Below are 72,089 nucleotides of genomic sequence, written 5' to 3'. Positions count from 1 at the left end.
GTAAGCTCTATTTTCTGAGTGAGTTGTGAAGAGTTGCCGATCCTAGGGTAATGGAACTCTCAGAAACAACAAGCAGACTTCCCTTGTGATCATGTTGATATAAACATGCTTGACGTGTGTTCTGAAGCCTTACGTCCGTGCATGCAGGACCTAGTCATGGCTTTTCCAGCAAAGAAAAAAGGCCCTTTGCCAATTGATATATGTATGTATCTTCAGGGTGATTTTTCAAAAGATGCAGGACACATCTGATAGATCACATCACACCCAGGGAAAAAATCATTTATGTGAGGTGTAGAAAAAGAACAAGCTTTGATCTGCAAAACTAGTCACAGCCTGAGGTTTTTAACAATTCTTGCATCCTTTGTAATGTTTTAGAAGCAAGAAACATAACAAGCTATTATCTATTATCATGCACAGACATATATTTTTTTACTTTTGTTACTGTGCATTTAATAACATTAGTGTAATTGAGAGCATACTATATTTATCCCTGATTAAAATGTATGTTGTGCAAATGCAGTTCATTTCTTGTAGTGTTTTTCTGATTCAATATGCACTGATGTCAGTGAGGAGAAATCATCCATAAGAGTATTTTGTTTTGTATAGCATAAAACATGAAGAGCAAAACATTGTCTGCACAAACAAAACAGCAGGAGAGGGCTTAGCTAACAGGCTAACACTGGCAAAAAAGTGTCTCTTTAAATGAATTGACATAAATATGCAAGTCCTGGATGTCTGACTAGATTACGCCTAACCTCCGGCTGTTGCACAGACCTTGTTTTCCTGTTTTCAAAGCCTTATAGAGTCAATCAGTGAGTGAGTCGAGTCAGTCAGTGAGTCAGTCAGTGAGTGAGTCAGTCAGTCAGTCAGTCAGTCAGTCAGTCAGTCAGTCAGTCAGTCAGTCAGTCTATATCTATCTATCTATCTATCTATCTATCTATCTATCTATCTATCTATCTATCTATCTATCTATCTATCTATCTATCTATCTATCTATCTATCTATCTATCTATCTATCTATCTATCTATCTATCTATCTATCACAGTGGGTGACACAACTGTGCCAGAGCATACCAGTTAATTTGCCCATTTTGAAGATTGTGTGAGTAGTTCTTAGCAATAATGACTGCTGCAAGAAATAATATTTTTTCAACGCTTCCAAGTTTCCACCGAATGATCATTAGATCACTGCCGTAACTAGACACTATTTAGAGGGCTTCAGCCCTCGTAAAATTAATCTCAGCTCCCCTAACAATCTGTATTTTATACCGCTGCAGCCACAATGCTGCACTTGTTTGAATCATGATGCACTTTGGTGGCTTTTGTTTTCTTTAAAAACTGATAAAAGCACGAGCCTATAGCATTGGAGTGTGGGCTGTGAAGGAGCATATCATTGGTTTAACCCTCTAAATCAATATGCCCCATTTCCTCATTCAGTTCTTGAACAAACGAGGATCAGCGTCTTATTATGACCGATTGACAGAGAGGAGGCATGTCGCTTGTTTAGTTTGGTAATCTCGTTTAACAAGGAGAGAAAGGGGTTGAACCAGGGGCGGCGTTTGCGTATGGCAGAGTATGGCCATTGCCATACCCTAGCAGTCAGAGTTTAGATAAAACATCAGCTGATGATGATGCTCGTTAAAGATTTTAGGAGGGCTTTTTAACCCCCTAAATTTCCACCCTTCCACCCCCGCGTTTCGTGATCGCTCAGTCAGTCACTATTAAAAGTCATATGAAACCGGCTCCTCCCAGTATTATCTCCGCAGCGTCAGCGTCAGAACAAAAGCAGATGACAACCAACGTGCGTGCATTTATTGATAAATCGTTGATGTTATATATCTGTGTAGTTCTTTGTTTGTCATAAATGCAGTTTACATTATATGATGCTGGAGCAATTCAACACGGTTTCCCACTGTAAAATCTGGGCTTATTGATAAATAAATTCCTTTCATCCAAACGACATGAGACTTTGTGACTTTTCCTACTATTGCTATACTTCATACCTTACTCCTACTTCAGTGCAATAAAGTTGCTTAAAAAAATGGATTCATTTATTCATTTGATAATAAATCCGAAGGCAAAACACGTGATAAGTGACCACTCACGATGAGCTGCTCTTATGATTAGCCTGACTTCTCTGATTGGATCAGAAAAAAACAACGTATTTTTATTATTATTTTAACAACGTCTAAAACACAATAGCATATTTTAAATCAACACATAAATGTATGATATATGTTTAGATTATTGCAAAAGTATTATTATTATTTTTTAAATTGTGGAGTGAGTGTCGCAGCTGCAGCTATTGCATCACTTAATCGCGCGTCTTTTTGATTAGCCTGTCAGTCATACGGAGTAAACATGAAAAGAAACAGGCCGATTCAATCCTCCTTGGATGTTTTTTTATTGAAGAAATTAAACAAAAAAAACGAGGACTGTAGTGCTGTCAGTGTCAGCGAAACGTCATCTGGGCCTTCAGTTTCTGATGCAAATCCTATATCAGAGATGCCACCAGCCAGCATTAGCTGCAACACTGTGGAAGATATTAGCAAAACTAAAAATGAAGCACAGAGGCAACCGCAGCTTTTAAACTTTCCAATCCGAAATGGGAGACGATTTTCGTCACATCTTTACAAAATTCATGAATGGATAGAATATTCCATTTCAGACAATGCTGTTTTTTGCTATGCCTGTCGACATTTTGCCGGTTTGTCACTTGGGCCAGGAGAAAGAAGTGGAGCTCGGCCATTCATAGAGAGAGGTTTTACCTGCTGGAAGAACATGCATTCACAGTTAAGGGAACACACCGAGCGGCCTCGACACAGAGATGCAGTGAAGGCATGGGCAGATTACAAGGATGTATGTGCAGGTAAAAAGCCATCAATAGCAACAGCCATTACAAACAACAGATCTGCCGAGGTGAATGAAAATCGAGCTCAAGTGAAAACTTTGCTACGTGCAACAGGTTACCTGGGACGTCAAGGTCTGCCCTTCCGTGGGCATGATGAGACGAAAGAGTCAAACAACCGAGGAAACTTTTGTGAACTAATTGATGTTTTTGGAGAAATTGACAGTGCAATGAGAGCAAGAATGGAGCGAACATACGGACATTATACATCAAAGGAGAGTCAGAATGATCTCATCACAGTGTTTGGGAACAAAATTGTTAAGACAATTGTCAAAGAAGTCAAAGAGGCCAAGTTTTTTGCACTGTTAGTGGATGAAACCAAAGATCTTTCAAAAAAGGAGCAGCTTGCAGTTCTTTTGCGGTACGTACACTCTGGTGTAATAAAAGAGCGTGCTCTAGGAGCTTTTCATATGCAAGACCTTTCTGCAGATTCACTTTATACGTTTATTGTTGACAAGCTAACTGAGTTTGGTATAGACATGCAATTTTGCATTGGACAATGTTACGATGGTGCCAGTGTTATGCGGGGATCAGTCAATGGAGTTCAGGCTAAGATTAAGGAGAAAGTGCCTCATGCAGCTTATACTCATTGCTATGCCCACAGATTGAATTTAGTTCTTGTGAACACTATTAGGAATATTCCGAACTGTCAGACTTTTTTGATGTGCTGCAAACATTATACACTTTCATCGCAAATAGTAACACAAGGCATGTAATGTTCATTGAAGCGCAAAAGCACCTTGGACAAAAAGTGCTACAGCTGGAACGGACATGCATAACTCGGTGGCTGTATTGGTACAGAGCGGTACAAAAACTAGTAATGCGCTATGAGGCAGTTATGGCTGTTTTGGATGCAACTGCTGCAGCCCACAAGGATGGGTCAGTCGAGGCTGCTGGACTTAAGGCAAAATTGGAGTCATACATTTTTATTGTCAATCTTCACATTGTTGAAAAGGTATTGGCTATCACATTTGGTCTGTCTGAACAGCTGCAGCAGTCATGCCTTGTTGTCCTTAAAGCAGTGGCTCTGATCAGAAGCACCAAAGAGCACCTTCACACCATCAGATCCGACAATGAATGGGAGGCTGTGGTTGAAAAAGCAAAAAGCTTTGCTGTCACACTAGGCATCGCACCTGAGTATGCAGCCACAGTATTCAAGTCCCGACCTGCAAGACTACAGAAAGTGTCATCACTTTTGAGTGGGCATCTCATTGAATCAACCACTGGATCCAGAGAGACCATGGGAGCAGACAGTGTGAAAAGAGTGTACTTCTCTATTATTGATTGTTTTGTTGCCGAATTCTGTCGCCGGTTCAGCGACAATGATGCCCTTTTACACTCGCTAGAGGGCTTCGACAAAAGCTCACCAAATTTGTATATGAATTCAGTGAAAATTGCTGCATTTGCTGATTGCTACGCTGCACATGTTGATGAGGTCATCCTTGAGTCCCAGGCCAGCTCTGCGAGGATTTTTTTAAAATGTGATGAGAAACCAACCAATGCCAACACTATCTTGTCAGATTTAATTCAGTTGCAGTCTCTACCTGTGGCCTACAGTGAGTTAATAAAACTATTTCAAATCGTGCTGACCCTACCGATCACAACAGCTTCGAACGAACGTTTTTTTTCTGTCCTTAAACAAGTAAAAACTTATCTGAGGACAACAATGGGTGATGAGAGACTAAGCCACTTAATGCTCATCTCTGTGGAGAAAGAGTTGGTGAAATGTTTTGATCTTGATGAGCTTGTCACCGACTTCGCACTGCTCCGACCTCGCCGCTACCCACTTATGCAATAAAAACTGCACTGCAACAAAAAGGTAAGACATGTGTTTTTATATTTAATGCTGTTCACTGTGAGTTTTAATTAATAGTGTATTAGAGTTTGTAACGAGTGGAAATAAGGTGTGGCCCCTTTAAGAGCTGCGCGCACCCTGTTGAACTTTCTGCACTCTGTATGGTATTGTATGTACCGTGCGCTTCGAATCCCCCATGTATGCGGGTAATCTCTGTTTGGTGCTCATTTTATTTTATCTGGTTTTGTTTGTTTGATAACGCTGTGGAAAGACAGTTGCCCCGAGTTCGACTGCGGAATAAAACGCGAGTTGTTGTGATGCCAATCGCCTCCGTGATTCTGTCTGGCCTAATAACTTCAGCTGTGAGCTATCCCTATTTTCTTTCCCTCCTCAGTCCTGACACAACGCGTTACAAGTTAATAGTGCATATTGTTTGGTATAATGTGAGGTATATCGTTCGGTAATGTCGTTGTTCTATGTATGCCAGAGGGAATGCCATACTCTAGGTTTTTGTGAAACGCCGCCACTGGGTTGAACTAATTAAGAGTAAAAGTGACTAATGACATTGCAATGACATCAGGATGTATAAAACCAGCAATTACTTTTAGGTTATGTTGTCTTTTTGTATACTTTGATGGTCATGCACAGCAGTTGAAATGAAATGATTTGCTGTCATTTGCAGGGAAAATGTTTATGATATTTAAACACTGCTAAAGTCTCTTAGTAGACACACTGATTTTAATAAACTATAATTAGACTTGTTTCGTATACTGTATATAAGTTTGAAAGGTGCTGCATAAATGCCAGAGACGGACAGCTCTAGATAAGTTTAGTAAACTGAACGATAATAAAAATTATTAAAAGTTTACATGTAATTTCAAATGACTCAACGTGAATTGTTTCCACCTAAAATGTGGCCGAATAAGTTGAAATGATGTTTGCCTCCTTCCACATTAATAAACAATAATTATCTGAGGTTAAGCTTTCAAGCCAAGCTTTCAGTATCACATCAGTAGGCTTACATCGTCAAGCCTTGTTGTGGTTAATGCGACAGAAGAAAGTGAAATTTAGCCAAATATCTATAAAACCTAAACTAGGATCAGAGGTGAAAGGCTGAAAGAAATGCTGTATATTTGCAAGAAGTGGAGGATGGAGTTGCTCTTCACATATGGTGATTGGATCTGTTAGCTGGAATGTGACCTCCATTCTTTTATTAATTGATCAGTCTGTACATGTAGATGCACTGCATGAATGATTTGATATATTATTTTATATCAACAAGTGTTTGCTTGGAGTTCTGTCAGATTTAAAAGCATTGTTAATTATTAGACTAAAATATATCACAAAGAGCTCATCTGTTTATAGGAGCATAATCATCAGTTTTTAAAGGGTTAGTCCCATAATTTACTCACCCTCAAGCCATCCTAGGTGTATATGACTTTCTTCTTTCAGCCAAACACAATCAGAGTTATATTAAAAAATATCTTGGCTCTTCCAAGCTTTATAATGGGAGTGAATGGTACCTTAAATTTTGAAGCCCAAAAAAAGCACATCCATTCATCCAAAAAAGTAATCCATATGGCTCCAGGGGGTTGATAAAGGATGCATTTTTTTAAGAAAAATATCCATATTTATAACTTTATAAACTATAATCACTGAATAATCAAAAGATAGTAATTTTAAACATGTTAAAGTAGCTACAGTTATGGTAAAGTTAATGCCCCCTCCCCCCAGAAATTTAAAATGCCCCTCTAAAGAATTCATCCCGGCACCGACACTGACTTTTTAACTATTTAATATAGAAAATGCCATACTTTTAATGTACAGTATTGTATGTATGTATATATACGTATAATTTACTGATATATATATATATATATATATATATATATATATATATATATATATATATATACAGTATACAGTATATTTCCAAATTACCTTTTATAGTGTAGGCTACAATATATGACAGCTGAACTTTCTGGTAAATAAAATAAAAATTAGTAATAAATAAAAATTAATATACCTGTCACCTGTGGGACAGGTATAGGATGGCAACAACAACTGCCCGAGTTACACCAGGAATGCACAATCCCTCCATAAGTGCACAAACTGTACGCAATAGGCTGAGAGAGGCTGGACTGAGGGCTTGTAAGCCTGTTGAAAGGCAGGTCCTTACCAGACATCACTGGCAACAATGTCGCCTATGGGCACAAACCCACCTTTGCTGGACCAGACAGGACTGGCAAAAAGTGTTCTTTACTGACAAGTCACGGTTTTGTCTCACCAAGGGTGATGGTCGGACTCATGTTTATCATCGAAGGAATGAGCGTTACACTGAGGCCTGTACTCTGGAGCGGGATCGATTTGTAGGTGGAGGGTTCATCATGGTCTGATGTCACAACATCATCAGACTGAGCTTGTTGTCATTGCAGGCAATCTCAACACTGTGAGTTACAGGGAAGACATCCTCCTCCCTCATGTGGTACTCTTCCTGCAGGCTCATCCTGACATGATCCTCCAACATGACAATGCCACCAGCCATACTGCTCATTCTGTGCATGATTTCCTGCAAGACAGGAATGTCAGTATTTTGCCATGGCCAGCGAAGAGCCTGGAACTCATTCCCATCGAGCATGCCTGGGACCTGTTGGATGGGAGGGAGAGGGCTAGGGCCATTGCCCCAGAAATGTCCAGCGGGGCCGGATATAGGCATGGGCAAGGAGGGGCAATGCCCCTCCAAATGCCGTGACTGCCCCCCCAAACGTGATGGCATGCAAAGATCCCAAATTTAAAAAATATTTCAAGAAAAATGGTCAGAGTAAGCGCTCTCTGCTCTCTATCCCTCATTCAAAGTAGCTACTGATTGGTAGATGCATAGGGAGGGCGTGGCCGCTTCACCGGCTTGTGGTGAACCTGCTGAGCTTCACGTCTCAGTCAGTCACTGCAGAGCGGAGCAGGTAGACACACTGTCGTCAGCTGAGCTCAGCCCCTGTTTTGAGTTTCCTTCGCCGTCAGTCACTGAAATTATTTGGTTACTCTTTCTGTAAGCGTGTTCTCATTCCCTCCATATCTCTCTATCGCTTTCTCTTGTAATTTGCACCGAGTGACGAGTCGAGTATGCACCAATTTCTGGTTGCTAAAGCTAGCACTGGCAGCAGCAACGAGGCTGCTAGGGCATTAGCTGCAGCAGAGACCGAATCCCCCGTCGTTCCCAGCCCATCCGTGGCTGTTGCGGATGAATACAACATAGGCTTAAACACTGAAGCACCGTCACAACCCATAGCTCTGGTTTTCCCCAAACGTAATTTTGGCAAGAGCTCCCGCTCATTCTGCCCAGGTTGGTATCGTGGGAGACCATGGCTCGAATATTCAGCAAAGCTTGATGCGTGCTTTTGTTTCCCGTGTCAGAAATTTGGGGGGAACAATGATAGGGATTTGGTTTTCACAAAACAAGGATTTACTAATTGGAAAACTGCATTGGAAAAGGACAAGGGATTCTCAAAGCACGCATCAAGTCAATGCCACATAAAAAATGCAAAAGCCTGGTCTGAAATGTCCCAAAGAGAGGCCACAGGGGAGACCATTTGTAATTTAATAGGGCCCACACAAATGGAAAAAAATAGGTATTATATTAAAACAATTGGAGAAGTAGTTCAGTTCCTAGCAGTAAATGAACTTCCACTTCGTGGCAGTGTGGAAAGTTCAAATGATGATGATTTCTCTGCAGGACTGTTCTTAAAAATGGTTGACTACACACTGGCAAAGGACCCCAAATTTAATGAAATTAACAAACACATCCCACCAAATGCAAAATACACCTCTCACAACATACAAAATGAAATTATTGAAACACTGGCCAAAATGGTATTAAATCAGATAAAAGGTAATTATGACAAAGCAGATTATGCTGGGTTTTGCATCAAAAGTGACGGAACGAGGGACAGATGTAATGTGGAGAATCTGTCAATCATGGTTAGATTTGTCTGTAAAGGCATTCCAGAGGAACACCTGATTGGCCTGCTTGACCTCAGTCAGTTAAATGCTGAATTTATTACCACACAAATTCTTGAGCATCTTTCTGACTCAGGCTATAGTGCAGCTGAAATTATCAGTCAGTGCTATGATGGAGCTTCTGTCATGGGTCATGAGTGGGGTCAGGGGTGGGGTTCAGGCCTTATTGCAAAAGAAGGTAGGGAAGGATATTCCTTATATCCACTGCTATAACCACCAGCTGCACTTGGCCGTGGTCCATGCAATGCAAGGAGAGCCGTGTGCAAAAATCTTTTTGATCTATCAGGATCACTGCACTCTTTTTTCACCGTCATTATGTGTCACAGAACTATAATGTTCCCTCCCTTAAACGACTGTTGGAGATCAGGTGGACAAGCCACCATGATGTGACCAAGTGTCTTGTGGAGAATCAGGATGCTATTCTGAGTATCCTGTCAGAGGTTACAGAGGACAGAGCCACTGCTGTTGATATCTGTACAGAGGCATCAGGGCTGTTGATGATGTTAAGGAGGCATCATTTCTTTGAAATAGGAAAATTCCTCCTCAAAGTTCTGGGTTCCTTGAAGTCTGCAAATGCTATGCTGCAGGCTCATTCTGTTGACCTGTGCTGTGCTTCAGAAGTAGTCAGTGCATCTCTGCAGGCTCTGAAGCAGATGAGAGATGAGGAGAGTGAGACGTTAACCAGCATGCCTGCACCAGCTGCTAAAAGAAAAAGAACAATGAGCTCACTGCTCGTAGGTAGCGTTGTTACGTCCACTGTAGGCCATGCAGAAGACTCCATGACTCCTAGCCAGGCTCTGAAGAGAGCTCTTCTCAACATTTTGGACATCGCCATTGTAGAGATGGAGACAAGATTCTCCAAAAGCAATCTGGATCTCATGAAAGCAGTTAATTGCCTTCAACCACAATCTTCCTCTTTTCTGGATGTTGCCATGTTAAAAAAAAAAAAAAAAGATAAATGCAGCCTCAACAGGGCACAAGCCAGTGTCCTATTTGTGCCAGTCCCAAGCCCGGGTAAATGCAGAGGGTAGTGTCAGGAAGGGCATCCAACATAAAACCTATAAGACAAATCAAATGGATCAAAGGAGCTGATAGATTAGAGCTGGGCGATATAGGATTTTTTCATTTCACAATATATTTTTTCATTTCTGGCCATATCGATATATATCACAATATAAATCAAATCACTATATTTGTCAAATTTAAATGTTCCGTTAAATGACTTGCCCCCCCTGATATTCTACCTGCACCCCCTAGTGGGGCTGGCTGAATCCGGCCCTGATGTCCAGGAACTTGCAAGTGCCTTGGTGGAAGAGTGGGGTAACATCTCACAGCAAGAACTGGCAAATCTGGTGCAGTCCATGAGGAGGAGATGCACTGCAATACTTAATGAAGCTGGTGGCCACACCAGATACAGTGTTACTTTTGACCCCCTTTTGTTCAGGGACACATTTTTCCATTTCTGTTTGTCACACTGGCACACTATCAAAGCTGTGTGCAAATGTGTTTTCAGAAATGTTTTCAGTTCATTAGTAGTCTTTCACACCAACACAAACACAGGTAAACACATAGGTACACATACATTCTACACATTCTGTTTATGTCTCAGTTGTTGAATCTTTATATGTTCATACAAATATTTACACATTTTAAATTTGCTGAAAATAAAAGCAGTTGTAAATGAGAGGACGCTTCTTTTTTTGCTGAGTTTATATGTTATATACTTAAGATCATCCTTCGCTAAACATTCTGTCCCCCTCACTTTTGAAACGATTGCTTCACCCCTGTTTGATATTATATAGATATTTACAATATAATTGTAATTTACAACATTACAGTTATTTGGAGGGACTCCATTAAAATAAGTCATATATAGATATTGTCTGTAATAAGTGAGAAGTATTGCAGATGGCTGGAAAGTTGCTCCTTTGCTCCTTATAATCCTGTACTTTGGATTGTTTTTGTTTTTTTCATGGCAGGAAGAGTGTTTTCTACATGACTCCTTGCACAGCTGTGCACAATGCCTCCAAGGCTTTTACAGTGTATGACTCCTATTAATGTCAGAAGTCAAAAACTAAATGTGGGCTACAGTCAGTCAAGTAGGTAACTGGGTCACATACATAAACTGAGTGTTAAAACCTAGTGATCTTCCTACTTCTGATTCAAATGCGCAGTTGTGGGCTACACATCTTTTAACTTTAATCTTTAAGTTACCTCATTTTGACCAAAATTTGATAACCTTGTTATGACTTTTACTTCCCCTAGATGTTCAAGTTTGATCATCTTCTCTGTGCTCTACCAAGGCCCACGAGGATCCCTGGCAGGGCCGATCCGAGGACCTCACTAAACCATCCAGTCGGTAGTAGCAATGGGCGGTGTGTACAAAGGGCAGGGTGTCACTGTGAGTCACAAAGTTAATTAATACAAAATGAATGCATCATCTCCAGCATGTATATTTTCCATAAGAGATTCTTTATTGATTTATACACTAAACACAAGGTTCAAAGGGTGTCTTTATGATTTGTACTCTAAAATTTGTCTTGATTAATGACTCAATATAAGTAAGCATCTTGTCCCCTAAGGATGTGCTTATTTACACTGAAGCTTGGAGTGCATTTTATGCAACTCTTTTAACTAATGCCATTTCATTGTGGCTACAGTATGTTTTGGAGAGTGGATACCTCAAGACAGTTGGACTGACTTATCTGAATGGGACTCAAGTTGGAGCCTTGCATCATTGTAGCACATAAAATATTGTTTCTGGCTCCTGAATATGGTTGATTTCAAGATTATCATCTGTTTCAGGAAAAGAGAAGGGAAGAAGAGTTTGACTTGTGTGTATGTGCATGCGTGCATGCGTATATGTGCATGTGTGTGTGCATGCGTGTATGTGTGTGTGTGTGTGTGTGTTTGTGTGTGTGTGGGTGTGTGTGTGTGTGTGTGTGTGTGGGCATGTTTATGTGGTTTACGAGGACAATTTTTAATGTTAAAAACGGGTAATTGCAAGGATATTATGCTATAAATGTGGTTTATGAGGACATTTCTAGTGTCCCCATAATTTAAATAGCTAAAAACCATATTAAACAATGTTTTATTGAAAATGTAAAAATTCAGAAAGTTTTCTGTGAGGGTTAGGTTTAGGGGATAGAACATGTAGTTTGTACAGTATAAAAACAATTATGTCTATGGAAAGTCCTCATAATGATAGGCAGACCAACATAAAACATAAAATATTGTTTCCGGCTCCTGAATATGGTTGATTTCAAGATTATCATCTGTTTCAGGAAAAGAGAAGGGAAGAATTGTTTGACCTATTTGTATGTGCATGTGTGCATGCGTATGTGTGTGTGCGTGCGTGTGTGCGTGTGTGTATGTGCGGTTTTGGGTGGTTTACGGGGACAATTTTTAGGTAACAAACTGGTCATTACAAGGGTATTATGCTGTAAATGTGGTTTATGAGGACATTTCTAGTGTCCCCATAATTCAAATCGCTTAAAAAAAAAAAAAACTGTTTGTAAAATGTAAAAATGCAGAAAGTGTGAGGGTTAGGGTTAGGGGTTGTGTTAGGGGATAGACTCTATAGTTCGTACAGTATAAATATAATTGATATGGAGAGTCCTCATAATGATAGCCGCACCAACGTGTGTGTGTGTGTGTGCGTGTTTTTGTGATTTACAAGGACAATTTTGTAAGTTACAAATTAGTAATTACAAGGGTATTATGCTATAAATGTGATTTATGAGGACATTTCTAGTGTCCCCATAATTCAAATTGCTTAAAAATCATACTAAACAATGTTTTATTGAAAAAGTAAAAATGCAGAAGGTTTTCTGTGAGGGTTAGGTTTAGGGGTTGTGTTAGGTTTAGAGGATAGAATCTATAGTTTGTACAGTATAAAAGTCATTATGTCTATGGAAAGTCCTCATAATGATAGGTAGACCAACGTGTGTGTGTGTGTGTGTGTGTGTGTGTTTGAGTAAGTGAGTGAAAGGAGCATACAAATGTACTAAAATATTTGTCAAATGTTGGAGAACAATAGTATTTTCAATAGATAGAAATAATATTTGGGATGACATATTTTTTCCACACCAAAGTAGATTTTTTCCATCAGACTGATGTTTTCAGAAAGAAAGGAATAGGTTATCTTTGTACAAAAAGAGCGCTGTGATGACCTCTTTATTCTGTTGATGGAATATTGTACACTTCCTTATCACCACATTATAGGCCCAATCTTTAAATTGATAGTGTACAGATTTAACATTTGTGTTAACAGATGTTGCCGGCTTCACATTTCACATACAGTAAATATTTAGGTTTTGATTTTTCTTTTCATAAACAAATTGCTGATGCAATCTGAATCATTACCACAACATTTTCCATTTTGCAAATGATGGCTGCAGCCATAGGCAAGTCATTAGTTTGATTAGCTTGAGCTGACAAAGACTTGTCACTTGGCTAAAGAGATCCAATGAATTTCTAACAACTCAACTCAACTTTCTTATCTCAAATAACATGGAAACCCAACATGTGTGTGCGTGCATGTGTAGAATGTATGTGTACCTATGTGTTTACCTGTGTTTGTGTTGGTGTGAAAGACTACTAATGAACTGAAAACATTTCTGAAAACACATTTGCACACAGCTTTGATAGTAAAACCATTTTGTATTTGAACATGTTGCATGTAAATATTAACTTTCATTTGTGTGAAAGTTCTGTCTAACTGTGTCTAGATTTTTTTAGATGCAAGCACGCATTCGACCCACAGAGAACAAACAGAGCACTGAATGAAGTGGATATTTCATACAGTCCATTGAAAAAAAAAACCTGCAAAAAGTGCTTGTGCAGCTTTTGAAAGACGCAATTTTCCTATGGTTCCAGAGGGATTGGTCACATGGCATTCATGGCTCACTTGATTAGCACAAAATATAAAATGCTAGCATTGTAACATTGTTTATTAATTTGGTTGCTTATACATCATCCTTCGACCATTGGGCAATGGAATGCTATTATGGTCAGAAATCAGAGATATCAAGTCAGAATGGAGCACAGAATGAGTACCCTTGAGCAAAAATGGAAGCAGGTCATGTATAGTGATTCCAAAGGTTCATGCGACAGCCAAGAAACTGCCATTGAAATTAAACCTGTTAGAAATGCCAATAAATAGCTTTCTCTTGGTATTATAGATCTTCTTGGACTACATCACTTCTTTGCACCCTCAGGAGCAACAATCCTCCAATTAGCTCATCTCTTCAGACAATTTCTAAGAATAAACTAGTCCCTTCAATGTTTCATCACAGTTTAGCACTTCACTGACCTTCGGCAGTTGATCTTGTGTGTGTCTTCACTTCTGAACCCCTAAATTCAGCAGTTTAAGAGACTGCCAAGGGAAACATCCCTTGCAACTGTTAATAAGGCAAGAAAGGGTGTAAAATACAACAATTCCTTGTCAATCCCATTGTGGGTGATTTAAAATCATCTGAGCATTGTTTATGCTCCAGACATGCTCAGACTGTAGTGATGATTAATTTGTGTCTTATGAATGATCTATTACATCATTAAAATGGGCCACATCAAAACAGCTGTCGTGCTTTAAACTTGTTGAGGCTTCTCATGTTGGAATCTGGAACCTTCAATCAGAAATTGAAGGTGCACTGTCTAAGCTTGTTTAAGTTCTGGAACATATGCTTTAATAGTAACTCAAAGTTTCCATTTCCTAAAGGGTGTGGGAGCTGAAAAAGTTCAAATGGCAAGAGCATTGTCAGGAAACATGATATCTATTTGGGAAAAGGGTAAAGGCCAACGAGTGAGTGCCAAAGAGCTCAACAAAAGGTACAATTTTCAAAAGAGGAAAAAGCAGTCCAAATCTGTGCAATTGCAGGTTTTTAAACATAAAATCCAACCAAAATATGGAATCCAGATGGTACAGTAAGAAGCACATGGCAAAAGCAGAGGAACCAAATAGAGGAAATATTTATGAATGCTAAATATTGATGACTGTAATTCTCCTCAAAGCATTGTGATTGTGGAAAAAAAGTTGAAATATCTTTCAACATTTACAACAGCTGACATTGCCATAGCGAATTGCCATAACAGCTGTGCTCTCAATTTCTTTTTTCCAAAGTGTGTCAAGTTAATCTTATCAAGTATTGTCTTCATTGACAGTACTCCGAAAGCCAATAGCTTCTCTCTCATAACTCAAACAGTTCTATGCTGACTGTGAAAAAAATTGCCCCTAGTGATTTTTGTGCCACCTATTTTCTACATCTCAGAACAGTCTCACCTCTCAATCCATGAAATACTCTTACACACAACTATTCTTTACCTTGTCTGCACATGTGATTAAAATCAATAGAATACAAAACATCTTTAGAATTATTCTATGTGGTTTTGTAAACATACAATTATAGCTGCTGCTTCTAAACGTTGGCTGGTGCAAGGATGAGCCCGAACTTATTGTATCATAATAATCCTTTGTACACTGAAGTGCTTTTAACATCCTCTGAGATCAAGGAAATGGGTCACACCCACATGCACTGCTTTAACAAACCTGTGGCTGTATTATATGCTATATTATATTCTACAGTACAAATCACAAAAGGCATGTGAGCACCTTGTTCCTTCTTTGAGCCATCTGTGCCACTGACTGTTGCCAGACTGGTAATGGCTCATTTTGCCATAATAACAATTGTCTTTTTGAAAATCATCCTTTGCCAAATTTGTGTGCAGTTTCTAACAGCTGCTGGAGGGAGCAAAGGTTTGCAGCACAATTAATATTAACAAAGGGAAGCTTTTACATGAATAAGACTTCCTGTCACAGTTTATTCCAAAGTTAGAGCCCGTTATACCAAGGAAAGGATTCGTAAATATTGGCACTGTCTTATTTCAATAGCACTGGATAACAAAAGTGAAGCTGGGCTGCAAAATCTTGTGCACACTTGTTGGAGCAGAGACCTCAGTGAATGTGTGGAACATCACTACATGATAAAGATCTAATGAAAACTCAGTAACTAACTAAATATAGCAAAACAATTGCTAAAAAAATAAATATTTAAAGGGATATAAATACTCTTATCATTTTGTTTAATTTAACCACTTATTTTTTATGTCCAAGTGAGTCACCCTTTTATGTTCCTAGAACTCCCTGATATGCTAAAGACCAAAGGGAAATATTTTGCTTTACTGTCTTCTCAAAACCACAGTGTTCACTAAGAGCAATAAAAGCTATAAACCAGAAGTTCAAAAAAGGAGGGGTTTAAAAGAACAGATTTCAGTCTCTAAAATGCATAAAACAATTACTTCATCTAATAACATCTAGCCAAGTTCTGCGCAGGAGATGTGGGCTGCGTGGATGGAGCTTGGATGCAAAGCAGGACCTTCTCAGGCATTTAAAAACATCTGTCTGTCAAATCACTTCCAATTTCAGAATCCACTTCCGCCCTCTGAGTTACTTCATTTACATTATTGTATTCACATGTAGACACACATGCATACAAAAACATGCATACAAAAATTTATGGACCTTCAAATTTTGGTCACAATTCACTTGCATTGTAAGGACCAACAGAGATGAGATATTCTTCTAAAAATCATTATTTGTGTTCCGCAAAAGAAAGAAAGTCATACACATCTGGGATGGCATGAGGGTGAGTAAATGATGAGAGAATTTTCATTTTTGGGTGAACTATACCTTTATAAATCAAAAATGATTTGATGTACACCAATATTATAGCATTGTATAGCATTCTATAAATTCAAGCATGGCCGCAGCTACATCCTCAACAAATACAACAGGTCAGCGACCAACCCTGGGGGTCCTTAATATATAAAAGAAATCCCTGAATAATACAATATATTTGTATATAATGCTCTAAATGTGATAAAGGCCATAAATACGTTTTGATTTGTAAAAATGCATGGTTCTTTTAAAGTTTACGAGAATTCAACAAACAAGGCTTATTATCTACATAACATAGATGGTCAACACTACAGAAATTTGATTTGTGAAAGCAATCAGGTATAGGATGGCAACAACAACTGCCCTAGTTACACCAGGAATGCACAATCCCTCTATAAGTGCTCATACTGTCCGCAAAAGGCTGAGAGAGGCTGGACTGAGGGCTTGTAGGCCTATTGTTAGGCAGGTCCTTACCAGACATCACCGGCAACAATATCACCTATGGACACAAACCCACCTTCGCTGGACCAGACAGGACTGGCAAAAAGTGCTCTTCACTGACAAGTCACGGTTTTGTCTCACCAGGGTGATGGTCGGACTCGCATATATCGTCGAGGCCTGTACTCTGGAGCGGGATCGATTTGTAGGTGGAGGGTCCATCATGGTCTGATGTCACAACATCATCAGACTGAGCTTGTTGTCATTGCAGGCAATCTCAACACTGTGAGTTACAGGGAAGACATCCTCCTCCCTCATGTGGTACCCTTCCTGCAGGCTCATCCTGACATGACCCTCCTGCATGACAATGCCACCAGCCATACTGCTCATTCTGTGCATGATTTCCTGCAAGACAGGAATGTCAGTATTTTGCCATGGCCAGCGAAGAGCCCGGAACTCATTGACATTGAGCACATCTTTATTAATGACCTTTTAATGAACTGATGTTCTCAACAATAATGTAAGTATGTCATTTATAGAGATCTACTGTATATACAGGCAACTGAAAGTCTACTGAATGTTTGTTGAAACACTATTTACTATAGCAAGTCAGTCGATAAGCTGTTATTTTGCTGCTGTTATACAGGCTATTGATAGTCCACTGAATGTTTGTTGAAACACTGTTTACCAGCTACAGCAAGCCAGTTGATAAGTCACTTATAGTCAGTTAAATATTTACTTGGTGCCATCAAAATAAAGCGTTAACACTCATGCTGCTCCATTTGATTCCGGCTTTGTTTCAATGAAACGTGAGTCCCGCCTTCTTTCATTTGATTAGTCATCTCAAACAACATTAACAAGCGGTATTAAACAAAAAAGCATATTAACAATTAAACTTTGTTTAACCATTATGTAATCCCTGCAACAATTTAATGACAATTAGACATCAGTATTTAATAGACTGCAACAGAACAACAACAAGAATATAAATGATCAATTAAATGATTGGATAATTAATTGGAGGGTATTTGTCCCCCTCAGAGTGTATTGTGGTTACCGCCTTGAATGTGGCTGATTATGGTTGTAGAATTCAGCAGCCTCTGACCCACAGAGTAATTCATGGAGAGTAAAACAGTTGCTCTTATGTGCAAAAATGCTAATATGTTGGAATGCCAGTCAAGACACATAGTTCAACTTCAATAGGAATCCAAGAATCCGAAGCCCCTGTACATTTACATTACAAGGTAATTTGTAAACATTTCTAATAATATTGAATTAATTTATTGCACTCAACAATTGACAGTGACATTAACCTACCACCGTCGTTGGGCATTGGACTTTGAAGTGCAAACTTTAAGTGTTAAGTGACAAAATATGGACTTCATTACTCAAGGGAGTAATAAAACCTCTCTGGACAGAAACAAGTGTGAGAACAGTTAGGGATAGGCATTACTAACCCCCATAATCTGTTTGACTTCATGGCAAAATAACAGCAAACTAGAGAGAGGGTTTTTCTAGAACCCTAGAGAAAGTGCTAATAGGTGACAGCTGGATATAATCAGTTTCCCAAACCACAGTGTATCTAAAGGTTCACCCTAAAGCCCAGCGCACACTGTACGATTTTGGACACAATTTGGTTGTCTGAGCCAAATTTGGGGAATTGTAAAAAAGTATTTTGCCTTTGGGTAAAATCAGCAGTCTTTGATTGCTCAGTGTGACATGCTCACAAATGGCTGAAGTTGCCTACCTTTGGAATGGACCTTAAGCGACATCCACCCTAATCCTTTTTCATTTTAAAACATTTTCACTTTCCTACCATCATCGATTTACAAAGTATGCAGTACTAAAGTGCACTTTCGAAAGTCTGTGTTTGCAGTAAATGGAAAAATCATACAGTGTGAACCACAATTGAGGCACAATTATGCCTATGAGAGATTTTCTGTCAACAGTGAGCATGTTAGCACATGTTGCAGAGTAAATGACCTTCTGCAGTGACCTCCATGAGCTCAAGTATCTCCAAATGCACCAGAGAGAACACTAACTATGACACCTCTATAATCCTTCTGTCAACATGCCAGCCTCTAACAGCCAACATTAACAACTGTTGTCAGTGTGAGCGAGCCCAGAGGTGTGGCTTTCAAGCTAGCGTATATTAGGCATCTGACAGTTATTAAAGGTGCACTCAGTCTTTTTTTTTCTCAATAAAAATTTTACTCCTAAAGAAATTAGTAATTTTGAGAGATATATAAAATCATGTCTACTCACATGAAATTAAGACTTCAAATCAGTAACCCCATTTCTGACATTCTATATGGAGAGGGTCTTCGATGTATTCGAGGGTCTTCTACACGAAGGGGGCTGCGATGTTAGGATCACATGACCAGCGAAACGTTATTAAATATAGGGGCCTGGGTAGCTCAGCGAGTAAAGATGCTGACTACCACCCCTGGAGTCACGAGTTCAAATCCAGGGTGTGCTGAGTGACTCCAGCCAGGTCTCCTAAGTAACCAAATTGGCCTGGTTGCTAGGGAGTGTAGAGTCACATGTCTCCTTGCGGTCACTATAATGTGTTTCGCTCTCAGTGGGGTGCATGATGAGTTGTGCGTGGATGCCACGGAGAAGAGTGAAGCCTCCACACGCCCTATGTCTCCACAGTAGCGCGTTCAACAAGCCACGTGATAAGATGCGTGGATTGACTGTCTCAGACACGTCCTCCACCACCTGGATTGAGGCGAGTCACTACACCACCACGAGGACGCATTGGGGATTGGGGATTCCAAATTGGGAGAAAAAGGAGAGAAAATCAGAAAAAATAAAAAAAAATGATTGTTAAATATAATTTGATTGAAAATTATTATGAAATTAAAATGTGGAAATCTTACAAATAGAATAAATATAAGAAAAAAAAATGGATACTGGGAAATATGCCTCTGAAAACACACAAGTAAGCATGCCCTTACCCTCTAGGCCAGTTTTCATAGTTTAATCTTGTTTCATGAGACTGGGGTGCAAATAGCCACGCTATGTGGTCAGTGCTTTTTACACTCATTGGGTTCTGTAATATATAATACCACAGAAATTAAGCTTAAAATTTGACATTTTATTTATAATTCTGTTTCCTATTAAAACTATCATGTAAAAATAGTCTAAATGGGATAATTTATAACATACATACAGTATCTGATGCATGCAACTATAGTAAGCACAAACAAACCAACAACAGAGAACAAAACCAAAAGCACATCTACAAAATGGTAGGAAAACCACGGCATCTTGTAAAACTCAGAGCGTACAAAGATGGGTGGTTCCCTTATTTCTGATCACATACTCAACCCAGAAGATGGCTGTGTCCAAAGGTCCCATCGGTTGATCCCTGTGCAAACTGGAGAGTGTCTCAATGTGTGTCCTGTAGGAAGCATCGCTGCTCAATTTCCACAGGGTTTGTCCAAAAGTGTGACCATTTAGCTCTGAGTGTCACGAATATGCAGAGATTGACTGAGGCACAGGACCCAAACACAGAGGTAAAATTAAATTATTTATTTTTACAAAAACAAACACAAAATCCCACAAGGGGGAAAAAACAATCATATACAACCCCGTAGGGGAAAACAGATATCCAGGCTGAGGCAGAGGAAAATGGGGACCAAGACCGACTGGACCGGACAGGAATGGGAAGGTAATCCAAAACAGACAGGTAAAAACAAACAAGACCATCCAACTACACAAGACAAACTGGCACTGGACAGCACTCACAAGGAGACTAAAATAGGGAGAGAAATCAACAGGGTAACGAGACAAGGCAGGTGAGACTAATAAACTAATTGAGACAGAGAGACACGCAACGATACAGAAACAAAACAAAACCACATGCTCTCACAAGACAGAAAAATACCCATATGGCATGAGCACATATCACCAGGACAATAAGGCAATGCCAACTGACAGAACAGACAAGAGAATGTGTAGCAACAGCAAACAAAGAGATGCCATGCGTTCCCACACTAAACAAACCCTGAGCATACATCATGAGGAAAACGCCACACGATACACGCAACATGCAACAAAACGAGACAGGACACCTGTGAGAAAGTTTGACCCCACACACTCCCGACACCTCAGACCCAAGTGACCGAACCTCAGCACAATGTGAAGACAGCTTGTGACCCGGGAACGCAGCAAAAAGTGAGCACAACGCATGTCCGCGGTCGCGAGGGACAGACACAAAGACAGACAGAACATGGAGCATGAGTGTTAGGATCCCGACACAGACGAAACCTAACCAAACAGGAAGTCAGGATCCAGACACCATGCTCCGGACATGAAACAAGGCAGACCAAAGAGCGTACGGCAGGGAAGTCAACTGAAACCATGTGCTCTAAAAAGACAGATAATGAAACACGAGACAGACATGGGACGATGATGCCACAGTCCTGTCAGACAAAAACCCAAACTAACAGAGTGACAGGACCATGACACTGACAGCTTAAGGGCTTTGCCCCTGCTTTCTCTTGAATGCGTATTAAGTTGTCAATCTGGTCATAGAACAAATGGATACCTAAAACCATTACTCCATGGTATATTGCTTCTTGCACTCCATTGGTTCATCCATTTGCAACTTTAATCTCTTGTTCCAGGAGGTCATTCTGCAGCATTCATTCCGCTATAAGAGAGTTGTTGCTCACAGAGATGAACGAGGTCCCAAATGTCTCAAGATGACTTTCTGAGGTAAATTTGCAAAAACAGCAGCGATATAATTTGCTACGTCAACAGGAAGAACGAGGGTCCCCAAGGACATAACAATAAACCCATGGTCCCCTGAGTGAAGCTGTGAAATAAAAACAAGAAAAAAGACAGAACAAGAGGGAGTTTTAGGTAATGGGCTAAAACTACACCACCTGCTATAGCAGGATCAGTGATCACCAAGTCGTACTGTGCATCCCGAAGTCTTTTCACAAGCATCATGTCCTCTAAGATGGCTAACACCATACTAATGTGCTGTTGATAGCGTTGAGAACAGATCAGCCTGAAGCTTCAAGAATGACAATCCAGAAGACTTGCCTTTCTCTATCTCCATCATTATCGATAAAAACTGGTTCAAGAATGACAATCCAGAAGACTTGCCTTTCTCTATCTCCATCATTATCAATAAAAACTGGTCAAAACAAGTTTTCAAATTCATTAACTTCATCAGGGATTGTGATTAAAGTGTACAGATGGACGTTTCCGTGATGTACCAGCTGGATTTGGGACATATCATGGTGAGGCTGTGGCACCTGGAGTGCAGCTCTTCTATCAGAACTTTCATATTGACCAAGTGGCTTCTATCAACAGGATATACAAGAACTTCACCTACACTGCATCTCAGGGTGAGAACAGACAAAGTCCAAATATTCCGACAATGGTGAAATGCCTCTGTTTGGAAAATGACTTAATTGTACCTACCATAAAATAAAAAAGAAAACTTAATTCATTCATTTTCATCCAAACATTCTTCAACAGGCAATAAATATGTAAGGCATCTGGTTTTGTAGTCACCCAGAAATAAATAATCAGTGAAGATGATGGACTCGGAATTCAATAAGATTACCAACTTTAATGGGTCTCATAAAAAATAAAACTGAGACACTCAAGAGAGGAGATGCACACAGTTCCCGCTCTCCCTCTCTTTCAATAACCCATGGTTACCCAAATATTATCCACTACGGAGTATCAAAATAAAAGTCCTCACAATAGTCACATCGAGGGCAAAGTAACGTCCCCGTCTCCATCTAGTAGGAAAAAACAAAAGATTTATAATTACAAAGTATTTTCAACATTAAGTAACCAAAACATTGCAAATCTATGCAAAAACCACAAGTTTATGACAATAATTATAAAAACACACATTTCTTATTAACTGTAACCTTTAACTTTTTTCATTAGTTACTTTTTTTTTGGACTGTTCACTTTACCACAAAATCTTTGAACCTTGGAGGTAATTTAACAAGCCTGCGACCTAACGGTCTTGAGTCTGAAACAATGATCTGAGAGGTTAGGGTACACTTTGGAGTCCCATTATTATTTTTTAAAGCATTAGAGGCACAAATCCCATACACTCAGAAAATTGGTAACCTACAATTGTTTCCACAAGGATCTTTTTCTACTTGATTTTACTTTAATTGGTGTAACCTAATTTTTCAGGTAAATATACTTAGTTTTAATAGCCTTGAGTTAGAGAACTGTTATGTTCATAAATTAATTTTAAAAAATGCACGTGAGGCGCATGTTTCTCTGAAAGTGCATTTCATGATCTTGTTCACAATAAAAATAATCATTAACATTTTAAACGCATGTTAATGATTTGATTAGTAATACATTAGCAGTTGTTTTAAATTAGCCATTGTTAGTTAATAGTTCTCAATGAGACAATCAAATTAAGTAATTATTGATAACCTAACATTGAACTACCTCAGTCATCAGTTCACTATTACTTACTGATTAATTCATTGTGTTTTCATATTAGTTAATAGTAGTAACTAAAGTACTACTCATTTGTCCTGCATTAATTGCTGTATAATTACCTGTTAATGATGGACCACTATTATAAAATGTTACCACTGGTTTGAATCAATGATATCTGAGTCAACCTGACTACATTTGGTTACAATAAAATATGTTCAAAATGTAAAACAATAAAAAAAAAATTAAGGTTTAGGTCAGTTAAAACATAAACAAAACAAAACACATAAAATAACATAACCAAACCTGATAAATAAAACAAAAAATAAATAAAAGAAAAGAAAAGAGAAGAGAAGAAAATATAAAAAGTTAGCATACAAACAATTGCAGGTTTCCACTTAGAGATTTCTTTTTCTTTTGTGAGAACTATAGGTTTGTTTGATAAGACAAAAAACACACAAATCAGGATTTTAAACTGAATGTAGGCATGACCCATATTTTAGTAATACAATTTGCAGAAATTGCAGTCCTCATATAAAAAATAAAAATAGTTAAAATAACTTTAATTCCATGGGATTGACTATGAACAATTTCTGAAGGTTAGTCACCTTCTTTCACTGACCATTTTTAAAATTTAATATAAATGGACTTTGATCAAATAAAATGCCTGATATTTAGGAGTTTCGGGTCCTATCTTTACCCTATTCATTGTGCCAACATAATGTATGCTAATACAATGGAATATTGCTGTTACTATCAACAAATGTTTGAAATCAATTATTACCATACACAACTTAAAATATGCACTACTTAACCTTAGCTCACCCAACTAAATATTTGATTGAAAAACAAAACCCACCCTCTTAGTTTAACTGTTCAAGACCACCACTTGCCCTCAAATTGTCAGGGTTCTGCCCTTAGTTTTGTTTTTTCCCCTTTGTGGCAGAGCCCTGACATCTACATGTTCAATGTCTGTTTTATGTCTTGTGTCTGGATTCATCCATTTCAGTTGGTTTGGTTTATTTACTTTGTGGCTGAGTCCAGGCACTTGTATTTTGTCTAGTGTTATGTGAATGCATTTGGTTTTGGATTTTCTCATTTCCTTGTGCATTCGTGTCTGTATTGTCTTCAGTAATAACCTCGCCATCATTTGCCTTGTTACCTGTTTGATTATTAGTTTCAACTGCCTTCCTCGTTTCCCTCCCTTTATAATCTCCCTTTGTGTTCTGTCTGGTGCCAGTTAATTGTGGGATGTTATTTGTGTTGTCCCCTGTTAGGTCTCTGTTGGTCGTGTTCCTTGTTTCGTTAGGATTCCTGTCGGTTCCTTGCTCCAGCCCAGCCTGTCATCGTTGTGTCACCCACATTACTCAACTGTGTTTTTTCCCTTCGGGGTGGTTTTGTTTGGTTTTGTTTTATTTTTTGAGTAATAAAAGCTCATTGCACTATTCTGCATTTGAGTCCTGCCGTTTCATCAACCCAAACCTGACACACATTCTTCATTCATCTGAGCCATTGAGTTCAAACTTCAGCCTTTGCAAAGACTTTGCAAAGTCCATTTCAGTCATTAATATTCAAATCAATAATTAACAGGCAAAAATTATCCATATCTGACACGTATATATGTTTATTTACATCAATCCTTAAATAACTATTTATTCTGTAGAGGGCATGTGATTTCAGGCAACACTCATGGCTGAGGCATTGTTTTTTTTTTTTTTAAATCTGCCAGCCAATGTGAATCAGCATATTCTGTCAAGGTTATCAATCATCCTTATATAACCAAGACGTCCAGAGACTTGTCACACACACACACTGTACATACACTCACTCATTGTTCCATACACACTGCACAAGTTATACAAGTGAAGACAGAATTGATACTGATTGTTTTTTTTGGCTAGAAACATTACAGCCCTCGGGACAAAGTGTGAACCAAAGTTAAAGAATGGAAGTATATGGAAATGTATTGGGGGAAAATATGCAGTGAAAGAGAATAGTGTCATTAGTGTCAATGTGCTGTCATTTTATGAAAATAAAAAGCCCTCACGTTGCACAAAGAAACTGCACAGCAAATTTAAGAGGTAACCAAAGGGGAATAAATTCACAAAGAACTATTACAAGTCTATAGGTGCCTTTTCACATCCCAACCTGGAAATTGTGTGTGCACCCGTTCCCTGAGCTGTCTACACAGTTACACATTTAAGGGGATATGCTTGAAAGAGGATCAAGGTAATGCAAAAAGATAGAAAACTTACACAGTATGAAGGTTTATGTTGAGCTTGAGCAATGTTTTATCCTTTTGGTTTCAAAAAAGCTTTTTCTCCTCCTAATTACTTCCAATATAGTTTAGCCAAATACAATGTCAAAAACAAGCAACATGGTTTATGGTCTCTCTGTTAGCCGTACACAAAGGCATGCAATACAAACCATTAAGCTGGACACGTACTCTGCATTTTCTCACCAGTTCCCTTTTCCTGCAGTAAGACAATGAGAAGGAACAGTCCAAGCAGCCAGGGGCAGGGATAGTGTTTACATGATCTCGGTCTCATGTCCAGTCCGCTATTGAATATTCTTGGGAAAATAAATATCCTTCCAAAGCAGAATTTTCATGCAAGATCAGCTCATTCAAGATGTTTTAATGTGTTTTCATTGGTCAATCTAGTTTATTTAATATATTAGGATGATTTAATCATTTTTTCTCATGCTTAGCTGGATGATTTAACTCTTGGTTTAAGGCCAAGTCAAACTCTTCTTGGAACAGAACAATGGCATGTACATCAAAAAACATGAACTTTCTGTTTTTAATGAACATAAGGGTATTCGAACACTTAAATGAAGGGAAATGTCTGGTAATCCACTCTTCATTTACCAATATGTTCATCATACATTGACTGTTGTTCCAAACACTTATGACTTTCTGTCTTTCATGGAACATAAAAGAAGACGTTAGGCAGAATGACAGTCTTAGTCACCATTCACTTTCATGGAATGGAAAAAAGATGTATTACATTCCATGGAGAATGGTGATTTTAAACAGTATACACTGGCAAATCACTTAAATGAACCTGTTTATCCTTATTTTCTGCACTCAAACTTGAGAATAAATTTTTCCAAAATAACTGTATAAATCATAAGCTGACAATTACACTCAAAACAGACAGATGATAATAAACAGCTGTTAGATTGAGCATACATATGAGATATGGCGTTGATTGTAAATGATGCCCTCTGTTGGATTTACAGAGTTGTTGGCGGTATAATGACAGTTAAGATGTGTTTGTTGTTCAGAATTTCCTTTGTAGAATTTCCTAAATAATTTCTGGAGACCTCCAGTGAATTTCAATAAACAAAGGACTTTGGTGGGACATTATTTAACACATGCACCAAGGTTCAAGGAGGGTCTTTAAGCAGGGGTAATGCTTTGTTTTGAATCTGTTTTTATAAATAAAAAAAAATAATTGTCTTTTCCAATTATAAAGCAACTTCATCTCAGGGAACATGTTGCAGATAAGCTGTTTCCTTTTACAGACCTACTGCAAGTTTTAAGTGACTGCAGTTGTTCGCAAAAGGAGAGACTGAATCATCAATTGTACCCAAAATGTCAAGAGCTTGCTGTGGGTGATCACCAGGAAGCCCCCAGAATTTTAAATAATAATGAATAGTATGTCAGTCCAAAGGATTTAATAAACCAGATGTAGTATAGTCAAGTAATGTTTTTGTGACTTTTAGGCAGGCACAGATTAAATTTGCGTATGCAGAAAACTCAGAAGATTACTGCAGAAATGTGACATCTGTCATCCTATGCATTCAGCCCCACTCCATGTATGTTTGTTTGTTAGATATTTTGACTAATTTTATGATGCTTTCAGGAACCAATACTGTAACTATATCTCAGTTACATTTAATAAATGTAACATTTAATAAATGTAACTATGTTTAAAACCCTTCCACAGAATTCTGCAGGATTAAAGCTGACGTGTCATTTTTGCACCACCAGTCCCGCCCCAAACTCAAGCCATTGGCTGAGCCAGTGTTGCTGTGTCAGGCTGGATGGGCCACTCAAATCAAACAAAGCACTTTTATGACACCTATGTTTACAGTTTTCAAAAAAAAAAGTTCCAAAAAGTGGTTTTCGCAGCGATGCCATAGAAGAACCATTTTTTGGTTCCCCAAAGAACCTTGCAGCGAAAGGTAATTAAATGAACTATTTTTGAAGAAACTTTTCATACTCTGATGAACCTTTTACTACAAAGAACCTTTTGAGCAATGGAAAGGTTCCATAGATGTTAAAGAGTGTACAAATGGTTTATTTATATTTGTCTCTGCAAAATAAGCTGGGATATTTTTTCCCCAAGAACAGTTTGTAAGAGGCATATTATTTTTCTGCTATACAACAAAATAGGTTTGCACTGTACATATTTTCATAGGAATAGATTTGATATGCAGTGATTTTGAGGCCAACATTTAGTTCACTTACTCCTCACTGTATCGATAGTAGGCTACTTAAGGGTTCTGAAGTAGATATGTTACACACAAATGTTATTAGGTAGACAGTTAACCAAAATATCAAGACCAGCAACAAAAATTTACAAAATTATATATATATATATATATATATATATATATATATATATATATATATATATATATATATATATATATATATATATATATATATATATACTACTTCTCATAACAGCAAAAGTGATTTATGGATGGCTTAACATTTCACATCTAAATCTGCATTTTGTTTTGTGGTGAAATTTCAAAGACTGACCAGAGAGTAGGCATATATTAGCATCTATTGCCAATGAACCTATATGAAAGCATTTCATGTCTCGTAATTTTTGATGTGGCTCTATTTTTGGTGAATCTCAACTGAGTACTGAGTACTTTTCAGTCTGTTTATAAGATACATTTCAATTATGGCAAATGTCCATTAAACTGAATTAAGCAATCTTTATATGGTGTACATTTTATGAACTGAGAATAAATGGAATGCATTTAATTAAAATTAACGAGGAGTATGAAGTTTTAAAATTCATAAGAAATCATTTTATCAACACATTTTGTAAAAGTAAAGCAACTATAATCCCTCTGGCATTAACTGAACTAATGTTTATAGTTAGCAAAGTATATCATTGTGATGAGGTGAAGCGCATTGCCATGAGTGAGCAAGGCCAACGCTGAATCAGATGATCAGCAGGAGAGTGAAATAAAGGGGGGCCGGAGGAGACGCCAGTTGGAGAAAGAGAGACGTGATCACGGCAGTGCTGCACTGTTTGTGTGTTTGTTTTATGTTGAGTTTCTCATTAAACTTTATGTTGACTGTTCCCGCCTCCTCCTGGACAATAATTTTGTATAAAATTGATTGCATCTTACATTAATGTTCATATTGTTAATGGACTAAAAATGGGTTCAATAATGGCTAATAATTAATAAAAAAAAAAAAATTATAAACCATTGACATGTGGTTATAACAACATGCATAAAAAGGGTGACTTTCATGGATTACCTTCCAAATAGTGAGCCATTTATACATGTGAAGCATTTTTGTAAGTTGCTTTGGATGAAAGCATTTGCCGAATGAATAAATGTAAAATGTAAAGCATTTATTATGGAGTTGCCAACATTAGAAACCTATACATAAACGTTCAGTATGATATGTTCTATGAATAAGCAAAAAGACCTGAAAAGTGTTTCTGCAGTGGACTTGTCATAACCAGACTGGACTACTGTAACGCTCTCTTTGCAGGCCTCCCTGCATGTGCAATTAAACCACAGCAAATTATCCAGAATGCAGCAGCACGTCTGGTCTTTAATGAACCAAAGAGAGCACATGTTATACCACTCTTTGTCTCTCTCCACTGGCTGCTGGTTGATGCACGTATCAAATTTAATGCTCTGATGCTGGCATACAAAACAGTCACTGGGTCTGCTCCAACATACCTAAAAGAATTTCTGCAGAGCCCACTAGAAGCCTGCGGCCGGCTAAAGAACGTCACCTTATTGTACCAACACAAAGAGGCACCAAAACACTTTCCCGGACTTTCGGCGTCATCGTACCATGTTGGTGGAATGACCTTCCCAACTCCATTCGTGAAGCAGACTCACTCTCTGTCTTCAAAAAATGACTAAAAACACATCTTTTCCATGAGCACTTAACTAATCACAAAAAAATTACAATTGTTGACTTTAATCTGTTTTGAACACTACTATTCTTATGGTGAAACTTTGTAATATGGCAATTGTCACTGTCTCCTTAAAATGATTTGCTTATGTGTTCCTCTTTTGTAAGTCGCTTTGTATAAAAGCGTCTGCCAAATGAATAAATGTAAATGTAACACAAATGTGTCAAGACATTACAGTATAATATAAACATAAAGTAATTTCACTATAATAGTCTGTTTTAATCATTATTATAAGTATGAATAAGCATGTTTATTAAGCATTTATAACATGTATGTATCAAATGCAACTTTTGTCAAGTATTGGATGAAAGTTGCCCTTTTTATGCACACTGCTATAATTGAATATAATCATTTATAAATGATGCATTGGTAAATAAATGATTAGTCGTTAATAAACCTGTTTATAAATCCTTAACAAGGGGAAAAGTAATGTTAAGTGTTACCAATGCATCTAATATAAAAAAAAATTGTATAAATCTTAATTTTGCAAGGAATCATTTTTTTAGTAGAAGTAATAGTAAAAGTAGTAGTAGTACAGTAGTAGTAGCAGCAGTAGTGTACGGCACTTGTGTAAATGCTCATACATATTCTTGAAAACAAACAAACAAACAAACAAAGAAATAAATGCATTTTATGTAATTCTACTTTTCATTAGTGCTTTCAAGAATAAGGGCATTTTTTTATTAACATGAGTAAGTGTATTTATTAAGCATGTATAATATGTCAATTTGAATGCTCACTAACTGCATGGTTAATATCTTATTAGTCAATAATGAGCCTGTTTATACATTTACTTAAATCTTAGTTTGGCCAGGAATAATTTTTGTTGTAGTAATAGTAGGACACTTGTGTTAATTCTCATTATTGCTGGCTTAGAAATATTTTTGAAATGTTCTTGAAATAGCTGAATTAATAATTAAATAAAAATAAATATATAAATACATTTGACAGGACTCTACTTTTCTTATGTACTTTAAGCGTCATCTAGTGGCCGTCCTGAGAACAGCAGTCTCTCAATCCCATGCTGCACCGCGAGCGCCGCACCGCGCCGACTCCGAGTCCGCTGTCCGCTGCTGCCAGGGGCGGATATGTTGGGGCGGCCTGCTGGAGGACAGCACCACAGATATTTCTGATTTTACTGGATAAAATAGTCACGAAGCAAAGACGGGACGCCATGGATGCCGTCAACGCGTTTAACCATGAGGTCTGTGCGTGTTACTTATGCTAAAATGACTGTAAGATCGTGCTTTGATGAGCATAAGCTATCAGTGTGTTGCATTGGCTCGAGCCTGATGAAGGCCTCAGTGTTAAAAACACGCATTTGCGTGCTTTTAAGTTTAATCTGGTGGGCTATGTGAAGCTATAGTTTATGAAAAGGTGTTAATGCTTAATGTAAATGCTAGTCGGTATGCTTAAATCTGGTTTATTTTGACACATTGGTGGCTATGTCGTGCGGCTAGCTGCTTGTAATATACAGTTGGCTTCTGCTATTAGCCACTTTACTTGATAGTTTGCTCCTCTGCTTTATTTCTAGGCCTGATCTAAGTGATGTACATACGTTTCTGAGCCAAAGTTGCGAAATGATACACAGAGCATTGTGCCAGGCTTGTTGTGTTTACATTTTGTGAGTCCACACTATCTGTGTCGTCTCTCTGCCATGTGTCTAAATGTAAATAGTTCCTTCTGGACGCAGAGTAATCCTGTCACAGTTGGAATACATATTTTGAGTTGCTCAGTATTGCTCACTTACATTCGAAATAATTGAGCCAAACATTGGTGACTAAAAATGTCATGAGACGCATCCCGCCAAACACAAAGAACTGGCGTGGGATAAAGCTTTTTTTATTCTCATTTTTTTAATGGGCCGGATTGCCTTTCACACAGCTTTGCTTCTAACTTGAAACTCTAGTTATAATCTTATTCATGGTTTCTTGCACCAAAACAGTCGTTATTTTGCTTTACGTCAGCATTCTCCGCCCTCTGACGCTATCAATTAAACAGGCTGATTGTGTTACTGTACCTTTAAGACTTGCATATGTAAATGACTACTGTTATAATGAGATAACCACATTGCAGATGAATGAGCCCTGCCAAGTTGTTGAATGCTGAATAGACGTTGATTGGTGTTTCTCACGAAACCTTTTTTAGGCGCGTTTCCCAAAGCTGCACTTAACACAAACTCGCGAAGACCTGCTTTAAAGGGATAGTTCACCCAAAAATAAAAATGCTCCCATCATTTACTCATGCTTATGCCATCCCAAATATGTATTTCTCTCTTCTGCAGAACAAAGTGTTTAGAATAATTTTTCAGCTCTGTAGGTCCATATGATGCAAGTGAATGGTGACCAGAAATTTTAAGCTCCAGAAAGCACAAAAAGGCAGCATAAAATAATCCAAACAACTGCAGTGTTTTGATCCATATCTCCAGAAGTGATATGATAGGTGTGGGTAAGAAACAGATAAATATTTAAGTCCTTTTTTACTATAAAATCTCCTCCCTGCTCAGTATCGAATCGGCAAAAACGAATGAAGGAAGTGAAGATTGATAGTACAAAATAGCTTACATATTGATCTGTTTCTCGCCCACTACTATCATATCACTTCTAAAGATATGGATTGAAACTCTGGAGTCTTATGGATTTCTTTTATGCTGCCTTTTTGTGCTTTTGCAGCTTCAAAGTTTTGGTATGCATTCACTTGCTTGGTGAAGACCAACAGAGCTGAAATATTATTTAAAAAATCTTTGTGTTCTGCAAAAGAAAGAAAGTCTGGATGGCATGTGGGTGAGTAAATGATTAGAGAATTTTCAGTTTTGGGTGAACTATCCCTTTAAGTGCTACTTACTGCGTAACTTTATAAATACTTTTAGTTTACCTCTCTGAGTTATGTTTATATTTATTTCCTTATGTACCAAATGTAACTAACTACAAAATTAAATGTAGTTTTGTGATATTTTTGTCCAGAACTATATATTACCTTTCGGCAATCACTGCTTTGTTTATCAGATGTGCATTTAGGAATGTTCACCAATCAAGCGGAGGTCTGCTCTTTGCTTCCTGAAGTGATAACGTATAATGTACTATACATAGAGTACATACAATAGAATATATATTTATAATCAAACCCTTCGCCACCATTGTGTATACCAAAGCATGGTATTGCCATCAGATACCTTTGCTCTGCCATGGTATACATCACAGTATTTTTTCATGAGGGCCGGGTATGCATTTTATTAATTTAATTTCTACAAAATCTTGGTGTTTGTCTCCTCCCCAACAAAACATAGAATAATATACAGCAGCTCTCGTGCTTTCAGTGCAAAAAAATTAAATTATCACCACTATGCTACATGTACACATAAACAGCATCATATGCAGCTTACGCATTAACATTATTATATGACTTAATTGCAGTTGTTCTCCTTGATGGACACCAAGCCTCCCATCTCGAGGGCCAAGATGGTCTCCATCACCAAATCTGCTATAAAAGCCATTAAAGTAAGTTCAGCTTGATGTTGCTGTGGATTATCGCCAGCACAACTAATACTTGATGCTGTTTTGGTATTATTATAACACAGAGGGTTGTCAAGGCTGCTGGTGTGTTCTTCTCTTAATATTCCATATATATTATAATGTTCTTTTTTACAGTTATACAAACATGTTGTCCAAATTGTGGAGAAGTTTATAAAAAAGGTAGGTGCCCATCTGAAATTATTTTCATCAATAATTCATTTTCATTTAATGTAGGTTCTTTGGCAGAAACTTCTTTTACTAAATGCCAGTGTGTACTTTTTTCCTCACATCAGTGCAAGCCTGAGTACAAAGTCCCAGGACTTTATGTGGTGGACTCCATTGTGAGGCAGTCCCGCCATCAGTTTGGAGCAGAAAAAGATGTTTTTGGGCCACGTTTCACCAAAAACTTCCAAGGGACATTTGAGAATCTATGCTTGTGTCCCACAGAGGATCGGGTGAGAGATGCGTTCATGTTTTTTTCTTTGCTGCAAATCTTTCATATACTTCGACATTGCTGTGGGGTTTAAATGATTTGAAGAGGGCTTCTAATGAAGTTTCTCCCTCCCCTTTCAGAGTAAGATAGTGAGAGTTTTGAACCTGTGGCAGAAGAATGGAGTGTTTAAAATCGAGGTTATCCAGCCTCTCTTGGACATGACTGCTGGATCCAGCAGTTCAGCAGGGCTAGACAACAGCCCTGATGGGGGTAAGGCCACTTATAACATTTTCTACACTAAAATGTTTGCAGAGTAAATGCCATGATGTAACAAAATCCAAAAAACAAACAATTGGGACAGTCAAGATCATAATTTCTTCTAATAACACTTATGAAGTGTTTGGGCACTGAAGACAAATTTAAATTTAGCAAGCAGAATCCAGGGCAGTGATGCCTTAATTTGCATCTTTGGATGCAGCATCGATTGGTGTTGGCTAACAAAGGTATACAGAAGTTTTCCCATGTCCTGATATCCATTACAGATGAATTATGTTTTTTAATACAGAGATGTCTGAGGGATCGGAGATCACACACATTCAGAAGTGACTTTCAAGCAGTATAATGGCAAATTGCATACTTCCCAGAAAACAAGTACATGGCTGTGTAAGCAGATAGTGCGGGTGCTAGGATTGGCCTGACTGCAGTCCTGACGTGTCTCTAATCGAGAATGTCTTGAGTGTTATGAGCAACAAAGGCCCCGTAGAATTGCACAGCTGAAGACCTGCATTATGGATGAATGGCGAAAAATCTGCTTGCTAAAATTACCAAACCTATTTCTTCAATGCCCAAACGCTTAATAAGTGTTATTAGAAGAAATGGTGATGTTACACAGTGTAAACACTCGACTGTCCCAACATTTTTGGAGCATGTTGGATTCATCTGATTTGAAATTATTATATATTAAAATACACACACACAAAATTTAAATTCAAAAGGTTAAACATTTAATGTGTAGATGTGGTGCTTTCAATATAGCACAAAATAAATAGAATTTACAAATCAACTCACTGTTTTTATTAGCATTTTCCATACTGTCCCAACTTTTTTGAAATTGGGATTGGACAAATCTTATTGTCTTTTACTTTTCTATTACTTTCTATAACTATTATGTATTAAGCTATGGACTATAATGTGTGTACACTCACCTAAAGGATTATTAGGAACACCTGCTCAATTTCTCATTAATGCAGTTATCTAATCAACCAATCACATGGCAGTTGCTTCAGTGCATTTAGGGGTGTGGTCCTGGTCAAGACAATCTCCTGAACTCCAAACTGAATGTCAGAATGGGAAAGAAAGGTGATTTAAGCAATTTTGAGCGTGGCATGGTTGTTGGTGCTAGACGGGCCGGTCTGAGTATTTCACAATCTGCTCAGTTACTGGGATTTTCACACACAACCATTTCTAGGGTTTACAAAGAATGGTGTGAAAAGGGAAAAACATCCAGTATGCGGCAGTCCTGTGGGCGAAAATGCCTTGTTGATGCTAGAGGTCAGAGGAGAATGGGCCGACTGATTCAAGCTGATAGAAGAGCAACTTTGCCTGAAATAACCACTCGTTACAACCGAGGTATGCAGCAAAGCATTTGTGAAGCCACAACATGCACAACCTTGAGGCGGATAGGCTACAACAGCAGAAGACCCCACCGGGTACCACTCATCTCCACTACAAATAGGAAAAAGAGGCTACAATTTGCAAGAGCTCACCAAAATTGGACAGTTGAAGACTGGAAAAATGTTGCCTGGTTTGATGAGTCTCGATTTCTGTTGAGACATTCAGATGGTAGAGTCAGAATTTGGTGTAAACAGAATGAGAACATGGATCCATCATGTCTTGTTACCACTGTGCAGGCTGGTGGTGGTGGTGTAATGGTGTGGGGGATGTTTTCTTGGCACACTTTAGGCCCCTTAGTGCCAATTGGGCATCGTTTAAATGCCACGGCCTACCTGAGCATTGTTTCTGACCATGTCCATCCCTTTATGGCCACCATGTACCCATCCTCTGATGGCTACTTCCAGCAGGATAATGCACCATGTCACAAAGCTCGAATAATTTCAAATTGGTTTCATGAACATGACAATGAGTTCACTGTACTAAAATGGCCCCCACAGTCACCAGATCTCAACCCAATAGAGCATCTTTGGGATGTGGTGGAGCAGGAGCTTCGTGCCCTGGATGTGCATCCCACAAATCTCCATCAACTGCAAGATGCTATCCTATCAATATGGGCCAACATTTCTAAAGAATGCTTTCAGCACCTTGTTGAATCAATGCCACGTAGAATTAAGGCAGTTCTGAAGGCGAAAGGGGGTCAAACACAGTATTAGTATGGTGTTCCTAATAATCCTTTAGGTGAGTGTATATAATGTATATTGTATAATGGATGTGACTATAAACCACAAACTGAAAAGCAAGTCTACTCTCTTCAAAAGTTCTAATCTAGAATTACACATATGTGTGCTGCAGATGCAAAAAAGTTTAATGTCCTTGTTGCATGTTTTCTTAAATTTTTTTGATTTTCATATTAAGAGACAAAATTACATAATTTTAAATGTGTTTCTACAGCATCTCCGCCGTCTCCTGTGAGGGAACAGGAGTCTCATCCTGTGGTGACGTCAAACTCCATTGCAGCATCTGTGCCTCAGCTTCAGAACTCGGATGCCTTTGCAGCTGTTGCTCAGCTAATTCAGTCGTCTCAAGGACAGCAGGTTAGTCACACCGACTCTAAATAAATGTGCCAGATTTACTGCATACCCACTGTTTGTAAAGGATTGAACCAGGTTCTGTGTAAACTACAGAATGAGGCAGCTGCGACTTATTCTTCTGCTTGTAGAACATTTCGAATTTGTCTATCATTCAAAAGGACTGTTATCCTTAGATTCATATGTTCACAATATTTCCTGAAGCTTCAGCAAATACTGCAGAACTTTCAGCCTCCAGGGAAACCTCAGTCTCCAGCTGCTGACAGCAGCAGGAGTCACCTCCACCTGCAGGCCCAGCCAACGACTGCTGCCTCCAGCCTCACACAGCAGCACATCCATCACGCACCAGAACCTGTTGAGAAGAAAGCCACCTTTGACAAGGTGAGGGTAGAGATAGTGGTAAAAATGGATGATATTTTTGCTGGTTGTTTAAGCAAATTTTCAGATGAGATGAGCTGATTTGACTTTGTTCTGAGTAACTCTGGCTCAGGTATTTTAAAAAAATTATATCGCTGTAGTGGACCTACATTACAGTCACAACTCTTTCCTCTTATCTCCAAGCACTGTAAGTGTGCAGGCCCTGTTGTTTTCCTTAGGATTACGGTTAATATTTTTCTTTTCTAGGTTTCAGGGGCTTTGGGGTCACATGCTCAAAAACTCCTGAAACTTTGCACACACATCAGAATCCTTGGCCATTAGAGCTTGGCTAAAGTTCACATGGAGTGGGTGTCAAGGGGGGGCTCTCTGCCGGCCCCTTGAAAATGTAATTTTTGGGAGGCTCTGTAGCACACGCCTTTTCACCTACAGTCACCAAACTTTGTACACATATAGATCTCATCAATCTGGATGACTTTCACCCTCATAGTCATAGGCTCTGCCCAACAGGAAGTCTGCCATTTTGCATTGTTTGAAACGCATGCTCTAGAAATTGAAAAACTCCTCCTAGGGGATTTATGTGACAGGCACCAAACTTGGGTAACATAATGCCAAGATATTGAAGATGCTAAATTACAAACAGATTTTTTATATTTCAAACGGTGTTGCCATGGCGAGGTGATAAATTAATGGCGAAAAATAAAAAAAAGGACGGGCTCATATCTTTGGCGTGCATTGTGCGATTTAGATCAAAATTGAGATTTATGTTTGGTATTAGGGACTGATCATATGAATATGACTATTGTGGGGCACGGTCATAGCGCCACCAACTGGCAGCAGGAAGTGTGGCACATTTTACAGACTTTGGAATAGCACTCTTATTATTATCTGTACTGCTTAAAAAAGGGATTTTGATATTTTAACTACTGTTGACATGGCAATGCATTAATCACTATTATTCCTTTTTATGTATATTCATATTTAGAGATGCACCGACCGGCCTGGGACCGGAATTAGCCGATTTTCCGCATGCCTGGACCGGTAACCGGCCGGTCAGCCTCACGTCTTTCCGATTCCAAGCGGGGGAACCACCACAATAACGTTCAGAACAACAAACCTAATTAGACACTTAAAACACCATCCCCCAACTGAAAATGGCCATTTTAAAAAAGGTAAAAAAAGTGAAAGCGGCTAAAGCTAGCCAGAGCTCAGAGCCAGCCACAAGTCAGCAGCCTCTCCTGTCATTCCTTGGTATGAGCAGTGAAAAGACCAAAGCAATTACGAGGAAAATTATGGAATTCATGGCCCTGGATGACCAGCCGTTCTCCATAGTTGAGGACAGAGGGTTCAGAAATCTAATACATTTCCTCGATACAGAGTAGGTGGTACTACGTTGCTTTGCCCGAGTTGTTTAATCTTGTGTCATGTCACACGCATCCTGTTACAAGCATACCTGTCAACATTTGGGTACACATATCCGGGTGGGGAAGGGGGGTGCTGGATGGCAGAGGCAGGCTAAATACATACAAATTGTGTCGTTGTGATTTAATGTGCTGAGTAACGGAATTTTCCCCACCGTGTCCGATATTAAAATCAGTGCGACACACATTGCAAAAGGCGTGGGTGTTGTTGATATGTCTTCGGGATATGAAATTAATTTCTTCCGTCCAGCTGTTGTTAAATGTACATATATATATATATATATATATATATATATATATATATATATATATATATATAAATTTCTGCCGGAGAACCACCTGAGGGTTCTCCTCCCATCTTCCAGTGATGCTTCATTCAACTTCCCTGTGCAGGGTCTATTGCCTGCGCAGATATCAACAGAGCAGCTTGTTTTGGGTTGCCAGGTTGAGGTAAAAAATTATTAGAAAATTGCAATCAGTGCATCTCTAATTCATATGTTTTTGAGGTTCTTGGCATGATTGGATTTTTATGATCTTTTGCACACACATCAGAATCGTCGACCATTAGGGCTGGGCAAATGTTCATTTATGGAGGTGTAGAGGGAGCTCTGTAGTGCCAAATAGAAAATGGCCATGTTCAGGGGACTCTGTAGCACATCCCATTTCAGCTACATTCACCAAACTTTGTACATACTGTATGTATATCTCATCAAGCCGGACAACTTTCATACCACAGACATTAGCTCCACCCAGCAGGAAGTTGGCCATTTTGGATTGTTTGAAAATTGCATGCTCTGGAATTTGAAATGCTCCTCATAGGGAATTCATCTGACTGGCACCAAACTTAGGCAACGTCATGCCAAAACATTGAAGATGCTAAATTGTGAACAGATATTTCATGTCTCAAACGGTGTGTCCATGGCGACGCGATAAAGTAACAAAAAATGGGAAGAAAGAATTGTCTCCTATCAGATGCATCATGTGATTTACATCAAAATTAACTGGTATGTTTGGCCTTAAGGGCTGATCACATTGATGTAGCTACAGTGGGTCACGGTTGTAGTGCCACCAACTGGCAGCAGAAAGTATGGCCCTTACAACAATCTTTGAAAAAAAAATGTTATGCATTGTTTTCATAAAGCCGCCAGGAGGAAATAGGCCCATGGTGCTTGGGCCCGTTGATTGCTGCTTGCAGCTATATTTTATATATGTTATTTTTTCAGACACTTTTGGACCGTTTTGACTATGATGATGAACCAGAAGCTGGAGAGGAAAGCAAGAAGGATGAAACGCCATCTGTTCAACCTAATATGCAAGTAGCAGCTTGTTTAGTTTCAAAAGTATTATATATATATATATATATATATATATATATATATATATATATATAACAAAGACACGTTTTCACTTTGTCTATATATATATATATATATATATATATATATATATATATAGACAAAGTGAAAACGTGTCTTTTGTTCCAGTGATGAGTTTAGGTGTATTTCTGTGTAACTAATAACAAATATTTTGTCGAGTTTGTAATTTATTATTCTAAATAATATATTATTTGTCTGTGTCTCTGCAGAGGATTTTCTGAGCAGACCGCTGCAGATATTCCTCCAGGCAATCAGATGCAGTCCTTTCAACAACATATGATGGGCATGTCACAACACCAACAGGTACAGCCTTATTCTGAAACATTAGGTAGATGTGGGCTGAAATGCCATTTGTATATGCAGTTTAATGTTCTTACATTTTCTGGTACAGTTATGTAAACCGGCAGTGAGTCTTAGCTTCTTATTGATGTGTTCTCAGGTTGTTCTTCCTGCAAATGGTCAGATGCAAGGGTTTGGTCTTATGGCCTCTCAGCCCTTTCCTGGTATGATGCCTCAGATGGGGCAGCCCCATGGGACTTTCCCTCCCCAGAATGACACCTTCAATCAGCTCATGGCTGGGCATCAACATCAGGTAAAACCATTGTCACGTCAAAATAGACTATTTGCTTCCTTAAAGGAACAGTTCACCCAAAAATTACAGTTCTCTCATCATTTTCTTGTCCTCCACTATCCTAGATGTGCATGACAGACTTTCTTCAGCAGAACACAAATGAAAACATTTAGAAGTATATTTCAGCTCTGTAGGTCCATACAATGCATGTGACCAAAACATTGAAGCTCCAAAAAGGACAAAAGGCAGCATAAAAATAATCTATAAGACTATAAGTTTCTTACAGTTTCACTGTACATCTTACCATTGCAGTCTCTAGGCACTAGGACGGATGGATACAGTACACACAGTCACATGAATGATTACATATCTTAGCATGTGTGAAACCAATATTAAAACAACACAATGTATAACGAACAACACAAACCACGTAGAACTAAAATGAAAAAGTTAAGAGCACTTCAATGGTACACGAGAAACTGCAGATCAGATAAATGCATATGAAGTTTATACTAGCTAGCTTGAAGGCTGTGTGTTTGCTCGGACAGGGGGCAGATAGTTCTTCCATCAACGTCTGCCCCACACAGGATTTGAGCATCTGCTTGATGTGCTTGAGCTTGTTATAAATTTCCGATAAGAACACCTCTGTATAAACAAGCATGCACTGTAATTGCCTAGCTGGGGACATTGTCAATACTAACCAATTCACCCTCTCCTCTGATAATGTGGATATTCAGATTTTCCTGAAAATAATAATAATTTGAGTGATAAGTACAAGTGGTAAGCTGCACTGCTTAGACAGAGAATCTACACTCCTAATGTCTTAATTTTGTTACAATTATTATAATTGCACTTTTATTATTATTTATGTTTTTATACAATATGCATGTAAGAGGCTCTTTTGTTTTATTGTAAGTTTTGTATTGTTATTTCATTGAATAAGTATGCATAGTGCAGTCATGTATAAATGAGCCTTCACAAAAAGAATTGTTGCCCTTCAGCCACTGTTCTCAAAATAAATAATTTAAAGATTATTTGATTTCCCTGCTGTAACCAAACCGTGACCGTAAACCGAGGTACATACCGAACCGTGAATTTTGTGTACCGTTGCAACCCTACTAGGCACAATCATGATTTCAAGCTAGATTACTCTTCCTAGTGCTTGATGCATACGCAGAGTGCTAGATGGCGCTAGGAAGTGTAATCAAGCTTGAAATCATGAGCGCCAAGGAGCTTCTTAGAGATTTTTAGTGAAATAGGAGTTATATTATGGTCTGTTCTTAACCAAAATCAATTGAATCACTTCAGAAGACATGGATTAAACCACTGAAGTTGTATGTATTACTTTTATGCTGCCTAAATTTACTTTTTGGAGTTTCAATGTTTTGGTCAACATTCACTTGCATTGTATGGACCTACAGAGCTGAGATATTCTTCTAAAAATCGTTATTTGTGTTCTGCAAACTAAATTAAGTCTTACACATCTGGGATGGCATGAGTGTGAGTAAATGATCATTTTTGGGTGAACTATCCCTTTAATGCATGTTCCAGGTTGGATTTATCAATACAAGTTATTCCATATTATCTTTAATAAAAAATGTCAAAGACGTTTCTTTTTGGTTGCCATTACTTAGGCCTTGTTGGCTGTTGAATAATATCAGCTAATAGCCAAAAAGCTATTTCTGGGCTCTATTCTGGTATGGAAGACAAACTTTTCATAATCAAAACAATTCCCGTTTATAAAAAAAGTGCCTAAAATCTGTTCACTTGAAATACATCACATAAGTCAATTCAAATGGATTGTATATGTGGTTGAATTTTAAAATCATGTGGTACGGACAAGGCCATGTGTTTCAAGCAACTGATTATTGAATGTTTAGTTGTAAATTAAATAATAATCATTGTAATGACACAGAACATGGCGATTAATTCAGACGCATCCGCTAGGCAGTGCACCGAAGGGAAGAGGTCAAGGTCACGCTCAGGGTCAAGGTGCGTACTACAAGCCACCATCCAAATCACACTATTTTGTTTTTGAACAGCTCTGAGATCATAGGCTTATCTGTCGAGCAAAAAAAAAAAAAAACACTTTTGTCAAGGTTAGACATCATTACTGTGGAAACCAATGTTTGTTTGTTTTTGTTTTTTTCAGATCTCCTAAAAGGAGAAGGTCTCGCTCAAATTCCCGCAGCAGACGAATGCGGCACCGGCGATCTCGCTCGCGTTCTCGAGACCGTCGTCGACAGTCACCTCGTTCTCGCTCTCAGGAAAGGAGAGATAGAGAGAGGGAACGAGAGCGAAGACAGAAAGGCCTTCCTCCGGTTAAGAATAACACACTCAGTGGTAAGCAAAGGCCACCAGGGGGCAGAAGCTGTGCTCTCATATATGCTTGGGAAAGATTGTGTAGATCAGTGGTAGATCTTTTTGACTCCAAGGCCCCCTCGCCCGAAACTTCACATGTCTAATTAAAATAATTAATAAGTTTCAGAAATAGTCTGTTTAAATTTGTAGGCATATATCTTAAAGTATTTTTTAGCATTGTAATTAAGTTGAATTCTTTTAATATTTCTTATATTAAATACATTTTAAGTCATCTTGAGGCCCCCTTGGATGTGTGTTGAAGCCCCCTAGTGGGTCCCTACCCCAGGTTGAGAACCACTGGTATAGACAATGAGTTATTAAAATATCCCTCTCTGTCAGTGTGCAGTACAACTCTATGGGTGGGTCAGCTGGATAAGAGGACACAGCAGCAGGACGTGGCCTGTTTACTAGAGGAGTTTGGACAGATAGATTCAATTAATGTAAGTTATAATGAGAATTACAAGTGTAAATTATCTTTTCTGAGTTTTACTGCTTTCTTCATGTAGCTATTAGCATTTCTGCTACATTGCATTGGATTACTGTGCTAACTTCACATCTTGATGTGATTTTTATTTATTTTTTTATTATTTTTTTTATTAGATGATTCCTCCTCGTGGTTGTGCCTACATTGTCATGATCCATCGGCAGGATGCCTATCGGGCCCTCCAGAAGCTTAGCAGAGGTCCATACAAAGTCAACCAGAAAGCCATTAAGGTACTAGATGAGTATTTTGTCATGCATTTGAATGTAAAATGTGATGATCAAACAGTTACATATTACTGCACATTCGATTGGGGGGTGTATATTTTTTGATGTATTTCAATTCTATAATTTTTATGCTTTTACAATGCAATATGATCTCCATTTGTGGAATCATATCTGTCTGATTTTCATTTGATTGATGTTCACAAGTTGACTCATTTTAGAACACAGCATTTGCGTAATACAAGTATTTCCATGTGAATAGTCTATCAATATGTTTCTTCAGATTGCCTGGGCTCTGAATAAGGGCATTAAGGCAGATTTTAAGCAGCACTGGGATGTGGAGTTGGGTGTTACCTACATACCATGGTCCAAAGTCAAGATGGAGGACTTAGATGTGTTCAGAGAAGGAGGGATGCTGGACCCTGATTCTCTTGCACCAGGTAACTATTTGATACCATTTGATAACGCTTCCTGTGGTCATTCAGGATACATTGCTTACAGGTTTGTTTTACTGGTCTCTTGTATTTTAACAGACTGGAGAGGCTCTCTGAGTGAACTGGAGAAGGTTGAAGAGTTGTCTCAGAATGGCAGGCCTGCGGGAAAGGTGGAGGAGACTCCAGCGCTAGTTCCTATGCAGGTAACTCATGCTAACTCTCAGGATTAGATTAGGAAGGAATTGTGTAAATGTAATCCTTTGGTGCCTAAAGATATTGAACACATGAAGGACATGGAAAAGTGTTGTAGCAATCAGTTAGGTGGAGATTGTTGAAAATAAGGTTGAAAATTAAACTGCATGAGTTTTTATTTTCCAAGTTGCAGATTCTCAAATTCGCCTTTTTATCTTTAGTCTAATCAACAAAATTCAATTTGCCATGAATACATAGCTACATCAAGAAAAAGTGTAGAAAGAGCTCCAATCAATTTATCTAGCTTGAGTATTTAAGATATTGAATATTTAAGACATGAACATTTAAGTGTTATACTTACACAGTTTACTTAAAAGTCCCGACCAAATAGTTCCGCAGTCTGAGTTTCCTATACAGTTATTTTCTACATTTTTAAACAGCCTCAAGTTCCTCCTGTCCAGCCAATGGGAGCTGTCAGTGTTCCACCACCAGGATTCCCAGGACCTATGAATATCCCACCCCCCTCATTCCCACCTGGGGTTCCTCCACCCCCGGGGCCCTTTATACGGCCCGGCTTTAACCCCATGCAGATGCCACCAGGTACAGTTCTGTATGCAACAACACTAGTGACACTATGTCTATCAAAGTTATTGCTTTATAATTTTCTTATGAAAGAAAATATGTAAAGTCAGGATAGATATTTATTGTTTTGAGGACACAACATTATTCTTTGCTTATGTTTCAGGATTTCTCCCCCCGGTTGCCATGCCTCCTATGGGCACTCCTGGGCCTCCCCCACCCACAGCAGGAATCAACATTCCACCAGGTTGGACGTTAATGTTGTTAAAGTGATAGTTCACCCAAAAATGATTCTCTCATAATTTACCCACCCTCATGCCATCCCAGAGGTGTATGACTTTCTTTCATCTGATGAACACAAATTAAGATTTTTAGAAGAATATAGCTCTGTAGGTCCATACAATGCAAGTGAATGTAGGCCAAAAATTGCATTAAGGCAGCATGAAAGTAATCCATATGACTCCAGTGGTTTAATCCATGTCTTCTGAAGCGATCCAAATGGTTTTGGGTGAGAACAGACCAAAATGTAACTCCTTTTTCACTATAAATCTTGACATCAGCAGTCTCCTTGGCGATCATGATTTTAAACTTGATTTCACTTCCTAGTGCCATCTAGCGCTCTTCGCATGCATCAAGCACTAGTCAGTGTAACTGAGCTTGAAATCATGATCGTTCTTAAAGACTGCACTAGCAAGATGTACAGTGAAAAAAAAAAGAGTTATACTTTGGTCTGTTCTCACTCAAAACTAATTGATCACTTCAGAAGACATGGATTAAACCACTGGAGTCGTATGGACGTATACGTTCATGCTGCCTTAATGCACTTTTTGGAGCTTCAAAATTTTGGCATCCATTCACTTGCATTGTATGGACCTACAGAGCTGAGATATTCTTCTAAAAATCTTCATTTGTGTTTAGGAGATGAAAGTCATACACATCTGGTATGGCATGAGGGTGTGTAAATGAGGAGATCATTAATTTTTTGGTTGAACTTTTCCTTTAGCGTTTCAACATTTACCATGAATAATTCTGGATCTATAGATCCTCAAATATCTGGTCTTGTCAACAACACTAAGCTGTTTTTGTTTCCCATAATTCTTTTAAACACTGTAGTTGGCAAATCAGTTGAAGACCTGTCGAGTGATTCAGCAGGTTTGGGTCCAAGAATCAATAGTCATGGAACAGATGGCTTCAACTCAGGTGGGTCTCTGTCAGACAGTATACTAAGCTTCCAAGTTAAGATTTATTCATCCCAGTGTCAAAAAACAACTTATCCTGCTCCATCTTTTGTAATGTCATTGGAATGTGGAGTTGATGGTATTTTTAGTTCATACTCATTTCAGTGCATGCGTCATGTATTTATACTTTTCATCAACTCTGCAGGAAACCAAGTGCCTCATGGAGGTCCACCAGGGATGGGTATGCAATCTCCACCAGGTCTTCTAGGTTCACGGCCAGGAATGATGCCTCTACAGCGGCCCCCGGGGATGCCACCTCCACACATGCAGCGTTTCCCCATGCCGCCTCCTCGCCCTGGCATGCCACCTATCCCTCCACAGATGATGCCACCCAGGGGCCCACCTCAGATGATGCACCGCGAGCCTCCACCCAGAGCCTTCGGCATGGGCATGCCACCCCCTCCTCATGGCATGAGGGGCCCCTTCCCTCCTTCTGGACCTCCCTTTATGAGACCCAGCGGCCCGAGACCTGAAGGACCAGATAATCACGAGGGAAGATCGTTCAGGGGTGAGCGCCCGCCCTTCGGGAGGGGCAGAGATCGAGAGCAGGACTGGTTCGGAGGGCGCCGTCCTTTTGGTGAAGGTCATGGCGGGGATAGGTCAGAAGGTCGCGAGCAATTCAGGGGCTGGCATGAGGAGCCGGAAAAGCAAGGGGGGTGGGACAGAGAGAGAGAACATCAGGATTGGAGGAGTCCGGAAGGAGAGCGGGATCGAGAAAGAGAGCGAGGAAGGGAAGGTGAAGAACGTAGTAGGCGTTTGTTTGGGAGCAAAGACAGAGAGCCGGGGACTCGAGAGAGAAGCACACGCTGGGACAGGGACGATAGACTCGATCGATTGGGTCCCACCAGCGAAGAGCCCAATGAGAGGCTTCGAGACGGTGCAGCAACAACCAACGAACCCAATGCAAACTCAACTAAAGAACTTCCTAAAGCCAAGCCGGATGCTCCGAAAACTTCCACTGAAGCCACAGCACACTCTAAAGCCTCAGAACCGATAACAGAGGACAAACCTGCCGAACAGACGCATACAGAAGAGTCATAGAGGGCTCTCTATAAGTTAAAGGGATATTTGACCCAAAAATGAAAATTCTGTCGTCATTTACTCACCAAACCTGAATGACTTTCTTTGTGCCGTGGAATGCAAAAGATATGCTAGGCAGAATGTTAGAGACTGATAGCCTCAGTCATCATTTAACCTAAGATTCTGCCTAACTTCTCTTTTTCTGTTCCTTTTTGAAACAACATGAGGGTGAGTAATTGAAGACCGAATTATAATTTTTTTGTTCCTTTTAAGTGTCTCGGAGTGAAAGACCTTGTGAGCTACTCCAGTGACCATATTAATCTTGAATACTGCAGAAACAACAAAGCAGTGTCAGTACACCTGTTCGGGGATGCATCTTAGCATCTTTGGCAAACATGGAGCTTTGCCTTGCGAATTGTTGTCCCACCTCAATGAAGCTTGAATGTTGTATTAAAACAAAAGACAAGGAAGTGATTAAAAAAAATTCTGCTGTAAATATGCTAACATTACTCGAGTAATATTTGTAGATTTGACCAGGATTTGTTTTTTCTTTTAAGTTTAAAAAAAAAAAAAAACATGGACTAAAATAAGATATTAAGGCCCCTTTTGCTGTAATGTTTTTTTAACTTAATGTTTACAACATACAAGAAACAAGATGTTTGTTTTTTTTATGATTACGTTTTTGGAGGTAAGACCTCCAAATATGTCAGCGATAAGGATTTGGTTTTAATAAAGTATTTTCATACCAAATTAATTAACCGACTTGCAAGTTGCTACAGTTGTTTATATTGTTTACTCAAGTTTCTTATTAGTACTGGTATGTTTGTGCCAACTGTTAATCCTAGTGGTGAGGTTACCAAGTTTAAAACACTGTTGATAAATAAACGGATCCCTGTTTGCTGGACTTCATGGCATATACAACTGATTGCCTCTCAATTGTGGATTCATCATGTGACTATTCCCAAACCATAGAATAAGACCTCTATACTTATGTTATCTACTTCTAATGTACTGTGGAATAAGTGAACACATATGACTATAGGTCAGAGGGACAGTCATATGATCTTAAGTTCATCATGGGGAACTAAGTTCATAGAGGGGTTTCATCACGCTCATGCTGTTCCAAACCCATATAGCTAAAGCCCAAAGTGTACTCTGGTTAGATGCAAACCCTAAGCATCTGCGTATAGCACTTGTAACACAAATCTTTTAATCACCTCAGTATTCGAGCACAAAGTTTGGGGCCTGATTTTTCGAATCATGCATACTCTGAATGTGCCTGGAATAATTTACACTAATTATTAGCAATTGATCCATTTCTTTCACAAAGAAGCATTAGAAGATGTAATCGCAGGTAAATATCAAGAGACGAAGGTGGAAACAACAACTGTCTTAGCAATTGCAGTGGGCATGTGAAAACTGCCTTTGTATGTGTGCCCAGTCAAATGAAGAATACTTTGACAGGCTAACGTTCGACTGTTAAAGTAATAAAGCATGTCATTTGGCGTTGGAACCTCATGGAGGTAAGTAAATGACGTAAGTAAATGTTCATTTTGGGTGAACTGTCTCTTTAATTTTTTTAACTTCACAATACACATTCAGCATAATTTTGCATGTATTATATATAAAGCGAAATGTATGACGTAAAATTTTTGACAAAATGCAATCGCATAAACATAGCGCGCAAGTGAATTACAACAGTGTAAATTAATGCATAAATAATAATTAAAAAAAAACAATTGAAAGAATAAAAAAAGTTTTAAAGAATAAAAAGGAAAAAAGTAATACAAAAATAAATTCAGGAATAACTTTCATTAAAAACTAATTATATTTGTTTTATCAAGACATGCATTCCTTAATTTATTTTCTTATTACATTTATTTATGTATTTATTTAATATTTTTGCATGTTTTGTCCTCCATAGTCATATGAGACGACGCGAATGCATTCTAAATGTGTTCAGATCTGCGCGTGGGACTTGTGTGCACAATCATATTTTTGTGCTCGAATTTGGTATTTGCAAGTTCTGCAGGTTTACATTTTACGTACGAAATGTCTCATGGTATGGAGGACAAAACATGCAAAAATATTAAATAAATACATAAATGTAATAATAAGAAAATAAATTAAGGAATGCATGTCTTGATAAAACAAATATAATTAGTTTTTAATGAAAGTTATTCCTGAATTTATTTTTGTATGACTTTTTTTCCTTTTATTTTTTTTTATTTTTATTCTTTAAAACTTTCTTTATTCTTTCAATTGTTTTTTTATTATTATTTATTTATGCATTAATTTATTTTTATATTTATTTATTTCTATATTTAAATATTCCCACATTTATTTATTTTTGTATTTATTCTCTTGTATGATAATGATATGGGCGGGTCCTGCTTACCAATGGCTTATTGTAGATTGAAGCGTGTGCTCGATTACTCTTTGACTTGTTTTGATGTGACGTTAGGTCATAGTCATATTGTGTAAAGTATAGCTATTTGTGGGGCTAACAACATAAGAGCTTCAGTCAATCCAAGATTTATTGGTTATACTACAATCACAAAATAAATGGGGAGCTGTTTCTTCAACAAATCCACAAAATGAGCAAGTTTCATAAGTTATATGATTTAACCTTTTGCTTTTCTTTTTTTTTTTGTCTGTGTATATAACTTCATATTTTGATGTTTAAACCATACTATTCTGTTGTTATGATTGTTCATTGTAAAAGATACAACCATGCTTCATTTCCCTGATCGTTTATGTATGTATATAAAAATGTTAAAAAAAAAACTATAGCTGACACTTCACATATATCTATAGCTGCACAACTTGCGAATGAAGTCGATAACCATGCATCAAATGACTGTTTCATTTAGATTAGAGGTGCTTATTGATGTTTTAAGAGAGCTGTATGCTGGTATGAATGTCGAAGCACATCCTGGATTGTTAAACTCTGCAAAATGTTCCCTGCATATTCAAAATCTGTGCGAGTCAGAGGGTGCTAAGGTGGGACGTCCATCTGCTTCTGATAAGTACTATTGAGCTCTCAACCAATGATGCACTGGAGCTAAGCAAGGACCGCCTCCCTCATTTCCATGTTGCACACAGAAAAGTAAAAATAAATATATTTATAAATAAATAAATATATGTGGGAATAAATAAATATAAAAAATACATTAACATAAATTAATAAAAATTATGCTAAATAAATGAATAAATAATTAAAAGTTAAAAAGAATAAAAATAAAGTAAAAATTAAATGTAGAAAATAATAAAGGAATAAAGTCATAGAAAATAATAAAGGAATAAAGTCATACAATAATAAATTCAGGAATATATTTAATTAAAAACTAATTATATTTGTTTTATCAAGACATTTATTCGTTTATTTTTTATTATTACATTTATTTATTTATTATTTATGCAGGTTTGGGCCTCCATATATGACAGCGTGACACGACTAAAAGTGGACCAATCATCGCCCATTAATCTCTTCTGCCTCCTTATTGGTCAATGTGGCTCAGGCACCGCCTCAAATTATCAAACACTTTCGAGTTCTTTCATTTACAACTACTACAGTTTGCAAAATTCAGAGAGGCAGCATGGAACCAAAAAGGGCTGTTTGTGTGCTCAAAGGCACAGGGGAAGTGACCGGAACAGTCTATTTCGACCAAGCGGTAAAAATGTTGTGTTTTTATGCATGTGCAACAGTGTTTTCTATGACATAAGAATCAAGCACGCGCTACAAGCTAGCTCGCCACCTCGACGCGAGCTCTTCTTGCATACATGGCTGTATCTAACTTTTATATGCATTCCACAAATGACATGTAAGAATATAGTGTGCATTAGTGCGATGCGTTTTCAGTTACGTGAGGATCACTGTGCGCAGTTGAACACAATTTGTGTTGGTGTATAAACTAGCTCATCAATAACAATGGGTTAATACGAAATAGGAAATTTCATCTGTCGAGTTATATGCAATGCAATTATGCGGTGACATTGCATAAGTGCTTAAGAGTCTAGTTAAGCCGCTGTGCAATGACCTTTGAAACTGTGGTAGGTCGGCGTGTAGTCAACGCTGTAGTGGATTTGTTTTTTTTAACTGAATGAAAAAGTTAGCCGAGTCATGCTTCTTTGCTCTGGATGGCTCTTGTTTGCTGTCAGCATTTGTCAAATAGGACATAGGTCACAACAAACACTCTTACTAGGCCTACTATTGGCGGACTGAGGTTTCATTAAGATTTAATAGTCTAGATGTAGTAATTCACCCCAAAATGAAAATGTTCTTATCATTCAATCACCCTCACGTCAACCCCAGATGTGCACGACTTTCTTCTGCAGAACAAAGATTGTAGGTCCATTCAATGCAAGTGAATGGTAGCCAGAACTTTGAAGCTCCAAAATGCACATAAAAGTAAACAGACTCCATTGGAGTCTTAGGGGGCTTTCACACTTGGTTCGATTGCCTGTTCCGAACCCGAGTTCGATTGCTCCCCCCTGCCCCCGATGGACTGTGTTCACATTATATATTTGTATCCGAACCGCGGTACGCTTGCGTCATCAAGCTGCAGCTGGTGCGTAATCGTGTTGCTTGATAACCACGAAATGAAAAGGCGTCAAAATTCAATGAATAGACTTGCTCGGTTCACATTTGTTATTCTTTTTTTTAACCTTTGGTTTTGTTTTCAACATCAAGATACAGAAACACACTTGCGTCTGTCTGCCGCAAAAATACTGAAATCGTTCAAAAGACAGCGGGCTGTCCGCCGAAGACAATTTTTGCGAAGGCCAGCAGAAATCATCTCTCTGCTTGCAGTGCGTGTGCGTCAATCCCGCTTTTCGTCAAGGTAAGTGTATACGCACGCACGAAAGTAAACCCTTTCCGCTCATTTTGAAAGTGACGCGTGTGAGACTGACGACCACATTATACGTCATCAATAGTGGTTCACTTCCGCGGTTTGGTTCGATTGCGTTCATATCAGCAGCGAACCGTACTGGAGTTCACATGATCCGTACCCCAGACCACCTTTTTAAGCGGACTCGAGTACGGTTCGCGGGTGCGCACCCGAGTTCGGAAGACAGCGTTCACATCATCCAAACGAACCGAACTCTGACGTCATTCGAACCGGGGTGCGCACCAAAAGTGCTAGTGTGAAAGCCCCCTTAATCAATGTCTTCTGAAGCTGTGCAGTTGGTTTTGGTTAGAACAGATCAAAATATAACTTTTTTTCACTGTAAAACTTGACATTTAGCAGTTGCCTTTGTTACCCAAAACCAGTTTGATCACTTCAGAAGACATTGATTAAACCACTAGTGTCGCATGGATTCGTTTTACGCTACCTTTATGTGCTTTCTTGAGCTTCAAAAATCATTGTTTGTGTATTGCAGAAGAAAGTCATACACATCTAGGCTGGAATTTTGGTTGAACTGGTCCTTTAAACACGAGTGATTTGTGTGTTTTAGGATGACAAGGCTCCAGTGAAGGTCTCTGGGGAAATTACTGGCCTTACAGAAGGGAAGCATGGCTTCCACGTCCATGCTTTTGGAGACAACACAAATGGTAAGCACTCTTTAGGGCCATTTATACTTTTATGTTGAACATACACCATGTAGGGGTTTGCATTTATAAGATTGTACTGGTGTGTCTGCATTGTTTTGCGAGTACCCAGCCAAAATGCTAATTATTAAGAGAAAATGCCTTAAATTAAAAAAACTATATATACATTTTATAAATAAACAAAAATGTTGTTTATTATCTGTTATAGCATTAAAAATTAGTTCAAATTTGTGAGCATGTTGGGATTTAGGTACATGTTATTTATTATATATTTTGTCTGCCATGCAGAGAGAACAAATCACACATGTACTGCATATGCATGCTCTTTGAGTCACTTGAATAATAAAACAATATTTTGGCACACCTCTGATGCTCCGTTCTGAAAAAATTATATCTAATTATTAAATACTTGTGTGACCAACCCAAAATGGGTGTATTTTACAGGGTAAAGATGTTTACATGAAGAGTGAACTCAAGGTAATCGGCAAAAATTTCAAATGAAATCAAAACGTTTTTTGCTTAAACCGTTTATGACCTTTGCTAATAAATGGATACCATCCTCACATTTTGGCTTAAGCATAATCAGTTTAAAAACATGCATGTAAACGTGCTCATTGATTCTAAACATGCACACAAACTAATAACATTTCATTTGCTTTATATGCGTTGGCTGCAGGCTGCATCAGTGCAGGACCACACTACAACCCACACAATAAGAATCACGGTGGACCTGAGGATGAAGAGAGGTGAGTTTGGTGCTGTGGAACAATCTCAACGAATGATTGTAAAGTCTGTGCCACACTAGCCGATTAGGTGGCCAGAAAGTGAGAGACAGGGTGGCATTAGAGTCTGTCAATAGGAGGTTGTTAATCACTTGACCATCGGGGCTTTCTGCTGAGTTAATGGTTCCAGCACAGAAAAGCACATCAAAACGGTCTTGTGTTGTCGACAAGTGATCAATGAGCTCGTTTTACTGAGGAACTGGCAAGACGTCAAGCTGGTCTGAAAGTTTTCATTGCACTCAGTTGCATATCTTCACAAACACTGATTGAAATCCATAGTGATTCTGTCACAAAGTGTTTTTCCTGCTATTTTGTTCTAAAATAAAATGACATAAAGCGGCGCCACAGCAGTCTGTTTTTATTGAACTTCACTCACTGAAAGCTGCATATAGACTTGCGTGTTCAACGGCAAGCCTCAAGGGGATAATGAATAATTTTCTAATAATACATTTTCACAAGGAATGTTACTCCATGAATCGCACACCTGACTCCTTTTGGAATCCATTTTCTCCCTTGGTTCGGTTCGTATAGGCATATTATATTAATGGCAATCGTGCTCCGATCCCAGATGCTCATGGCATCCCAGATTTGTGTGACCTTCTTCTGCAGAAAACAAATTAAGGCTTTTAGAAGAATATCTCTTCTATGTAGGACAATACAATATCTATTATACAACCTGTTGGACAAAGTTTTGTGCTACCTGTTTCTTTTGCTAAAGGGATAGTTCACCCAAAAATGAAAATTCTCTCCTTTACTCACCCTCATGCCAACCCAGATGTGCATGACTGACTTCTGCTGAACACAAGCAAAGATTGTTAGTATATAAACTCCGCTCTGTAGGCTCATAAAATGATAGTGAATGAGTGCCAAAATATTGAAGCTCCAAAATCCACAAGGGCAACATAAGTTCTCCAGATGACTCTGGTGTTTAAATCCATATCTTCAGAAGCTAAATGATATGTGTGGGTGAGAAACAGATCAATATTAAAGTCTTTTTTCCTTCACTTTCCCCTCCTGTTTCTGTTACCTACTGGGCAGGGAGTAGAATTTATGATAAATGACTTGAATATTGATCTGTTTCTCACCACACCTAATCATATCGTGTCTGAACACATGAATTTAACCACTGAAGTATTTTGGATTATTTTTATGCTTCCTTTTTTGTGGATTTTGGAGCTTAAAAATTTTGTCATCCATTCACTTGCATTGTATGGACAAACCGAGATGAGATATTCTAAAAATCTTCATTTGTGTTCTCCAGAAGAAAGTCATACACATTTGGGATGCCAGGAGAGTGAGTAAATCATGAGAATTTAAATTTTTTGGGTGAACGATCCCTTCAACTGCACTCACGCATTATCATTATATTTCGAGCTGTTATGTTTTATATGTCTGATTTCACCCGTTACATTTCGTCTAACAGACACGTTGGTGACCTTGGTAATGTAAGAGCTGGTAATGATGGTGTTGCTAAAATTGACATTGTGGACAAACAGCTGACACTGCATGGCCAACTCTCCATCATTGGAAGGACCATGGTGGTAAGAATACAGCTTCGTCCATTTTCAAATTATTTAAAATCAACACAGTGCTCCATAACATGGGTTGCATGTTGGGATTTAGTTGTTTTAAAAAAAATTGTAACCATGCACTTGACAGTACGGTCCCTATTTTGCATGGCTTAACTACAATATGTCAGCACATATAGAGCAATTGAAAGTGTTAATTTACTGTAAACCTAATGAGCATTTATTAATGTTCTTGTGTAATTAAATAAAACAAGTATATTCTATGGATGTTCTACTCTAGATCCATGAGAAGGAGGATGACTGTGGAAAAGGAGGTAATGAGGAAAGCCTTAAAACTGGCAATGCTGGAGGTCGTCTGGCCTGTGGGGTTATAGGCATCACCCAATGAAGCTCGAAAGTATAGCCAGTTTAGAAATGTTCTTGTGTATGCCCCTTTAAAAGCACTTAGCCCATTGAAAAATACATTTCTATTTTTGCAGTTTAAAGAATTGTGTAGCTGTTATCTGCCAATGTCTTTGAAGGACATTCCTATATGTACCATCTGATTTCTGCTTAACTCAATAAACATTCTACAAACTGGTTCTGTGTCTTTGAGTGAACTACATTCATGGATATAAATTGCAGATTCAGTTTGCAACGTCATCTTGGCATATTCAGGGTTCCCATTGTAAATGGAAATATCACAGAATTTAAAAAAGGGGGATTTCCTGACCTGGAAACTAGTGGAAATTTCTGCAGTCAAAATTAAGTTGTTCTATTAATACTCTGCTTGGAATTAAACTTTAATAAAGGTAGATTTTTGCCCATTACACAGATTATTTGGCATGTAAACACCTTTACCAGTTTGTCCGGTGTGTGTGCAAGTGTTCCATTGTGACCCTTCACGTTTTTATATCGGAAGTAGAGAATAATCAGGTGGTTTAAAATCTCATTGAAAACAAGGTTTTCTTGCTTTTGCAAGAAAACAGATATTCTGTTTTTTAAGAATATCTGGGCTTTGTAAGTTTATACAATGCATGTTACAGGGTCCAAAACGTTGAAGCTCCAAAAAGCACAAAGGCAGCACAAAATTAATCCATATGACTCCAGTGGTTAAATACATATCTTCTAAAGCGATTCGAAGGGTGTGTGGTCTTTTGAAGTCCCTTTTTATAAAACAAATCCCTTCCCAGTAGGTGGAGATACACAAAGAATGTAAATGGTCAAAAACTATAATTCTTAGGAGAGAGAAGCACTTAGCAGGGTTGTTTGAAAGTTGATTTATAGCAAAAATTACTTAAATATCAATTTGATATGATCTGAAAAGTTGGATTTAACCACTGGAGTTGTGTGGATTACTTTTATGCTGCCTTTGTTTAAAGTTCTGGCCACCATTCACTTTTGTGCAGTGCAGATAAATTATAGAATTGGGACAGATTTCAAAAGAAACTTATCTTGGTCCTAACTAGCTCTTGGCAGATATTACTATGGTAGCAACTATTTCAGTTAATCTGAACCTAATTGAATGTTCCATACACTGTTTGAAGAACACTCTTTATGAATTAATTGTGGCTTTATTGGTAACTATGATTGTAGTAGTTATGGTATTTTGGTAAACATGGTGGTTACCATGGTAAAGATTTGGAAGGGAGGTGTGACTGGTTAGACAAATTTGTAACCCATGAGAGAGAGATCATTACTTGGATTAAACCACTAGATGGCACACTACTCTTATGTTCCTGTGTGCCAGACACAAATGTAAATTCAAGAAAAATATGTATAACTCAGCAAAAAAAAAATAAGAAAGGTCCACTCACTTAACTGCTTTTATTTTCAGTAAACTAACAAAAATATTCAACAACTAAGACATAAACTTAACAAGTTTCACAGATGTGACTAACAGAAATGGAATGTGTCGGGGAACAAAAGTAACAGACTGTATCTGGTGTGGCCACCAGCTGCATTAAGTACTGCAGTGCATCTCCTCCTCATGGACTGCACCAGATTTGACCATTCTTGCTGTGAGATGTTACCCCACTCTTCCACCAAGGCACTTGCAAGTTCCCCTATTTGTGGGGTAATGGCCCTAGCCCTCTCCCTCCCATCTAACAGGTCCCAGGCATGCTCAATGGGATTGAGATCCAGGCTATTCGCTTGCCATGGTAGAACACTGACATTCCTGTCTTGCAGTAAATCACGCACAGAATGAGCAGTATGGCTGGTGGCATTATCATGCTGGAGGATCATGTCAGGATGAGCCTGCAGGAAGGGTACCACATGAGGGAGGAGGATGTCTTCCCTGTATCTCACAGTGTTGAGATTGCCTGCAATGACAACAAGCTCAGTCCGATGATGTTGTGACACACCGCCCCAGACCATGATGGACCCTCCATTTGAGTCAGTAGAAAGGTCTCTTTAGTGTCCTAAGTTTTTAAAACTTTTACCTTAATTGCTTACCTCTGCAAGCTGTTAGTGTCTTACCGACCGTTCCACAGGTGCATGTTCATTAATTGTTTATGGTTCATTGAACAAGCATGGAAAACATTGTTTAAACCCTTTACATTAAAGGTCTTTGGATTTTTACAAAAGTATCTTTAAAATACAGTGTCCTGAAAAAGTGGTTACAGTGTTCTGATAGAGTTTATATATATATAACATAAATATAAAATATATATATATATATATATATATATATATATATATATATATTATATACACACACACACAGTACTGTGCAAAAGACTAAGGCACGATGTTTCACAAGAAAGAATAGAATAGAAGAACATGGAGCTCTGTAACAGATGTCATGGCCCCCACAGATCCCCCCACTGAACATCGAGTCAGTCTGAGATTAAATAAAGAGACAGAAGCAATTAAGATAGAAAAACGGTGTCCAGGTGTATAGGAGAATTGGTGCTTTTTTAAAGACAAAGGTGGTCACACTGAATATTGATTTAGCTTTTATATGTTTACTGAACTTTGTTTGACATTAAGTGATAAATGAAAACTATTTATTTCAGTATTTTTGAAGACATCCTTACTATGCAACATTTTTCCATTTGCCTAAAACAATTGCACAGTACTATATACTGGGTGTGTGTGTGTGTGTATATATATATGTATATATACACACACACACCACACACGTTTATTTTTAATTCATAATAAAAGTGTATTTATTTGTGCTTGAAATTTACTACTGGGAATTCATAAAGTCTTTGTGCAGCATAACTGCCTATAATAAAAATTAGGCATTGCTCATGCACCATTGCATCTTTAAGTTTTAAAAGTGTTACATTTTAGAAGACTTAAATATTTATCATGTTATTGCAGTTCTGATCAGTGCACATTTCGTTAAATGCATGTGCACAGGACTTGTGTCAATATATAAAGCCTTACAGTTCAGAGGCACTTGAGATTGTAGTCATTGTTGTTCTATGAATATGATTTTAAAGTGGGTGGTCGCATCCTTGACATCTGACTCTATATTTGATACTGCTATTAAACAGCTGCGCTCGGTGTAGGCCAGCTTTCGCAGATGGCCGGCGGATTGCTGCTGAAATTACATGCTCCAAACCCTTTTTCTCTTTTAATGGGGCAAAAGCTCCCATGTGAAGAAGTTCCAGAGGAACCGAGATTGCCCACATCCCCAGAGAGCGAAAACCTTCAAGGAAAGATGATTTTCACAGTTCAAATGCAAACATTATGGACGATTTGAAATTGAAATGCATATTAAAAAGTCACTGATTTTAAAGAGATAGGTCAAAAATTCAGTCATCAAATCACCATCATCTTGTTCCAAACCTGTGTGACTTTCATCATGGAACACAAAAGGAGATGGTGGGCAGAATGTTAGCCTCAGTCACCATTTTCTTTGATTCTATCTATTTTTACCGTTCTGTAGACATTATTCTCCATAGCACCATCTTTGTGAGGGATAGACTGACCTCTCTTTAAAGGCACACAGTATAAAGCTGTATGAAGTTCTTCCACAACTCATATCTGATTTTCCACAAGTCATATTGTGTGGAGTTTTTTTGTCTACTGAATGTTCTTAGAAACAAAAACACTTTAAACTGCAGTACAACAGCCCATTAAAGGAGTGGGTCCTCGCTGCAGACTGTAGCGCGATGACGTAGTGGATCTAATCCACCGCGTAGTGGATTTTTAGTTTTTTGTGCGTTACACGGAGTACATTATTACTTAGTTTAAAAAATATTACACTGAGACATTTGTTTAATATAGCTTAGCTTTTTAAAATGGTCATAACATGGACTTCGTAATTATATTTCCAAATATATAAATTAAGCAATATACTCCTCACTATAATGTGCTCCTCATTTTAACATCTCCTCCGCTGTACATAAATTCCGTGGGGTGAATTATTTGTTTTTGTATATTTATATTTAGTGGTCAAACATACTTGGAAGTAAGCAAAAGTGAAATGAAAGCTTTAAAATGACGCGCTCAGCACACAACTGAATGGAGCACATCTGTTACTCTGAGCACGAGATGGCGTTGTGGAGCACAGAAACACTCTGAATACACAGTAACAATGCTTATACACAATACAGACAGGACAGAGCAGCGTGCATAGACGCCGAAGCGAACAGCTTGATTTATCTATGTTTTTAATTAAATCGTTGTAGCCCTTTGCGGTTAAAAAATTGCACAATGTCACACCGCAATTTTATTTTAGTTCATTGTGTAGCACTAAAATATATTTGTGTGTGAATATATACTGTAGTAATGACTGTTAAGTACACTATAGTAATAAAACAAATCATTAAAATGTGAATACGCATGCGCATTAAAACGTTCACTACATCACTTAAATCCGATACACATGCTTAGATCTACAACTTAAACACGCTACATTCTGCATCGAGGAGTAATTTTTGCAACACACTCTCATAGCGAAATCGTCAGGATTCATATGACTTTTATAAATTTTTTGAATTCGTATGATATCGTGCGACATCTTTTCCATCTAATACGCGACAATTACTTGCTTCCGTCACACAACAGCTTCCTATCATGTTTAACACTAATAATTGGTTAAGTTTTCCTTGTGCGCAGTACTCACACTTACTTCCACATTAGACATCTGGGAATTTGCACGTGATGAAATTGTATGAGTTTATGCGAACAACATTGTGCGAGACCATATGAAATAGCCGACTCGTAAATGATGTACGACTTTTCATTAGACCGGGTTGGTACTTTCATTAAAGTGACAGTGCATCTATCCCTCACAGCCTCATTGTCATTCCCATTAAAAATCAAAGATGGTGCTGCTGTGAATAAGATCTATGAAAGTAAATGGTGGCTGACGCAAACATTCAGCCTAACATTGCCTTTGGTAATTCACAAGAGAGAGTAATACGTATTTGGAATAACAAGAAGGCGAGTAAATGATGACAGATTAGTTATTTTGCTTTCGAAATTGTGATTCTGTTTTGCATTTAATGGCCACTATATTATTGTTGTTTCTTTTTATAGTTTCAATTGGCAAAATGCAAATATTCTACCCAAACAAAAGTATAAAATGTGTGGAATTACTGAAATAAATGATTACTGGTATATTTTATTGCTGGTGAATGCTTCACCTGGCTTCTCTCATTTCAGTTGGTGCAGCATAAAAGGCCTTAAAATGTATTGAGGAAGTGCAATCATATGAACAAATTCCCAGAAGCAGACAGAATCACTGGAGCGTGGTGAGTCACAACGCTGGTATAAATAGCATCAGCAAGGCAGTCCATGAATAATGAAGGAGCCGCCCATCCATCGGAGCAAGAAGGAACAAGTTATGGGCCAAACATAATGTCAATACACACCAACAATGTCTTGTGTCTTATTATACAAAAGGACCCAGACCCTTATAAATGCCTAAAAATCATTCTTCATCTTGTTGGGCTGCACATGGGGTGTACTGTGGACAGTGTGTGTGTGTGTGTGTGTGTGTGTGTGTGTGTGTGTGTGTGTGTGTGTGTGTGTGTGTGTGTTGTAGAGGTGAACAGGTTACTTTGAACTTTACCATCTTTTATAACTAGAAAAGATGGAGCATGTGTAAAAACACATATTTTCAATTCAACTTTGTCTTTCTCACATTCTTGAGCATAATTATTGTTTTGGATCTTAAAGGATTTTTTAAATGTATTTTGTAAAGCTTACACCCTACTAAAAAGTTGGTAACACTTTACAATAAGTTTATATATGTTAACATTTAACTGTACACTAACATTGCAATAGGTATCATGAACACAATAATATCTATCTTTTTTTTGTTGTTACATATTATTTTCTTAATATTATATGATATTTTTACAGGAAAACTATTAAAAAAAATGGATTTAATTGATAAAAAATTATCGTGCCAGGTAACACGTAAAATGGCAAGAAATAGCATTTTAGCTTAGCGTAAAGCTGACAATTTACACAAGGTTTATTTCTATTTCTTCTACACCAAATTTATTCAGACTGACTTCTCTGTCTGCTCGTATGAATCATAAGAAAGTGTTTCATCGCTGTTCAAATGCACTTTGGATCGCATCATTTATATGTATAAATGTTTTCCATCTGAAAGGACTAAATATTAAATTAAACAAATGACAATAAAATGCAAAGTAATCAAAAAACTTTTTGAATGTAACTATTGTAATTACCAATGATTTAAATTGTAACTGTAGTGGAATACAGTTATAGCCTTAAAGTATAAACATTATACATGTTAACATGATTTTAGTGTGTTAAAATCGCTTACAAACATTATTTGTGTGAAGTTATATCCAATTCAATCATTACAGGGTTTCATTGACATGGCAATGAAGTTGTAATATTGGATGTAACTTTACACAGGTAAAGTTAGTAAACTGTTTTATCATCCTAAAATCACGTTGACACTTGACAGTTTTGAAACTGTGTGTATTTTAGCATTTATGGACTTGCCTCATTCACTTCAATTGTAAGTGCCTCACTGTAACCATGGTTTTTGCATGTGTTACAATGGTTTGTACACTACATGTATACAAATGCTACTGTAACCGTTTCTTACCATGCTCAGAAGCATTTGGCCCAATGGTGGAAAAAGCGGCTTAACGACTTTCTTAATGCAACATTATTTTGAATTATAAAAATTAAACTATAGCAGTTAAGTTGATGATGTTTGGTTGTTTACGCCTTTCATTTTAAATAATTTTAAAACTCATTATGTCCACCTGAGAAGAAACTTGGTCCAGTGTTTCCTAGCAACACTGTCAGATGTCTTGAAGCACTGTGGGAGGCAAGTGTGAATATAAGTGGAACGTTTTGGTTCCATGTTGACATTACATAAGGACACTCTGTGCTTCAAAGTATACAGTAAAATGTTTTTATTCAATCACTCGCGCTTGTTCCCGAGTTTCAGCTTTGCATTTTTCCTCTCTAGATGTTGGCCAATCTCTTTGATAATTCTTTTCAGTTTGTATATACTGAAATGGGATGGTTTTGTTTGGTTAAGCCTGTCTGTACTAATCCTAGGATCTGTATTCTGGGTTTTTCATTCCAGATAACCTTGGTGTTGTCCATTATTCTGGTGCCTTATTTGATTCATCGCCTACTGGCCCTTAATAGTCTGGGGGATATTTTTTCACCAATGCTATGTCTAAGCTAGAGGTCAGATGCCATACATGGCATCCATACTATGAGCCAGGGGTCAATGAATGTGCTCTTACAGGTGACAGCAGTGTCCCACAGACCAGACCTTTGCTCCTCCCGGCATGTATGTTATTTAGCCAGTACCTCTAAATAATCTGCATCTGAGATGCTTGAGAATGGAGGACCGCTGTGTGGTCCACTTTCACTTGTTCTGCGGTCACTCTTTTTTGCATCAGAAAGTTTCCTCTCTGCTCAGCTTTCAGGTTGAAGCAGAACTGAACTAAATGACACACTAACCAGACTTCACCTCTGGGCTTTCCTTGAACCCTTGTACAGTTCCAAGGCTCGTCCTCCTGACTCTGATCTCACATCTCATTCATGCAATTCCACATATGATCCACTCTCCTTTGAGCGATTGACACCAAGCAGAGCATCTGGGCCTGAAATAAAAAAAATAAGATTTGAATCACGTGACCCATATTTGAAAGTGTGTGTTTTAAGTGTTTGACCTATTTCCTTAACAGGTCAAGTGGAATTGGTAACATCTGTTTAAAAAAATAAATAATTTATCTGACCTTGTTAGATCACTGTGCTTGAAGATGGAAAGTTTGGAATGTGATAGAAAAAGATGAAATGTTAACACTTTACACTAAAGTTGTATTTTTTAACATTAGTTAATGTACTATATATCATGAACTAACAATTATTATTTATTTTTTTTTACAGAACTTATTATTCTTTGTTAAAAAAAAAAAAAAAACCACACAGTTTTACATTTGTAGTTCATGTTAACATATACAACTTTTGATTTTAAAAATCCATCCTTGAATGTTGAAATTAAAATAACCTAGAGGGATAAGAGCTGTAGTAGGCCAAAGTATTTTTAATTGCTAGTTCATGTTAACTAATTAAGTTGAATGCAACCTTATTGTAAAGTGTAACCGATAAAATTATAACAATCAGCAATGTAAATGTAAGTGTAATTTTAATAGATATATTATTAAGATTCAGGGTATAAATCCTAAAACTGTTTTTTTAATTAAACTTTTTAAGATTGTAAATTAACTACAATTTCAACACACTTAAAAATAGAGGCAAGTGCTTTGGACAAAAGAAATAAATAAAATTATCTAAATCGCGATTATTTACTGTAATATGATTATAATTATTTATTTTTTTTTATTGTAAGTGTTTCCTTTTGGCCAAAATTAAGTGATGAGCAAAATAGGAATACGGTTCAATAAGTACTTTTTTTTTTTCACTTTTATTTAATTTGGATTTAAAATAATATTAGAACTTTCATGCAAAGTGATGGAACACGTTTTCAAACATGCTCAAAAGCACCAAATTATCCAGACAGCATGCAGCTTCTCTGATAACAAGCCTGTTAGTCGTAAAACTGCAGCCGCAATTCCAAGTTCATATGCCAAATGAGTGTGACTGAAATACTTTGACTTTCTGGGACATTCCCACCTTAGTGCAAACAGGAAGTGGAATAAAAAAGGCTGCTCAGGTTTATTACACAAGATAATAGTAAGTCCCGAATGTACTTAGAATTAAAATTCTGACCCAGAACTGCAAATTTAAATAGCAGTTATTTAAATGTCTCATTCAAACTCTAACGTAAATGCAAATGACCGTTACAGGTGTGGGTGGACAGGTGGGCAGAGCAGGAAGAAAAGAAACAGGTTCAAGCTGTGCTGAGTTGAATTATATCTTTCTTAAATCGGTCCTATCTTCTTTCCTTTATGAGAATCAGAATTATCTTTATTGCCAGGCATGCTTACACATACAAGGAATTTGTCTTGGTGACAGGAGCTTCCAGTGCACAACAATACAAAACAGCAACAAGACAGAGATAATAATAATAAAAATAAAAAGTGAATATGAATATAAAAGATATATATATATATATATAAATACACAATAGGACATATATACACTCACCTAAAGGATTATTAGGAACACCTGTTCAATTTCTCATTAATGCAATTATCTAATCAACCAATCACATGGCAGTTGCTTCAATGCATTTAGGGGTGTGGTCCTGGTCAAGACAATCTCCTGAATCTCCAAACTGAATGTCAGAATGGGAAAGAAAGGTGATTTAAGCAATTTTGAGCATGGCATGGTTGTTGGTGCCAGACGGGCCAGTCTAAGTATTTCACAACCTGCTCAGTTACTGGGATTTTCACGCACAACCATTTCTAGGGTTTACAAAGAATGGTGTGAAAAGGGAAAAACATCCAGTATGCGGCAGTCCTGTGGGCGAAAATGCCTAGTTGATGCTAGAGGTCAGAGGAGAATGGGCCGACTGATTCAAGCTGATAGAAGAGCAACTTTGCCTGAAATAACCACTCGTTACAACCGAGGTATGCAGCAAGCATTTGTGAAGCCACAACACGCACAACCTTGAGGCGGATGGGCTACAACAGCAGAAGACCCCACCGGGTACCACTCATCTCCGCTACAAATAGGAAAAAGAGGCTACAATTTGCAAGAGCTCACCAAAATTGGACAGTTGAAGACTGGAAAAATGTTGCCTGGTCTGATGAGTCTCGATTTCTGTTGAGACATTCAGATGGTAGAGTCAGAATTTGGCGTAAACAGAATGAGAACATGGATCCATCGTGCCTTGTTACCACTGTGCAGGCTGGTGGTGGTGGTGTAATGGTGTGGGGGATGTTTTCTTGGCACACTTTAGGCCCCTTAGTGCCAATTGGGCATCGTTTAAATGCCACGGCCTACCTGAGCATTGTTTCTGACCATGTCCATCCCTTTATGGCCACCATGTACCCATCCTCTGATGGCTACTTCCAGCAGGATAATGCACCATGTCACAAAGCTCGAGTCATTTCAAATTGGTTTCTTGAACATGACAAAGTACAGTGAACTCAAAAATGGCCCCCACAGTCACCAGATCTCAACCCAATAGAGCATCTTTGGGATGTGGTGGAACGGGAGCTTCGTGCCCTGGATGTGCATCCCACGAATCTCCATCAACTGCAAGATGCTATCCTATCAATATGGGCCAACATTTCTAAAGAATGCTCTCAGCACCTTGTTGAATCAATGCCACGTAGAATTAAGGCAGTTTTGAAGGCGAAAGTGGGTCAAACACAGTATTAGTATGGTGTTCCTAATAATCCTTTAGGTGAGTGTATATATACACACATTCATATATATAACAGATCAGTTTCTGGTGTTTATGAGAACTCTCATTTACACACACACACGCACGCACACACACAGTATCTCACAAAAGAGAGTACACCCCTCACATTTTTGTAAATATTTGATTATTTCTTTTCATGTGATAACACTGAAGAAATGACACTTTGATACAATGTAAAGTAGTGAGTGAACAGCTTGTATAACAGTGTAAATTTGCTGTCCCCTCAAAATAACTCACACAGCCATTAATGTTTAAACCGCTGGCAACAAAAGTGAGTACTCCCCTAAGTGAAAATGTCCAAATTGGGCCCAATTAGCCATTTTCCCCTCCCTGGTTACAAACACAACTTCAAGATGACCACTACCTTGCTAAAGAAGCGGAGGGTGAAGGTGATGGACTGGCCAAGCATGTCTCCAGACCTAAACCCTATTGAGCATCTGTGGGGCATCCTCAAACGGAAGGTGGAGGAGCATAAGATCTCTAACATCCACCAGCTCCGTGATGTCATCATGGAGGAGTGGAAGAGGACTCCAGTGGCAACCTGTGAAGCTCTGGTGAACTCCATGCCCAAGAGGGTTAAAGCAGTGCTGGAAAATAATGGTTGCCACACAAAATTGGGACACTTTGGGACATTTTTACTTAGGGGTGTACTCACTTTTGTTGCCAGCGGTTTAGACATTAATGGCTGTGTGTTGAGTTATTTTGAGGGGACAGCAAATTTACAGTTATACAAGCTGTACACTCACTACTTTACATTGTAGCAAAGTGTCATTTCTTCAGTGTTGTCACATGAAAAGATAAATCAAATATTTACAAAAATGTGAGGGGTGTACTCACTTTTGTGAGATACTGTGTATAATATATATATATATATATATATATATATATATAAACACTCACCTAAAGGATTATTAGGAACACCATACTAATACTGTGTTTGACCCCTTTCAGCCTTCAGAACTGCCTTAATTCTACGTGGCATTGATTCAACAAGGTGCTGAAAGCATTCTTTAGAAATGTTGGCCCATATTGATAGGATAGCATCTTGCAGTTGATGGAGATTTGTGGGATGCACATCCAGGGCACAAAGCTCCCGTTCCACCACATCCCAAAGATGCTCTATTGGATTGAGATCTGGTGACTGTGGGGGCCATTTTAGTAGAGTGAACTCATTGTCATGTTCAAGAAACCAATTTGAAATTATTCAAGCTTTGTGACATGGTGCATTATCCTGCTGGAAGTAGCCATCAGAGGATGGGTACATGGTGGCCATAAAGGGATGGACATGGTCAGAAACAATGCTCAGGTAGGCCGTGGCATTTAAACGATGCCCAATTGGCACTAAGGGGCCTAAAGTGTGCCAAGAAAACATCCCCCACACTATTACACCACCACCACCAGCCTGCACAGTGGTAACAAGGCATGATGGATCCATGTTCTCATTCTGTTTACGCCAAATTCTGACTCTACCATCTGAAAGTCTCAACAGAAATCGAGACTCATCAGACCAGGCAACATTTTTCCAGTCTTCAACTGTCCAATTTTGGTGAGCTCTTGCAAATTGTAGCCTCTTTTTCCTATTTTTAGTGGAGATGAGTGGTACCTGGTGGGGTCTTCTGCTGTTGTAGCCCATCCGCCTCAAGGTTGTGCGTGTTGTGGCTTCACAAATGCTTTGCTGCATACCTCGGTTGTAACGAGTGGTTATTTCAGGCAAAGTTGCTCTTCTATCAGCTTGAATCAGTCGGCCCATTCTCCTCTGACCTCTAGCATCAACAAGGCATTTTCGCCCACAGGACTGCCACATACTGGATGGTTTTCCCTTTTCACACCATTCTTTGTAAACCCTAGAAATGGTTGTGCGTGAAAATCCCAGTAACTGAGCAGATTGTGAAATACTCAGACCGGCTCGTCTGGCACCAACAACCATGCCACCCACGCTCAAAATTGCTTAAATCACCTTTCTTTCCCATTCTGACATTCAGTTTGGAGTTCAGGAGATTGTCTTGACCAGGACCACACCCCTAAATGCATTGAAGCAACTGCCATGTGATTGGTTGATTAGATAACTGCATTAATGAGAAATTGAACAGGTTTTCCTATCCTTTAGGTGAGTGTGTGTGTGTGTGTGTGTATATATATATATATATATATATATATATATATATATATATATGTATGTGTGTGTGTGTGTGTGTGTGTGTGTGTGTGAGAATTCTCATAAACACCAGAAACTGATCTGTTTGAACAAAGATAGTTAAAATTTATTTGGCCTAATTACCTTTGGTATTTAGTTATTTCGAAATAATGTGTCACTTCCTTTGTGTGTGCGTTTTGTTTGGTTCATGTGCGCATACTGCAGTAAGCTGATGTTGTGTGTATGTGAGAAATCTTCTACTCAGGTGTGAAGTATTTTAAGTGATCATTCTGAAAGATGATTTGCATGCAGGAAGGGCCCTTGTAGTGAGGCAAGTGATTCGCTCACATTCACTTCTAATCTAAAAACGTTTTCATATGAAGATGCTTATCTGGTTTACAGTATGTATTTCATATATTACAATACTGTCATAGTGTGTGTATAGTCTTACAGTGCACCACAGTAATCTGAGGTGTATTAAGATTTGATCTTATTATTTGTGTGTGGGTTTGAATGTAAAGTACTATTGGTAATTGTATTGGATGTATGTTCTATATTTTTCGCATTGAGGCAAAGTGCTTTATGAAAACGGGTTATATATGCAGTAAATATCCTGCAATACCACTGCTTTCAGCTCCTTTGGGTGAATCTTACGAAAAATTCACCTGTGATAAATTCAGTTGATTGGACATGATTTGGAAAGGGCACACACCTGTCTATATAAAGGTCCCACAGTTAACAGTGCATGTCAGAGCACAAACCAAGCCATGAAGTCCAAGGAATTGTCTGTAGACCTCCGAGACAGGATTGTATCGAGGCACAGATCTGGGGAATGGTACAGAAACATTTCTGCAGCATTGAAGGTCCCAATGAGCACAGTGGCCTCCATCATCCATAAATGGCTTCTTCCATGGAACCACCAGGACTCTTCCTAGAGCTGGCTGCCTGGCCAAACTGAGCGATCGGGGGAGAAGGGCCTTAGTTAGGGAGGTGACCAAGAACCCGATGGTCACTCTGACAGAGCTCCAGCATTTCTCTGTGGAAAGAGGAGAACAACCATCTCTGCAGCACTCCACCAATCAGGCCTGTATGGTAGATTGGCCAGACAGAAGCCACTCCTCAGTAAAAGGCACATGACAACCCGCCTGGAGTTTGCCAAAAGACACCTGAAGGACTCTCAGACCATGAGAAACTAAATTCTCTGGTCTGATGAAACAAAGATTGGCCTGAATGGCAAGCGTCATGTCTGGAGGAAACCAGGCACCGCTCATCACCTGGCCAATACCATCCCTACAGTGAAGCATGGTGGTGGCAGCATCATGCTGTGGGGATGTTTTTCAGTGGCAGGAACTGGGAGACTAGTCAGGATCGAGGGAAAGATTAATGCAGCAATGTACAGAGACTTCCTTGATGAAAACCTGCTCCAGAGTGCTCTGGACCTCAGACTGGGGCAAGGGTTCATCTTCCAACAGGACAACGACCCTAAGCACACAGCCAAGATAACAAAGGAGTGGCTACGGGACAACTCTGTGAATGTTCTTGAGTGGCCCAGCCAGAGACCAGACTTGAACCCGACTGAACATCTCTGGAGAGATCTGAAAATGGCTGTGCACCGACGCTCCCATCCAACTTGATGGAGCTTGAGAGGTCCTGCAAAGAAGAATGGGGGAAACTATCCAAAAAATAAGTGTGCCAAGCTTGTAGCATCATACACAAAAAGACTTGAGGCTGTAATTGGTGTCAAAGATGCTTTAACAAAGTATTGAGCAAAGGCTGTGAATACTTATGTACATGTGATTTTTTTTTCACTCCATTTTTTATAAATTTGCAAATATTTCAAACAAACTTCATTCATGTTGTCATTATTGGGTATTGTTTGTAGAATTTTGAGGAAAATAATGAATTTAATCCATTTTGGAATAAGGCTGTAACATAACAAAATGTGGAATAAGTGAAGCGCTGTGAATATTTTGCAATATACAGTGCATCCGTATCGACAATGATGCATATTTTTATATCAATACAAATTTTTGCATTGTGAAAATATATGCATATAATTTAATAAAACTTTTCATTATCGTTGATAAATGTCATTAAATTCTCAATATTGTAATACTTAAATGAAAATAAACCTGTCCAGGGACAAATTGTTTTTACTGAAATGAATTAAAAAAAAGTATTATATTATTGTTGGAATTGGCAGTACAAAAAAATACTACTATGATGCATAAATGAGCAAACCTTACAATTTAAATAATATATAATTAATTTATTTTGTGTTACAGTTATGAGAATAAGATTATTTTGCATTATTAGATTAGATTATAAAATATTATTGTTGGCAGTACTAAAAACAAATCCTGCATTGGATAGATGTGTAAACCTTACAATGTAGATATACATAGATATATCATCAATTTATTTTGATTCCAGGAATGAGAATATGATTTTTTTCACATTACAGTTATGTGAATCCAGGGGAGAAATGTGCAAAATTGTCACAAAATGACACAACACAAAATATTCTCTTTGCAAAATATAACAATATTTTTGTCTTTTGACAGTCTCTGAGAGATTCCCCCTTGTTTTGAGGGTCAATATCTTTAAACCTCCTGACTCATTATTCTCTTGCTAAAACAACTGTAGAGTTGTGTGTTATTTATTATCAGGTTGGTTTTTGTAGCATATCATATGGGATACCAGAGGCAATTATAGTCAGACCCCCATCCCTGACCTCTGCTTCTAGGTTAAGGTTATTTCAGAGCCTGGTAATAACAGTCCTCTCTTTCTTTGAGCTCATTAAACAAGGGATGCAAATTTCAATTAGAGTCATTAATTGGAATGGGGGACATACGAAGAAAGAAATGAACACTTGAAGGCAAAAGAGAGAGTAGTTTGGATTTTAGAAAGAGCAGGGTGATTGGACAAAGCTGCGTGTTTGTGTGTGTGTGTGTGTGTCCATCTCTGATAACTCTCAGCATTCTTATGATGCATGCAAATACAACTATGTTTTAATTGCATAGTTGAGCTGATAGACAATTTTTTTGGGTAGGTCCCCATTTGCACTTGCAAATGGGGACCTGTGGGCTTTGTGTCTGTCTGTGGGCTTTGTGTATGAAACATTCTTTGTCTCCATGTGTGTTGTGTGGTCTCAGATTGACTTATTCTCCAGAATTATTCTCCAGGATACTCATGTCAGGTCTCTAGGGGTGGAGGTTATTCCACACCAAGTGTAAATTCCTCGCTCAAATCCCTCCCCCCATCTCTTCTTCAACGTTTCTGTCTCTCTCCATTGTCCTATTAATAAAGGTAAAAAAGCAGCCTGATCATAACATTACATGCATTGCGCACAGTTCCAAGGTAAAATGTCCACAATATGGCGCTAAAAGTGAGTTAAGTGTTCTTCTTAAAAAACAGATAAGGTTTTTAAGGTTAATGCTCTATGGAGTTTTAAATCAACAAAACCTTCCTCCCTACCCTAAAACTTAAAGAGATAGTTCACCCAAAATGTTAAATTCTCTCATAATTTACTCACCTGTATGCCATCCCAGATGTGTATGACTTTATTTCTTCTGCAGAACACAAATTATGATTTTTAGAATACTTCATCTCTGTAGGTCCATACAATGCAAGTGAATGGGTGCCAAAATTCTGATGCTCCAAAAAGCAAATAAACTCCATATAACTCCAGTGTTTTAATCCATATCTTCAGAAGTGATATGATAGGTGTGGGTGAGAAACAGATAAATATTAAATCTAAATAAGTCTTTGTTCTGCTAGAAATTCTTCTCCCTGCCAGTAGGGGGCAGTATGCATGAAGAATGTGAATCGCCAAAAACACAAGAAGAAAGTGAAAGTGGAGATTGACTGAGCATGGAGCAGAATTTATAGTAAAAAGGGACTTAAATATTGATTGATTTTTCACCTACACCTATCATATCACTTCTGAAGACATGGATTTAACCACTGGAGTCTTATGGATTACTTTTGTACTGATTTATGTGATTTTTTGGAGCTTTAAAATTTGGCACCCATTCACATGCATTGTATGGACCAAAAGAGCAGAGCAAATCTTCAAAAAAATCTTAATTTGACTTCAGCAGATGAAAGAAAGTCAAACTAATCTGTAATGGCATAAGGGTGAGTAAATTATGAGAGAATTTTCATTTTGGGGTGAACTTTCCCTTTAAACCTAATCCTAACCGATAGTGTCAGAAAAAGCAAATGTGCAATTATTCTCAAAGACTGGTCAAGATCAGCACCTTTACAGATCTTCAGGACAAATCAACTAGTCAGAGTGTATAAATTTGCCTACTCAGCCACTGTGCGTGTGTGTTTGTGTGTGTGTGCGTGTGTGTGTGTGTGTGTGTGTGTGTGCTCTGTGGGTGGTAAAAGTGCATACCGTCTATTTGAGGAAGGGATTATTCCTTTTTCTTTCCTTTGGGACAGGACATCAGCCTGACTGGGAGGAATTTTTACCTTCTGATGTTCTAATCCCTATATTTCTCTACTTCAACGCCCACCCACTCCATGCCCCTTTCTGCTATCCTCATCAAAATGATGCTAAAGCAGCTCTTCAACACTAAGAAGTTTTGATGGGATTTAAGCTGACTTGCATTATGTGTGTGTGTGTGTGTGTGTGTGTGTGTGTGGCTATGAGTGCGTTTATACCTGCCTGTTTATTACAGACAATGTTCAAATCTGGATTTATAATGCTGGCATACAGTATTTAAACAGAATATATCTTGTATCAATATATCTAAGTGCAGAAGTGTCAAGGTTAGGCACAATTCAGATATTAAGACAGTTGGTTCCCTTTAAATATGTTAGTTGTAATTTTGATTTAAGTGGCCATGCCACACT

General features: G+C 38.2%; 2 protein-coding genes and 1 pseudogene across 3 annotated transcripts; 2 read left to right on the top strand and 1 right to left on the bottom strand.

Annotated features, from left to right (window-relative positions):
- Positions 1 to 17,783: 17,783 nt before the first annotated feature.
- LOC127635729 (UDP-glucuronosyltransferase 2B1-like) lies at positions 17,784 to 22,135 on the bottom strand (annotated as a pseudogene).
- An 8,388-nt stretch (positions 22,136 to 30,523) lies between these two features.
- Positions 30,524 to 47,192, top strand: LOC127635890 (SR-related and CTD-associated factor 4-like). 2 transcript variants are annotated; one of them, XM_052116161.1, is made up of 20 exons: positions 30,524 to 30,663; positions 32,873 to 32,956; positions 33,107 to 33,151; positions 33,265 to 33,426; positions 33,545 to 33,674; positions 36,030 to 36,172; positions 36,371 to 36,547; positions 39,186 to 39,274; positions 39,548 to 39,641; positions 39,778 to 39,930; positions 41,825 to 41,901; positions 42,062 to 42,252; positions 42,610 to 42,710; positions 42,871 to 42,984; positions 43,259 to 43,415; positions 43,509 to 43,612; positions 44,042 to 44,201; positions 44,347 to 44,427; positions 45,294 to 45,380; positions 45,564 to 47,192. In XM_052116161.1, the coding sequence occupies exons 1-20, from the start codon at positions 30,634 to 30,636 to the stop codon at positions 46,457 to 46,459; spliced, it is 3,075 nt and encodes a 1,024-aa protein (XP_051972121.1). In that variant the 5' UTR covers positions 30,524 to 30,633; the 3' UTR covers positions 46,460 to 47,192. The 2 variants fall into 2 exon arrangements, with proteins under 2 accessions (XP_051972121.1, XP_051972122.1); XM_052116162.1 differs by having other exon boundaries at positions 30,589 to 30,663; positions 36,398 to 36,547.
- A 2,770-nt stretch (positions 47,193 to 49,962) lies between these two features.
- LOC127635898 (superoxide dismutase [Cu-Zn]-like) lies at positions 49,963 to 54,883 on the top strand. The gene is made up of 5 exons (XM_052116175.1): positions 49,963 to 50,112; positions 51,899 to 51,995; positions 52,669 to 52,738; positions 54,198 to 54,315; positions 54,584 to 54,883. The coding sequence occupies exons 1-5, from the start codon at positions 50,038 to 50,040 to the stop codon at positions 54,689 to 54,691; spliced, it is 468 nt and encodes a 155-aa protein (XP_051972135.1). The 5' UTR covers positions 49,963 to 50,037; the 3' UTR covers positions 54,692 to 54,883.
- Positions 54,884 to 72,089: the final 17,206 nt, after the last annotated feature.

The sequence above is a fragment of the Xyrauchen texanus genome, chromosome 43 (assembly GCF_025860055.1).
Source record: "Xyrauchen texanus isolate HMW12.3.18 chromosome 43, RBS_HiC_50CHRs, whole genome shotgun sequence".
Lineage (NCBI taxonomy): Eukaryota > Metazoa > Chordata > Actinopteri > Cypriniformes > Catostomidae > Xyrauchen > Xyrauchen texanus.
Note: the sequence above shows the minus strand (reverse complement) of the source record. Positions and strands in the feature narration are given on the sequence as shown.

Coding starts and splice junctions, on each gene's coding strand:
- LOC127635890 (XM_052116161.1), top strand. CDS start 30,634: ATGGATGCCGTCAACGCGTTTAACCATGAG. Junction 33,427..33,544: donor TGTGTCCCACAGAGGATCGG/GTGAGAGATGCG, acceptor CTCCCCTTTCAG/AGTAAGATAGTGAGAGTTTT. Junction 43,416..43,508: donor CCCTGATTCTCTTGCACCAG/GTAACTATTTGA, acceptor GTATTTTAACAG/ACTGGAGAGGCTCTCTGAGT.
- LOC127635898 (XM_052116175.1), top strand. CDS start 50,038: ATGGAACCAAAAAGGGCTGTTTGTGTGCTCAAAGGCACAGGGGAAGTG. Junction 50,113..51,898: donor CAGTCTATTTCGACCAAGCG/GTAAAAATGTTG, acceptor TGTGTGTTTTAG/GATGACAAGGCTCCAGTGAA. Junction 54,316..54,583: donor TCATTGGAAGGACCATGGTG/GTAAGAATACAG, acceptor GTTCTACTCTAG/ATCCATGAGAAGGAGGATGA.